Below are 72,089 nucleotides of genomic sequence, written 5' to 3'. Positions count from 1 at the left end.
GTAACACAAAAAGCGCATCGACATGAAACAGGAACAATGACGCCTGGGGAAGAAACCAAAGGGAGTGACATATTGTGGATGGAATTGATGTTTAAATGAATTAGCATATTCCACCCTGAAACGATATTATTGTATGTAATTGATTAGAATCATTAATGAAATACATTAGAATCATCAAATTATTCTTAATAATGTGTGTAGTTTTAGTCAGAATTAGGGTAAAACAATATAACAATTTGTCTCTGAAGTGTCTTAAACACAGACTGTCTGAGCAAGAATTCGGTGCCGGCCTGGCTAGGGCCTCTGAGATTGGGAAAATAACAAATGGGGAGTGATTTTCACAGTCTCTTTAATCTATGTTGGCTGGGTAGCAGGACAGTGTGTGCGTAGGATACCTTAATGTTGTGTTTGAAAGTATGTACGTAAGATACCAGTATAAAATGAATGGTTTTGTACAACTAACCAGCACTCTTGCGAATAAATATTTGACTATTGTAGACTGGGCCTCTGTCTGTTTTCATTCCAACCAGTATCTTGCAAATCCTGGTTAGCAGACGAGTAGTTTAATTGAATTGATTTATGAACTTTGAGAACATAATTCTCATGACACATATAAAGGGCAGGTAATCAAGGAGGTGATGGCGTCCAGGTGAGTGTCATTATGGGTGTAACACTGGTGACCGGTGTGTACCCTAACGAGGAGCCTGGTGACCTAGAGACCAGAGAGGGAGCACACGTGACAGCTATACAATTGATTTTAATGTTGAAATATACAGTGCATTCGGGAAAGTATTCAGACCCCATACATTTTTCCACATTTTGTTATGTTACAACCTTATTCTAAAAATGATTTAATCAAAAATGTTCCTAATCAATCTCCACATAATACCGCATAATAACAAGCGAAAATAGATTTTTATAAATGTTGCAAATGTATTAAAAATGAAAAAATGAAATAAGTTATTTACTTAAGTATTCAGACCTTTTGCTATGAAACTCGAAATTGAGCTCAGTTGCATGCTGTTTCCATTGATCCTCCTTGAGATGTTTCTACAATTTGATTGTAGTCCACCTGTGGAAAAATTCAATTGATTGGACATTATTTGGAAAGGCACACACCTGTCTATACAAGGTCCCACAATTGACAGTGCCTGTCAGAGCAAAAACCAAGCCATGAGGTCGAAGAAATTGTATGTAGAGCTCCGAGACAGGATTGTGTCAAGGTCCTCAAGAACACAGTGGCCTCCATCATTCTTAAATGGAAGAAGATTGGAACCACCATAGCTTCCACGAGCTGGTCGCCTGGCCAAACTGAATCGGGCGAGAAGGGCCTTGGTCAGGGGGGTGACCAAGAACCCGATGGTCACTCTGACAGCGCTCCAGAGTTACTCTGGAGATGGGAGAACCTTCCAGAAGGACAACCATCTCTGCAGCACTCCATCAATTAGGCCTTTTAAGCCACTCCTCAGTAAAAGACACATGACAGCCCACTTGGAGTTTGCCAAAAGGCACCTAAAGGACTCTCAGACCATGATGAAACCAAGATTAAACTCTTTAGCCTGAACGCCAAGCGTAATGTCAGGAGGAAACCTGGCACCATCGCTATGGTGAAACGGGTGGTGGCAGCATCATGCTGTGGAGATGTTTTTCAGCGGCAGGGACTGGGAGACTATTAAGGATTGAGGGAAAGATGATCGGAGCAAAGTCCAGAGAGATATTTTATAAAAACCTGTTTCAGAGTGCTCAGGACCTCAGAATGGGGCGATGGTTCACCTTCCAACATGACAGCGACCCAAAGCACACAGCTTGAGACAATGCAGAAGTGGCTTCGGGACAATGTCCTTGAATGACCCAGCCAGAGCCCGACTTGGAACCCAATCGAACATCTCTGGAGAGACCTGAAAATAGCTGTGCAGCAACGCTGTCCAGCGACGCTCCCCATCCAACCTGAATGAGAGGATCTGTGGAGAAGAATGGGATAAACTCCCCAAATACAGGTGTGCCGAGCTTGTCATACCAAGAAGACTTAAGGCTGTAATCGCTGCCAAAAGGTGCATCAACAAGGTGCTTAGTAAAGGGTCCAAATACTTATTCTGAAAGAGCTGCAAAATCTGGACCCCTACAAATCAGCCGTGCTAGACTATCTTGACCCTTTCTTTCTAAAATGATCTGCCGAAATTGTTGCCACCCCTATTAATAGCCTGTTCAACCTCTCTTTCGTGTCGTCTGAGATTCCCAAAGATTGGAAAGCAGCTGCGGTCAAAACCCTCTTCAAAGGAGGGGGACACTCCTGACACAAACTGCTACAGACCTATATCCTACCCTGCCTTTTAACCTTTATTTAACTAGGCAAGTCAGTTAAGAAAAAAATATTATTTTCAATGACGGCCTAGAAACAGTGGGTTAACTGCCTGTCAGCTCGGGGATTTAAACTTGCAACCTTCCGGGTTACTAGTCCAACACTCTCACCACTAGGCTACCCTGCCGCCCTATTGCATGCACTCCAACCGATCACTGCCTGCACCTGCCCGCCTGTCCAACATCATTACTCTGGACGGCTCTGACTTAGAATATGTGGACAACTACAAATATCTAGGTGTCTGGTTAGACTGTAAACTCTCCTTCCAGACTCACATCAAACATCTCCATTCCAAAGTTAAATCTAGAATTGGCTTCCTATTTTGCAACAAAGCCTCCTTCACTCATGCTGCCAAACATACCCTTGTAAAACTGACCATCCTACCAATCCTCGACTTCGGCGATGTCATTTACAAAATAGCCTCCAATACCCTACTCAATAAATTGGATGCAGTCAATCACAGTGCCCACTGCATAGACTGGCTCCAGGTCATCTACAAGACCCTGGTAGGTAAAGTCCCCAGTTATCTCAGCTCACTGGTCACCATAGCAGCACCCACCTGTAGCACGCGCTCCAGCAGGTATATCTCTCTGGTTACCCCCAAAACCAATTCTTCCTTTGGTCGCCTCTCCTTCCAGTTCTCTGTTGCCAATGACTGGAACGAACTACAAAAATCTCTGAAACTGGAAACACTAATCTCCCTCACTAGCTGCACCAGCTGTCAGAGCAGCTCACAGATTATTGCACCTGTACATAGCCCATGTATAATTTAGCCCAAACAACTACCTCTTTCCCTACTGTATTTATTAATTTATTTTGCTCCTTTGCACCCCATTATTTCTATCTCTACTTTGCACATTCTTCCACTGCAAATCAACCATTCCAGTGTTTTACTTGCTATATTGTATTTACTTCGTCACCATGGCCTTTATTTTGCCTTTACCTCCCTTATCTCACCTCATTTGCTCATATCGTATATAGACTTGTTTATAATGTATTATTGACTGTATGTTTGTTTTACTCCATGTGTAACTCTGTCGTTGTATGTGTCGAACTGCTTTGCTTTATCTTGGCCAGGTCGCAATTGTAAATGAGAACTTGTTCTCAACTTGCCTACCTGATTAAATAAAGGTGAAATAAATAAATAAATAAAAATAAACTTATGTAAATGTGATATTTCTGTTTAGTTTTTTGTATTAGTTTGCAAACATTTCTACAAACCTGTTTTTGCTTTTTCATTATGGGGTATTGTGTGTAGATGAGAAAAATCATCAATCTGTAATTTAACGTAAACAAAATGAATGTACTATATATATATATACACACAAAAGTATGTGGACACCCCTTCAAATGAGTCATTTCAGCAAATAAAATCAAGCACACAGCCATGCAATCTCCATAGACAAACCTTGGAAATAGAATGAAGAGCTCAGTGACTTTCAATGTGACACCATCATAGGTTGTTGCCACCTTTCCAACAAGTCAGTTTGTCAAATTTCTTCTCTGCTACAGCTGCCCTGGTCAACTGTAAGTGCTGTTTTTGAGAAGTGGAAATGTTTAGGAGCAACAACGGCTCAGCTGTGGAGTGGGAGGCCACACAAGCTGACATAACGGGTCCGCTGAAGTGCAAAAAAATTGTAGGTCCTCAGTTGCAACAATAACTACCGAGTTCCAAACTGCCTCTGGAAGCAACGTCAGCACAATAACTGTTTGTTGGGAGCTTGGAGAACGCTACCTTTCCCAGTGCATAGTGCCAAATGTAAAGTTTAGTGGAGGAGGAATTAAGGTCTGGGGCTGTTTTTCATGGTTTGGGCTAGGCCCTTTAGTTCCAGTGAAGGGGAATCTTAATGCTACAGCATACAATGACACTGTAGCCGATTCTGTCATTCCAACTTTGTGGCAACAGTTTGGGGAAGGCGCATTCCTGTATCAGCATGACAATGCCCCATGCACAAAACAAGGTCCATTGTAACGGCTGTCGTGGGTTGAAGAAGGTGAGGACCAAGGTGCAGCGTGGTACGTGTTAATCTTTTATTAGGAATTGAACACTGAATGGAAAAACAACAAAAGAGAATGAACGAAACCTAAACAGTCTGGTACAGAATACAGAATACAAAAACAGAAAACAACTATCCACAAACACAGGTGGGAACAGGCTACCTAAGTATGGTTCTCAATCAGAGACAACAATTGACAGCTGCCTCTGATTGGGAACCATACCAGGCCAAACACATAGAAATACAACACACAGAACAAAACAGACTGAAAAACATAGAATGCCCACCCCAACTCACGCCCTGACCAGAACAAAATAGAGACATAAATAAGGAACTAAGATCAGAACGTGACATCCATACAGAAATGGTTAGTCTAGATCGGTGAGGAAGAACTTGACTGGCCTGCACAGAGCCCTGACTTCAACCCCATTGAACACCTTTGAGATGAATTGGAATGCCGACTGCTTGCCAGGACTAATCGGGCCAACATCAGTGCCCGACCTCACTAATGCTCCTGTGACTGGAAACAAGTCCTGCAGCAATGACAGGAAGCCTTTCGTGGGGAATGAATCTGTTGGATTGTAGTCAGTGCCATGAATGTTTAATGTACACGGCTTGTTTTAAACAATTTCTTTGTGTCACCTTTCTCCAGTCAAATATTCAGGGAAAAATTTCCACTTCAAGGCTGGACCACAACATATGTTTTTTGGTAGCTTGCGTTCCAAATGGCACCCTATTCCCTACATAGTGCACAATGAGCCCTGGTTAAAAGTAGTACATTATATAGGTAATAGGGTGCCATTTGGGATGCAGTTATTATCACTGGCTGAAGTCAATTAAGTTCCCCCAGATCTGCACACTCCAGTGTTTCACCATTAAATATCCTAAAGGAAGAAAAAAGGCAGAATTGTATTTGTTTTGGAGACCAATGCCCCATACAGAATAAATGTTATTTGTCAATCTGAAATGAATTAATGCTGCTTGAGAAACAGATATTAATACAGCACAATTATTTGCTTTTGGAAAACACGTGCAACACACACACACACACACACACACACACACACACACACACACACACACACACACACACACACACACACACACACAGGGCTGCTCTGTCATTGTATATCTCCCCATGCTATATCATATTAATGAATCAAGTCAAATTATATTCCTATTAATAAGGATCGTACCCTTTTTGTCAATTTTCGCCTAAAATTACATAACCAATTCTAACTTCCTGTAGCTCAGGACCTGAAGCAAGGATGTGCATATTCTTGATACCATTTGAAAGGAAACACTTTGAAGTTTGTGGAAATGTGAAATGAATGTAGGAGAATATAACACATTATATCTGGTAAAAGATCATATAAATCATCATCCATCATCTTTGAAATGCAGGAGAAAGGCCATAATAAAATATAGGAATCCAGGCACAATTTAGATTTGGGCCACTAGATGGAAGCAGTGTGTATGCAAAGTTTCAGATTGATCCAGTGAAGCGTTGCAATAGTGCACAATATTTATTATCAAGTCTGCCCAAATGTCCTGAATTGGTCAATTGATACATTTTCAAGTACATAACTATAGAGAACTTACAATAAGTATATGGTAATACAACATTTAAGTTTACACACTCACATGAATGTCATACATGATGGATCATTAGCTTATACACTAACTGTGGGTGTGGTGGGTGTGGAGCCAGACACAGCAGGAATTCAAACTGTACAACCCAGTTCCTACATTTGAAAATAAAAATGTATTTGATCAAATAATACTATGTTACATTTTATCTCTGGGACCCTAAGGATGACAAATCAGAGCAAGATTACTGCATGTAAGTACAATATTTACCTTCAGAGGTAAATGTATCAAACCAGTTGCCGTGATAAAAGTTTTTTGTTGTTGTACACTCTCCTCAAACAATAGCATGGTACTTTTTTCCTGCAATAGCTACTGTAAATTGGACAGTGCAGTTAGATTAACAAGAATTTAAGCGTTCTGTAAGACATGTCTATGTCCTGGAAAGTTTGCTGATACTTACAACGTCATGCTTGTCACATTAGCGGATGATAGCAACAACCGTCCCGGTATATGGACACCGATTCTGCTGAAGTTAATTATCTGGCATTTCTAACCAGATTCTGCCTCAGCAGTTCTATCCTGAGCGTAACGAAACAGTGGATGAGCCACTACCCAGACAACAGCATTGATTAGCACCGTTGCAGAAGGCTACAGCAACTAGTTTAGGACAGGAAACTCCAAATATGGTAGTCTCTAGTAAACACACTAGCCCACAGTCACACACACGCATGGACGGGACGTATGCTCGCAAACAGACAAACACACATTCAGGCAGAGGTGGACTGGTCTATTTTTAGCCCAGTGTACCTATCTAACTTGTTTTGTTTTTTTGCACAAAAGGATAATTACTTGGCTAATACTGGGGGCCTCAAGGATAAATATTATTTACCAGCAAACCCAAACTGCGAGTGTGTATTCATTTCAATTAAAATTGTTATGATAATGTAAATGACAGATTCTGACTCTCTGGCTTATTTGTACCTAAAGGATGTTGACTCATAATGACTGACTTTGAGGTGAAGACTCAAACATTTTCCTCAAAGAGCCTATTTCAGAAATCAATATACGGTCATTACCAAACTCTTTCCACATAGCATATAGTGCCTTTTCCACATGACCCCAGTATCAGAGAAAGTGATAGACACTGCTTGTGAAATAACATCAGTTTTTCAAATATAGCTCATTGAAATAGATGGTGGTGATTCAAGCCACTGGGCACAAATTGGTTGAATCAGTGTTGTTTCAAAGTAATTTGTCAAAGTATTGAGACATGGGCCTCCTGGGTGGTGCAGTGGTCTAGGGCAATGCATCACAGCGCCAACTGTGCTGTGCCACCAGAGACTCTGGGTTCGCCCCCAGACTCTGTCGCAGCCTGCCGCGACCGGGAGGTCCGTGGGTCAACACACAATTGGCATAGCTTCGTCCGGGTTAGGGAGGGATTGGCCGGTAGGGTTATCCTTGTCTCATCGCGCACTAGCGATCCCTGTGGCGGGCCGGGCGCAGTGCACGGTAACCAAGGTCGGTGCACGATGTTTCCTCCGACACATTGGTGCGGCTGGCTTCCGGGTTGGATGCGCGCTGTGTTAAGAAGCAGTGTGGCTTGGTTGGGTTGTATTTCGGAGGACGCATGGCTTTCAACCTTCGTCTCTCCCGAGCCCGTACGGGAGTTGTAGCAATGAGACAATATAGTAATTACTAACAATTGGATACCATGAAAAGGGGGTAAAATTTAAAATAAATAAAACTGTAAAAAAAGTATTGTGATATGGAATTTATGTGTTAAAGACATCGGATTGGCAAAAAGTTATCAATGTAGACTGTTGATGGTGAACTTTCAACCACAGGATTATGTCACCAAGTCAACAAATTCTCAACATATTTTAGGTTTGTCTATGTTGAATTTATATAATTGATGGTTTAGGATGAGTTGGACAGCAGAGTGAAGGAAAAGCCGCCAACAAGTGCTCAGCATATTTAGGAACCCCATCAAAAGACTGTTGGAAAAGCATTCCAGGTGACTACCTCATGAAGCTGGTTGAGAGAATGCAAAGCTTTAATCAAGAATATAAAATATAAAATACATTTTGATTTGTTTAACACTTTTTTGGTTACTACATGATTCCATATGTGTTATTTCATAGTTGAATGTCTTAACTATTATTCTACAATGTAAAAAATTGAAAAAAATTAGAAAAACCCTGGGATTAGTAAGTGTGTCCAAACTTTTGACTGGTACTGTATGTTTTTCATCTAAATTTATAAATCTACATTTATGTTTAATTTTTGCAGAGATGCCTTTTTGAACATATGCATTTTTATGCTTCTTAATAACAAACTGGTATGTAATCTGTAAATATAAATAAAATGTGAAATTACAAAGATGTTAAGCCACAGAGAAAATACAGAATGTTGTCATGATTGGTTGAGATAAAGAGGGGGCTGGGACATTGACGAGAAAGAGAGACCATTCTGTCACTCAAAGCTGCTCTGTCAAATGGCACGTCCTGCTCTCAGCTACCATGGATATTTGAAAGATCCATTGGAGGTACTCATATTTTCATCATTTATTATTATTATTTTTTTATTTAACCTTTATTTAACCAATTAGGCAAGTTGAGAACAAGTTCTCATTTACAATTGCGACCTGGCCACATACAACGACACAGAGTTACACATGGAGTAAAACAAACATACAGTCAATAATACAGTATAAACATGTCTATATACGATGTGAGCAAATGAGGTGAGATAAGGGAGGTAAAGGCAAAAAAAGGCCATGGTGGCAAAGTAAATACAATATAGCAAGTAAAACACTGGAATTGTAGATTTGCAGTGGAATAATGTGCAAAGTAGAAATAAAAATAATGGGGTGCAAAGGAGCAAAAGAAATCATGTAATCATGTACAACAAGCAAAGTGTAGCTACAGCTTTCAGTAACAGTTGTCCTGAACACAGCTCTGTCTTGTATGGCAAAAGCAGTCCGGTTGAAGCTGAGTCGGAAAGGATTATTTTGAAAGTGCTTTTCTTGTTGTTGCTGTGAATCATCATAATCTATAAATAAGTAAGAGTCTACAGTTAAAATGGCAAGATAGCTACATGTGCATACGTTATTGGCTCAACTGTATCAACAAGTTGTTTTTATTGCTAGATATTGTTAGCCAACATTAGATAACTAGCTAGACAGTTGCATACAGGTAACATAATAACCAGCTAGCTAGCTGAGCTGACCAGTTGTATTGCTGTTAATGTTGATTGCTGATGTGCTGAACCATGCATGATGTGATGATAATCTTTATCTCGTTTGTCAGTTGTCATGTTTAACTACCTAGCTACCAAAACAATAGCCACTGTGGTAATTGACAAACACACATTCAAATGCTAATCAGATCCCATGTTAAGTGATATGGAGACATGCTAAATTGACTAGCTTTTTATTTTATTTTAAATTTTTATTTCACCTTTATTTAACCAGGTAGGCCAGCTAAGAACAAGTTCTCATTTACAACTGCGACCTGTCCAAGATAAAGCAAAACAACAACACAGTTAGACATAAACAAACGTACAGTCAATAACACAATAGAAAGATCTATGTACAGTGTGTGCAAATGTAGAAGAGTAGGGAGGTAAGGCCATAAATAGGCCATGAATGCAAAATAATTACAATTTAGCATTAACAGTGGAGTCATAGATGTGTAGATGATGATGTGCAAGTGGAGATACTGGGGTCCAAAATAGAGGTCGACCGATTATTGGAGGACCAAAAAAAGCCGATACCGATTAATCGGACGATTTTAAAATGTATTTGTAATAATGACAATTACAACAATACTGAACTAACACTTATTTTAACTTAATATAATACATCAATAAAATTAATTTAGTCTGAAATAAATAATGAAACATGTTCAATTTGGTTTAAATAATGCAAAAACAAAGTGTTGGAGAAGAAAGTAAAAGTGCAATATGTGTCCTGTAAGAAAGCTAACATTTAAGTTCCATGCTCAGAACATGAGAACATATGAAAGCTGTGGTTCCTTTTAACATGAGTCTTCAATATTCCCAGGTAAGAAGTTTTAGGTTGTAGTTATTATATGAATTATAGGACTATTTCTCTCTATACAATTTGTATTTCATTAACCTTTGACTATTGGATGTTCTTATAGGCACTTTAGTATTGCCAGTGTAACATTATAGCTTCCGTCACTCTCCTCGCGGCTACCTGGGCTCGAACCAGGAACACATTGACAACAGCCACCCTCGAAGCATCGTTACCCATCGCTCCACAAAAGCCGCGGCCCTTGCTATACAAGGGGAACAGCTTCTCCAAGTCTCAGAGCGAGTGATGTTTGAAGCGCTATTAGTGCGCACCCCACTAAGTAGCTAGCCATTTCACATCGATTACACCAGCCTCATCCCGGGAGTTGATAGGCTTGAAGTCATAAACAGCTCAATGCTTGAAGCATTGCAAAGAGCTGCTGTCAAACGCACAAAAGTGCTGTTTGAATGAATGCTTGCGAGCCTGCTGCTGCCTACCACCGCTCAGTAAGACTGCTCTATCAAATCATAGACTTAGACAGAAATACGAGCCTTTGGTCATTAATAATATGGTCAAATCCGGAAAATATAATCTAAAAAATAAGACATTTATTCTTTCAGTGAAATACGGAACCGTTCGGATGGCATCCATAAGTCAAAATATTCCTGTTACATTGCACAACCTTCAATGTTATGTCATAATTATGTAAAATCCTGGCATATTAGGTGGCCCAAACTGTTGCATATAGACTGACTCTGCGTGCAATGAATGCAAGAGAAGTGACACAATTTCACCTGGTTAATATTGCCTGCTAACCTGGATTTCTTTTAGTGTTAAGGGAATTTTTTATCAATAGTGACTAATTATGTATACATTTCAATCAGGACTGACTAATCAGAATACTATTATGTTACTGTATATGTACTAATCAGAATACTATAATGTTACTACATATGTATGAATTTGCTTTTTAATCCAAGTACTGAATATAATGTGTGTAAATATAATCAAGAATTAGAACAATGACTGTCTGTTCCTTGGTAGAAATGAATGAACCAGACTGGCTAGAATGCTTATCTACACAGGCTGGCCTTGGCGCTAGACGATGTGGGAATGCTTGAGAACTATATAGCCTTTCTACCAGTGTCAAGAAGAGACGGAACATTTAGAAAACGCTGACGTCATTTTCAGTTTATAATCTGTGGTAAAATGTATCATCAGCAGTACTCTCGTGAATAAACGCTGCTGGTTGACTTTAAGACTGGGCTCTGTCCATTTTATACAAATAAGAGTCATACAAATTCTTATGAATTGACAGAATGTTTGATTTTAATTGGGTATTAAAACAGAGGAATTTAATTCCTGCAACATTTAGCTAAATATACAGGTTTAAAAATATATACTTCTGTGTATTGATTTTAAGAAAGGCATTGATGTTTATGGTTGGGGCAACGACAGTCCTTTTTCGCGAATATGCACCGCATCAAATATATGCAACGCAGGACACGCTAGATAAACTAGTAATATCATCAACCATGTGTAGTTAACTAGTGATTATGATTGATTGGTTTTTATAAGATAAGTTTAATGCTAGCTAGCAACTTACCTTGGCTTACTGCATTCGTATAACATGCAGGCTCCTCGTGGAGTGCAATGTATTCAGATGTTTAGAGCATTGGACTAGTTACCTGTAAGGTTGCAAGATTGAATCCCTGAGCTGACAAAATACAAATCTGTCGTTCTGCCCCTGAACAAAGCACCGTGAACCCACCGTTCCTAGGCCGTCATTGAAAATAATTTTGAAAATAAGAATGTGTTCTTAACTGACTTAACTAAAATAAAGGTGTAAAAAAAAAAAAACATCGGCCAAATCGGTGTCCAAAAATACCGATTTCCGATTGTTATGAAAACTTGAAATCGGCCCTAATTAATCGGCCATTCCAATTAATCGGTCGACCTCTAGTGCAAAAGAGCAAATGGATATGTAGCAATATGGGGGTGAGGTAGTTGGATGTGCTATTTACATATTGGCTGTGTACAGGTACAGCGATCGGTAAGCTGCTCTGACAGCTGATACTAAAAGTTAGAGAGGGAGATATAAGACTCCAGCTTCAGCGATTTTGCAATCCGTTCCAGTCATTGGCAGCAGAGAACTGGAAGGAAAGGCAGACAAAGGAAGTGTTGGCTTTGGGGATGACCTGTGAAAAACCTGTATCCAGTTATAGCCTCAAGCTCATTAGCATAACGTAACGTTAACGATTTCTGAAAATCTCAAATAAAATGAAAATAATGCGCCTGCTCTCAAGCTTAGCCTTTTCTTAACAACACTGTCATCTCAGATTTTCAAAATATGCTTTTGAACCATAGCAAATCACTAATTTGTGTAAGAGTATGCTAAGCTAGCTTAGCATTTTGAGTAGCATTTAGCACGCAACATTTTCACAAAAAACAGATAACCAAATAAATAAAATCATTTACCTTTGAAGAGCTTCGGATGTTTTCAATGAGGAGACTCTCAGTTACATAGCAAATGTGCAGTTTTTCCTGAAAGAATCTTTGTGTAGGAGAAATCGCTCCGTTTTGTACATCACATTTGGCTACCGAAACGAACCGAAAATTCAGTCACCAACAACGTCAAACTTTTTCAGAATTAACTCCATAATATCGACCGAAACATGGCAAACGTTGTTTGGAATCAATCCTCAAGGTGTTTTTCACATATCTCTTCATTGATATATCGTTCGTGGAAGCCTGCTTTCTTCTCTGAATTCCATGTAAAAATACTTGCAGCTGACTTTTGCGCCCCAATTTCGGCGCAGGACACCGGGCGGACACCTGGTAAATGTGGTCTCTTATGGTCAATCTTCCAATGATATGCCTACAAATACGTCACAATGCTGCAGACACCTTGGGGAAACGACAGAAAGGGCAGGCTCATTCCTCTCGCATTCACAGCCATATAAGGAGACAATGGAAAACGGAGCCTCAAAAATCCTGCTGATTTCCTGGATGCCGTTTCATCTTGGTTTTGCCTGTAGCTCACGTTCTAGGGCACGCACAGAGAATATCTTTGCAGTTCTGGAAACGTCAGAGTGTTTTCTTTCCAAAGCTATCAATTATATGCATTGTCGAGCATCTTTTTGTGACAAAATATTGCGCTTAAAACGGGCACGTCTTTTTATCCAAAAATGATATAGCGCCCCTAGAGTTTCAAGAGGTTAAGACACAAAGTGGTCTAATCAGGGATTCAAAGTGCAAAAGTTACTTTGAAGACATTGGGCATAGTACTAGATTTACGTATCCTTCTCAACCAAAAATCAATAAATGAAAGAATGGGACTAAATCTAATTAAACTTGACTTAAATTGCATTTAAAGTTTGATTTGATTTAGTCCTATTCTTTATCTTAGATGTTTGGTTCAGATAGGAATCCAGCATATCAATAATTAATTTGTAGACAAACAAACAATTAAAGCCTGACTTAGTTAGCCTGGGTACCAGTCTTTTTAGCTAACATTCCACACCTTGCCACTCCTGACATTTGCCAACAAGAATGGCCTTTCTTCACTCTTCAAATATGAACATTAATGAGCTTGAGGAGAAGAGATAATTTTATCCTGATTCGATAACCCTTATAGCTATCCTTCAATCACAAAGGTTATGCAAATATTGGAACTCGGATCACATTTTCTTTCTCCACAGAGAGATGGGTTAGCTGACAACGAGCACGCTTCAATGGGGCAGAAGTCTGTGTGTTGCTCTGATTCTGGATGGCCAGATAACTAGCAACAATGACAAGAAGCTGCCGGGTGGGGAATCGTAGGTGACTTGTTTAATCTTGTTCTTGATACAATGTTGTGAGGCGTTTTGACTGATTTCATGTCGATACTAATATAACTAACCAACAACTGTAACAATGAATTTGAGAGACATCAAGTGCTTGATGTGCAAGTGTATTTATGCTTTCAATAAGTATTTGGAGACTAAATATAGTTTACATCCTTTGGCGTTGTCAGTGGTTTTGCCCCTGTTGTGGAAAATCGGATCAAATACAACGCATTACAGAACCTGTGAAATCAATTCGGCTTTTAATACAAGAGCATAGCAAGCCGGGATTGTCCGCGGAACACACTCCACTTTCCAGAGCCCCGGCTCCAGTATTTATCCACCTATCTCATATCGGTCCACCCCATATGCAGATATACTGTCACGCCTTGGTCTTAGTATTTTGTGTTTTAGTTAATTAGTTGGTCAGGCCAGGGTGTGACATGGGTTTATTGTTTGTTGTATTCTTAGTGGGGTTTTTTGGTTATTGGGATTGTAGCTGATTAGGGGTGTGTGTTACATAGGTTTGGCTGCCTGGGGCGGTTGTCAATCAGAGTCAGGTGATTCTCGTTGTCTCTGATTGGGAACCGTATTTAGGTAGCCTGGGTTTCGCTTTGTATTTCGTGGGTGATTGTTCCTGTCTCTGTGTTAGTGTTCACCAGTCAGGCTGTAATAGGTTTCACGTTCCGTTTTGTTATTTTGTATTTATTAGTTATTTCATGTATAGTTTCGTTATTTGTTTCACTAATAAACATGAGTAACCAACACGCTGCATTTCGGTCCGACTTTCTTGCGACAAACGAAGAACGTCGTTACATATACATATTTCCCTGATTCTTTGTTTATCATTATCTTTTTAGTTCAGGCTTCCTACTTGCTTCCGCCCACTAACACCCACATCTGCTTTCCGTTAGATTATAATAATGGCAAGACCCTTGTTTTGACCTAAAACTAATATACGTCCCTCTAACCTATGACCTATGCTTTGACCCTGTAATTAGCTCCATGTGTTCTTTTGTATGTGTGTCTTTATCTCGGATCAGCAGACTGTGTGTTTCCTCTAGTTTTTGGTGTGTCCAGCCGTCTTGGCGCCTACATGTCTCCTTCTCTTAATGTGATCTGTTTTTAGTGTTCCACTATCCTATACGTCTTATGTCGCCTTCTCTTCATGTGGTTGTCTAGAATCTGTAGACTATGTGTCTCCATCTTTAGTGTTTCCAGCTGTCCTATACATCTATGACCTCCTCTGGTCTCCTCTCCTATACAATAGACAATGTATTTTACCAGAATGGCAAATGCCCTCTAAAAGTGTATCTCTTTTTTGTGTTACAATATTTATACTCCTCCATATATGTAAATCTACCAAATAACCTCCCTCTGGTGCTTAATAAGCACCAAAAACATATATGGAGCAAAATATCTTACTAATCTCCAAACAATAACATAGGAGTAAAAGATCTAGTTAAGTATAGAAACCACAAAAACAATACATTACATTTTGTTGAACCATAAGCATATAAGTACATAACCTTGCCTAAGGTTAACATAGTCATCATGGGGTGACCTAATAATGACAACCTGTTGAATTGCTCTAGGGGCTACGGGTTCCCAACTAGGAAACTCCCCCCTTTCAGCCCAAACGGTGGCGCATGGAAAGCAAAAATATTCTTACAAATATTTAACCTCCACACATTAACAAGTCCAACAGCTTAAATGAAAGATAAACACCTTGTTCATCTACCCAGCATGTCAGAATTTTAAAATGTTTTACAGCGAAAACATAGCACATATTTATGTTAAACCACCACTAGGAAAACATACAATATGTAGCCACATGGCTATGCAAAATAGCACAATCACAAACGCAGGATTAAAAGAAAAATAATTCACTAACCTTTTGAAAATCTTCATCAGATGACAGTAATAGCACATGTTACACAGTACATTTATGTTTTTTTCAATAATATGCAATTTATGTCCATAAATCTCCATTTACATTGAGCCATGTTCAAAAAATGCAGCAGAAATTACCGGAGGAATTATAAATATCTCCGGCAGCTAACGCCAGATAACAGCAATAAACATCATAAACTTTGACTAAATATACATGTTCTACATATATTTAGAAAGATACACTTCTTCTTAATGCAAACGCTGTGTTACATTTATTTTTAACGTTACAGAATTCGTTCACTATTCAATAATCTGAGACGGCGCTCAGCCATTAGCATTATTTCTCTACTATGTTGGATTCATTTACATTTACATTTTACATTTAAGTCATTTAGCAGACGCTCTTATCCAGAGCGACTTACAAATTGGTGAATTCACCTTCTGACATCCAGTGGAACAGCCACTTTACAATAGTGCATCTAAATCATTTAAGGGGGGGTGAGAAGGATTACTTATCCTATCCTAGGTATTCCTTGAAGAGGTGGGGTTTCAGGTGTCTCCGGAAGGTGGTGATTGACTCCGCTGTCCTGGCGTCGTGAGGGAGTTTGTTCCACCATTGGGGGCCAGAGCAGCGAACAGTTTTGACTGGGCTGAGCGGGAACTGTACTTCCTCAGTGGTAGGGAGGCGAGCAGGCCAGAGGTGGATGAACGCAGTGCCCTTGTTTGGGTGTAGGGCCTGATCAGAGCCTGGAGGTACTGCGGTGCCGTTCCCCTCACAGCTCCGTAGGCAAGCACCATGGTCTTGTAGCGGATGCGAGCTTCAACTGGAAGCCAGTGGAGAGAGCGGAGGAGCGGGGTGACGTGAGAGAACTTGGGAAGGTTGAACACCAGACGGGCTGCGGCGTTCTGGATGAGTTGTAGGGGTTTAATGGCACAGGCAGGGAGCCCAGCCAACAGCGAGTTGCAGTAATCCAGACGGGAGATGACAAGTGCCTGGATTAGGACCTGCGCCGCTTCCTGTGTGAGGCAGGGTCGTACTCTGCGGATGTTGTAGAGCATGAACCTACAGGAACGGGCCACCGCCATGTGGATTCGACAAAAATACAATTTTATAACATAAATATTCCCTTACCTTTGATGGTCTTCGACAAGAATGCCGTGGAAGGAGTTATACTTACCTAATATAACGTTTGGTTGCTGTTGGTGTGTCTTTGTATTAGCAAAAGCTAACATCTTCAGGTGAATTACCCCAAAAAGGACTTCTGATCACGAAAATTGCGCATCAAAACTTCAAATTTACATATTATATGTCGACTAAACTGGTCAAACTAAGTGCAGAATCAAGCTTTAGGATGTTTTTATCGTACAAAACAATTGGCGATTAAATCAAACATAACGAACTCTCTTCAGCCAAGATGGGGAAAAAATACCCTTTTCACAGAGCGCGCACCTGAAAACTCGTGACACCTCAGTATTTTGCCCGCCAAGCAGTCAAAGCTCGTGCTATTTTCTTCGTTCCACATCTCATTGAAAGACGAGAGCGTGCTGAAGAAATAGAAACTGTTCCCAGATCCATAGCTGGTTGGGAAGGGTGGGGGCGATGACGTCAAAGTTGGAGCAACTTTCTTAGGAGAGAGAGAGAGTTTGGGAGAATGGCTGCCCTGTGAGTTCTGCTTTACATACAGACATAATTCGAACGGTTTTAGAAGCTTTAGAGTGTTTTCTATTCAATAATAATTATTATATGCATATATTAGCAATTTTCGACAGTTTTTTTTAAGTTTACTTTGGGCACACAATTCATCTAAAGGGGGCAGTATTTCCCATAGCCCCATCAGTTTTTAAGGCACAAAAGACCAATCCATCCATCTGGCAGTACATTCAACAGTTTGTTTTTACCACACATCCAGAAACTATCCTCAATACCTCTGTCCTGATTTTTTAGCACAATAAGAGATGGCGCAACCTGAGTTATTTTGCCACACAACCCTTTGCTATTTGTTATCAACCCTTTATCTCTATTTCTACTAACCCCTGCAGTCTCTAGTACCCAAATAGTATCACATTCTACAGCGGTGTTTCCTACATTAATCCCTTCGGTGTTGTGGCTGTAAAAACATTCATATTTACCTTTAATCACAGTGTTTCCATCTAACAAATGCCCATTTAATTCAGTTCTAATGTTATAGACAGCACAATCCTTGTCACCCAACCCAGTGTCGTTCAACACAGTTCTGCCTCGAGTGCACCCCTGAGCAATCATACAGTCTATATCACAAAAGGGAATAGAATACTTTGTCTTGGTACAATGAACATTTTTCCAAGTTACACAGTTTTTAAATGATGCTGGTTCAGGGACTATTATGAGATCCGACAAAGGTGATTTACTACACAATATACAATTGTCCATTCTGTGTTTGTTCGCCGTATACTTCGCCCATTTGTACCACTCATTCTTCACTACTTCCTCTCGTGTGGTATCCTTGAATGGTTCAGATATGTCAATCATCTTTGCAATGTTCTTGTCTTGAGATGGGTCATTAGAGTTTGTAATAAAATTCCAAATGTCAGTAAAGAACCCTCCTGGTTCTGATGCTTTCTAGCTACCACAGGCTCTTCCTGTTTTGGTAATGGTGTAAGACCAATTCTGAATGACTGAGGAGCTACTCCCTTCAGTCAATCTTGTTCTCGTTATTTCACCTTCAACTGGTTCAATCTGATTCATGGTGAGCACCCACTCTTCCACACATTTGATTAATGTCAGGTCTCATCCTTTGGGGTCACAACCAGCTTCTCCCTTTGTTATATGATGCGTCCATCCACAGAGTGGCTCCTTCAGTACAGGTTTTTTCTTCCATACAGAAACTGTCCTTTTGTGGTCCTAATTTCAATTGTTCATTATGGACACCAGGTAAGGGCTGAAAAATCAATTGTGGGGAAATCCCCATTCCTTTCATTTTGTAAGATTTCTCCTTCTGCTCTTGGTAAGGCTTCTCCTCCACTCTCTTCGCCTGTTGTTCCCTCCTCAGGCCGAACTAGGCTTCCATCTGGGAAGGCGTTCATTTCCGGGAAGAGATGTTTCCATTCTTTAGGTGATACCTCGAGGTCCAACTGTAAAGGGCTTCCGTCTACAGAGTCTGCCCCAACAAGTATATCATCAGGAGTAGTAGACATGTTACCCCCCCACTTCTGGGCTTTCTGGCCATACTGGAGGAGGCTTTGGTTGTTTTTATCTTTTCTTTTCAGGCTCTTTTCCCCTGGTGCTTCTTCTGGGTGCGTTAGTTGGCTCACTCATCGTATCTTGGCTTGTAGCTGGTCTGCCATTTTCTTGATTCCTCTCTGGCGTTTTGATCATCTCCGCTGCTCCTGCTCCCTCCGGGCTCCCACCTGGTGAATCAGCATCCTCTGTGTCCTCATCTCTGTATGATTGTATCCTTCTCGCTGTCGGGACTCGGGTGCAGTGGTTTAGATGATACCACGTCTTGCTTCCTTTCACTTGGACGGCCGTGTTTGTGGCTGTTGCCACCTCGTAGGGTCCTTCTCTCCTCGGCTGATCCCACTTCCTTCGGAACACTCGAACGTAGACTCGATCCCCTGTTATCACTGGGAGAGATCCTTCTGGTCCCCTTGGATCATCAGATGTGGAACCTCTCGTCCTGGTTCAGGTTTCTGCCTTCTTTCTGTGGGGCATTCAGACTTAGAGACTTATGGCCTCTGTTCTATGACTACACCATAAATTCTCTTACTTCCATCACTCATCACACAAACTGACATTCCAGCTGAAGCTGGCGAACCCTTCTCCATCTGGTTTCCTAAACATAAGACTTGGAAAACAAAGGACAAAACATAACAGTATTGACAATATTATGTGTTATGCATGACTGTATTCATGAATACTGAAATCTAAGACCATGACAATTCCCACTCTCTCTTCACCTGACTCTATGCCTCCAGGATACTTTTCTGCTGGACTCCACAAAAATGGAAGCCCTAATTAGCTTCCTCGTGCTTTTATCCAGTCTTCCCCTTTCGGCCGCAGGTTCTGAGAGGTGTTCCCAAATCATGTCTTTTTTTTTTTTACTCAGTTCCCTATCTGCTCTATTTCAACTGATAAGCATGTGCTTAACCTTAATCAACATTATTTCTTCTTGAAGTAATTCAACACTGAATGGGCTTTCACATCAAGCCTTCAACATGTGGTTTAGAGTATAACTACCCTAACATACATTATCAAATAAAACAAATAACCCCAAATTCAACCCAGTATGTCTACAGTAGAATCTAGTCTTTCTCTCGCTCTCTCTTTTGTTTTGTTTCCCATCCTCTGTTATGGTGTTTTCAAGCTGACCCATTATTCAGCTGGACCTTACTTCTTGTGAAACTTATGCACCCATCAAAGAGAGACATGACGATCTTTACCACTGCAGGTGCTGTGAGAGATATATCCCCAGACTGGTGTATGTTGATGTACACTCAGTCTCCAGAATTCAGCCCATGCCCTTCTATCTGGCGTCTTATGTGCTGTCTTTTCCTGGGGACATACACACTAACACATGGGTTATTTCCTGACAACAGACTTTCTTCTTATAGCAGGATCACTAAATCTTAATTCTTAAATAACAGCCCTATGTAAACATTCTGTTATGTAAGGGAATACCCCCTGAAATGGACAAAAATGAATGGGAAAACATTGGCATAGGGAAAACCATGTACACGATGGCCAATACCACCCAAATCGGCGTTGATTCATGAAAAATGTTTTGCAAATGCCATATGGCAATTGCCAGTTGTAACACTTCAAAAATCGTGTGCGCTCCACCGTGGTTTTTCATACATTAAGGGAACATTTCGACAATCACCGTATGGTTAGTGAGAAAGTCCCTATTGGAACTGTACGGTCCCTTACTAGACGTCCGAAAACATTTTAGAAATTCGGGGACGGCGTCGGGCCGAGCGGTAGGGCCAGACCTACCGGGAAGTCATCAAATGAACTTTGTCGGACATTCGGTTTTCGTTTAATAAAATAAACAAATTTTAGCCCATTTTTGCGCTATGCCGGAATATCCCACAAGAGGGCATAAGCAATCATATTGCTATTGGACAAAACATCACGAATCACGACGTGCCATATCTCGGAAACTGAAAATATTTTGAAGCCGAAACTTGGTGAGCGTAGGTTTGGCATTATGGGAAGATGGCCCCGAACAAGATGGCGTCTAGGCCTCAACGGTTTTTGAGTTATGGCCATATTTCTGGGATTAAAGGTCCAAAATGAAAATAGAGAAAAGATTTTTTCACTTCACGTCAAAGTCAAGGAGCCTCCGGTGTCAATAAAAAAAAAATCGGCCATTTATCTATCGTCATTTACGAGAAATCGTACGGTGACCAGATCGTGATGTTCAGATATAGGTGTTTTTTTTTTCAACGGTTACAGATCCAGTTGCAGGGTGTTCATACGAGTATTTTTAAAATGTGCTGCGGAGCTCTGCGACATTTCTGTGATTTTCTATGATTTTCTGAAATAACACACACTCACTAAACCCTCCGTAAATAACTCAGTTCTTAACGTAAAGACTTAAAACTCAGGATTCTGTAAAGGCATACCCCAATGAGGATATGAGTTTATTTATAGCTTCCTGTGCCAACCGGAAGTGCCATAATTGGTGTCTCAGGGGCTGTTTGGAAGGGTTAAAAAAATCAGATCTGTCCAAAACTTCATATGTGTGATTAGACAACACCCATGAACTGTAAATCAGTCATTTTTCCCAACAGATGTCAAAGAAAAGCTCTCACACACACACACACAGCAAGGATGGAGTGACAAAGCGTGGTGTTTAAAGACACAGAGAGCAGGCAATGGCATAAACATAATCCCAAGGCAGGGCCGAGTCCAACGAGGTGCCCCGCTTGACCGTAGCTCACTCGGTCTGAGCGCAGCGACCATGAGAAAAATAGGCCCACAATGAAGCCTGCACCACAATGTCATTTGATTTTAAGTGACAGCGGCGGAACCGTTAGGTTTAGAAGGACAATTCAAACACAGGACTGTTCCTAAGGTCCTCCCGATCTGTGCAAGCCTAACCTTGACTGTGTGGCATTAACCTTTCACAGTTAAAAGAAGGTGTTTACAAAAAAACAGTGTGCATTGACTTCTCTCCCCATAGGAATACATTGCCTGCTCCCCTAAATACAACCTGGGGTCTTTATGGGTTATGAATGCTGTATGAACCTGTCTTCTATGACATTCCATCAGACCACTATGAGGTCTACCTGTGTCGATTCTAAGCTTCCTGGAGCAACCGGAAGTGGTTAAATTGACCCAAAAGGTATTTGGATGTACATCACCTCGAAAGGTGCCGAGGCCTCTGCATTATTCAACCCTGTGTAGATCAGTCAATTCTCAACTTAAAGACTTAAAACTCAGGATTCCCTAGGTTTCTATGTCAGTCAAGACATGTGTGTATTTATAGCTTCCTGTGCCAACCGGAAGTGCCATAATTGGTGTCTCAGGGGCTGTTTGGAAGGGTTAAAAAATCAGATCTGTCCAAAACTTCATCTGTGTGATTAGACAACCCCCATGAACTGTAAATCAGTCATTTTTCCCAACAGATGTCAAAGAAAAGCTCTCACACACACACACAGCAAGGATGGAGTGACAAAGCGTGGTGTTTAAAGACACAGAGAGCAGGCAATGGCATAAACATAATCCCAAGGCCGTGCCGAGTCCAACGAGGTGCCCTCTTGACCGTAGCTCGCTCGGTCTGAGCGCAGCGACCATGAGAAAAATAGGCCCACAATGATGCCTGCACCACAATGTCATTGGATTTTGGGTGACAGCGGCGGAACCGTTAGGTTTAGAAGGACAATTCAAACACAGGACTGTTCCTAAGGTCCTCCCGATCTGTGCAAGCCTAACCTTGACTGTGTGGCATTAACCTTTCACAGTTAAAAGAAGGTGTTTACAAAAAAACAGTGTGCATTGACTTCTCTCCCCATAGGAATACATTGCCTGCTCCCCTAAATACAACCTGGGGTCTTTATGGGTTATGAATGCTGTATGAACCTGTCTTCTATGACATTCCATCAGACCACTATGAGGTCTACCTGTGTCGATTCTAAGCTTCCTGGAGCAACCGGAAGTGGTTAAATTGACCCAAAAGGTATTTGGATGTACATCACCTCGAAAGGTGCCGAGGCCTCTGCATTATTCAACCCTGTGTAGATCAGTCAATTCTCAACTTAAAGACTTAAAACTCAGGATTCCCTAGGTTTCTATGTCAGTCAAGACATGTGTGTATTTATAGCTTCCTGTGCCAACCGGAAGTGCCATAATTGGTGTCTCAGGGGCTGTTTGGAAGGGTTAAAAAAATCAGATCTGTCCAAAACTTCATATGTGTGATTAGACAACCCCCATGAACTGTAAATCAGTCATTTTTCCCAACAGATGTCAAAGAAAAGCTCTCACACACACACACAGCAAGGATGGAGTGACAAAGCGTGGTGTTTAAAGACACAGAGAGCAGGCAATGGCATAAACATAATCCCAAGGCCGTGCCGAGTCCAACGAGGTGCCCCGCTGACCGTAGCTCGCTCGGTCTGAGCGCAGCGACCATGAGAAAAATAGGCCCACAATGATGCCTGCACCACAATGTCATTGGATTTTGGGTGACAGCGGCGGAACCGTTAGGTTTAGAAGGACAATTCAAACACAGGACTGTTCCTAAGGTCCTCCCGATCTGTGCAAGCCTAACCTTGACTGTGTGGCATTAACCTTTCACAGTTAAAAGAAGGTGTTTACAAAAAAACAGTGTGCATTGACTTCTCTCCCCATAGGAATACATTGCCTGCTCCCCTAAATACAACCTGGAGTCTATATGGGTTATGAATGCTGTATGAACCTGTCTTCTATGACATTCCATCAGACCACTATGAGGTCTACCTGTGTCGATTCTAAGCTTCCTGGAGCAACCGGAAGTGGTTAAATTGACCCAAAAGGTATTTGGATGTACATCACCTCGAAAGGTGCCGAGGCCTCTGCATTATTCAACCCTGTGTAGATCAGTCAATTCTCAACTTAAAGACTTAAAACTCAGGATTCCCTAGGTTTCTATGTCAGTCAAGACATGTGTGTATTTATAGCTTCCTGTGCCAACCGGAAGTGCCATAATTGGTGTCTCAGGGGCTGTTTGGAAGGGTTAAAAAAATCAGATCTGTCCAAAACTTCATCTGTGTGATTAGACAACCCCCATGAACTGTAAATCAGTCATTTTTCCCAACAGATGTCAAAGAAAAGCTCTCACACACACACACAGCAAGGATGGAGTGACAAAGCGTGGTGTTTAAAGACACAGAGAGCAGGCAATGGCATAAACATAATCCCAAGGCCGTGCCGAGTCCAACGAGGTGCCCCTCTTGACCGTAGCTCGCTCGGTCTGAGCGCAGCGACCATGAGAAAAATAGGCCCACAATGATGCCTGCACCACAATGTCATTGGATTTTGGGTGACAGCGGCGGAACCGTTAGGTTTAGAAGGACAATTCAAACACAGGACTGTTCCTAAGGTCCTCCCGATCTGTGCAAGCCTAACCTTGACTGTGTGGCATTAACCTTTCACAGTTAAAAGAAGGTGTTTACAAAAAAACAGTGTGCATTGACTTCTCTCCCCATAGGAATACATTGCCTGCTCCCCTAAATACAACCTGGGGTCTTTATGGGTTATGAATGCTGTATGAACCTGTCTTCTATGACATTCCATCAGACCACTATGAGGTCTACCTGTGTCGATTCTAAGCTTCCTGGAGCAACCGGAAGTGGTTAAATTGACCCAAAAGGTATTTGGATGTACATCACCTCGAAAGGTGCCGAGGCCTCTGCATTATTCAACCCTGTGTAGATCAGTCAATTCTCAACTTAAAGACTTAAAACTCAGGATTCCCTAGGTTTCTATGTCAGTCAAGACATGTGTGTATTTATAGCTTCCTGTGCCAACCGGAAGTGCCATAATTGGTGTCTCAGGGGCTGTTTGGAAGGGTTAAAAAAATCAGATCTGTCCAAAACTTCATATGTGTGATTAGACAACCCCCATGAACTGTAAATCAGTCATTTTTCCCAACAGATGTCAAAGAAAAGCTCTCACACACACACACAGCAAGGATGGAGTGACAAAGCGTGGTGTTTAAAGACACAGAGAGCAGGCAATGGCATAAACATAATCCCAAGGCCGTGCCGAGTCCAACGAGGTGCCCCTCTTGACCGTAGCTCGCTCGGTCTGAGCGCAGCGACCATGAGAAAAATAGGCCCACAATGATGCCTGCACCACAATGTCATTGGATTTTGGGTGACAGCGGCGGAACCGTTAGGTTTAGAAGGACAATTCAAACACAGGACTGTTCCTAAGGTCCTCCCGATCTGTGCAAGCCTAACCTTGACTGTGTGGCATTAACCTTTCACAGTTAAAAGAAGGTGTTTACAAAAAAACAGTGTGCATTGACTTCTCTCCCCATAGGAATACATTGCCTGCTCCCCTAAATACAACCTGGGGTCTTTATGGGTTATGAATGCTGTATGAACCTGTCTTCTATGACATTCCATCAGACCACTATGAGGTCTACCTGTGTCGATTCTAAGCTTCCTGGAGCAACCGGAAGTGGTTAAATTGACCCAAAAGGTATTTGGATGTACATCACCTCGAAAGGTGCCGAGGCCTCTGCATTATTCAACCCTGTGTAGATCAGTCAATTCTCAACTTAAAGACTTAAAACTCAGGATTCCCTAGGTTTCTATGTCAGTCAAGACATGTGTGTATTTATAGCTTCCTGTGCCAACCGGAAGTGCCATAATTGGTGACTCAGGGGCTGTTTGGAAGGGTTAAAAAAATCAGATCTGTCCAAAACTTCATATGTGTGATTAGACAACCCCCATGAACTGTAAATCAGTCATTTTTCCCAACAGATGTCAAAGAAAAGCTCTCACACACACACACAGCAAGGATGGAGTGACAAAGCGTGGTGTTTAAAGACACAGAGAGCAGGCAATGGCATAAACATAATCCCAAGGCCGTGCCGAGTCCAACGAGGTGCCCCGCTTGACCGTAGCTTGCTCGGTCTGAGCGCAGCGACCATGAGAAAAATAGGCCCACAATGAAGCCTGCACCACAATGTTATTTGATTTTGGGTGACAGCGGCGGAACCGTTAGGTTTAGAAGGACAATTCAAACACAGGACTGTTCCTAAGGTCCTCCCGATCTGTGCAAGCCTAACCTTGACTGTGTGGCATTAACCTTTCACAGTTAAAAGAAGGTGTTTACAAAAAAACAGTGTGCATTGACTTCTCTCCCCATAGGAATACATTGCCTGCTCCCCTAAATACAACCTGGGGTCTTTATGGGTTATGAATGCTGTATGAACCTGTCTTCTATGACATTCCATCAGACCACTATGAGGTCTACCTGTGTCGATTCTAAGCTTCCTGGAGCAACCGGAAGTGGTTAAATTGACCCAAAAGGTATTTGGATGTACATCACCTCGAAAGGTGCCAAGGCCTCTGCATTATTCAACCCTGTGTAGATCAGTCAATTCTCAACTTAAAGACTTAAAACTCAGGATTCCCTAGGTTTCTATGTCAGTCAAGACATGTGTGTATTTATAGCTTCCTGTGCCAACCGGAAGTGCCATAATTGGTGACTCAGGGGCTGTTTGGAAGGGTTAAAAAAATCAGATCTGTCCAAAACTTCATATGTGTGATTAGACAACCCCCATGAACTGTAAATCAGTCATTTTTCCCATAAAAATTCAAAGGAAAAATAAATCACACAGATACACAACTTGGATGGAGGGACGTATTGGGGTGTGTAGAGACTGACAGTGCCTCCAATAGTTAGCTTTGTTCGAGCTAAAAAAGAACCGTCAGACCTAGAGTTCCGAAACTTTAGAATCCTGTTCTAGACCTCAGGTAGATAGTGCGTGGTGAGTTACGGCGCTCTAGGATGTTCTCGGACCGAGAAACAGCGTCGAACATTTGCAATGACTTCAATTCATTTTGACCATTACGAAAATGGCGACATTTAGAAATGTCCCAGAGACACAAGACTAGGTGCATTGTGACCGTCTCGGCCCATAGAGACAGAACCCAACATCTCGGTCCGATAGCTCATTCAAGGACCCCGTAGCAAGGCATGGAAAAAAGTGGATTTTCAGCACCAATTAGGCTTTTACTCGGACACCAAATGACCTATCGAGCCGAAACTCGGGATTCGGGGTCGCCTCACATAGGACTACACATAATGTCCGAACTGGCCCCGCAGCTAGAAAGTAACTATGTGTTTTATGGTTTTTTAATGTTTTGTACCGAAGGCCTTGGAAATTTGGGCCAGCTCTGAAGTATGTTATACTTGGCTCCTAAATGAGTTGGGAAAAGTGGGTTTGGTGTCAGTTTGTATCAGTTTGGTGTCAGAATGATATCAAATTGACAGATGGACGGTGACTTGCAGGTGACTCTTGTCCATTAGCAATATGTTTAAGCGGTGAGGTACCATCACCAAAAGCGACATTCTGAAATCAACCCAAACGAGCGATGGAGAGGTACCAGTATCACTGCCCAGCCATCCCGAGGTCATCGGGCCAGTCAATTTGGCATTCCTGCATGATTTTTATGGCATGACAAATTGGTAATGGTGACTGCCCAGTTAACCATATGGCAAATGCACAGTGACTTTGAAAGAGTGAGAAAAATCACCAAATGGACATTCTGGAATCAACCCTAACGAGTGATGGAGAGGTACCAGAATCACTGCCAAGCCATCCCGAGTTCATCGGGCCAGTCAATTTGGCATTCCTGCACAAATTTTCAGTGACTTTGCAAAAGTAAGGAACATTTGCAATATGTTTTAACAGTGAGGTACCATCACCAAAAGCGACATTCTGAAATCAACCCAAACGAGCCATGGAGAGGTACCAGTATCACTGCCCAGCCATCCCGAGGTCATCGGGCCAGTCAATTTGGCATTCCTGCATGATTTTTATGGCATGACAAATTGGTGATGGTGACTGCCCAGTTAACCATATGGCAAATGCACAGTGACTTTGAAAGAGTGAGAAAAATCACCAAATGGACATTCTGGAATCAACCCTAACAAGTGATGGAGAGGTACCAGAATCACTGCCAAGCCATCCCGAGTTCATCGGGCCAGTCAATTTGGCATTCCTGCACGAATTTTCAGTGACTTTGCAAAAGTAAGGAACATTTGCAATATGTTTTAACAGTGAGGTACCATCACCAAAAGCGACATTCTGAAATCAACCCAAACGAGCGATGGAGAGGTACCAAAATCACTGCCCAGCCATCCCTATGTCATCGGGCCAGTCAATTTGGCATTCCTGCATGATTTTTATAGCATGACAAATTGGTGATGGTGACTGCCCAGTTAACCATATGGCAAATGCACAGTGACTTTGAAAGAGTGAGAAAAATCACCAAATGGACATTCTGGAATCAACCCTAACGAGTGATGGAGAGGTACCAGAATCACTGCCCAGCCATCCCGAGTTCATCGGGCCAGTCAATTTGGCATTCCTGCAAGAATTTTTAGTGACTTTGCAAAAGTAAGGAACATTTGCAATATGTTTAAGCGGTGAGGTACCATCACCAAAAGCGACATTCTGAAATCAACCCAAACGAGCGATGGAGAGGTACCAGAATAACTGCCCAGCCATCCCTATGTCATCGGGCCAGTCAATTTGGCATTCCTACATGATTTTTATGGCATGACAAATTGGTGATGGTGACTGCCCAGTTAACCATATGGCAAATGCACAGTGACTTTGCAAAAGTGAGAAAACATGACCAAATGGACATTCTGAAATCAACACAAACAATGGCATCACCATAGTGTCCAGACTGTGCCGAGTCCAACGAGGTGCCCCGCTGACCGTAGCTCGCTCGGTCTGAGCGCGCGACCATGAGAAAAATAGGCCCAATATGAAGCCTTCACCAGTACGTCATTTGATTTTGGGTGACAGCGGCGGAACCGTTAGGTTTAGAAAGACAATTCAACCACAGGACTGTTCCTAAGGTCCTCCTGATCTGTCCAAGCCTAACCTTGACCGTGTGACATTAACCCTTCACAGTCAAAAGAAGGTGTTTACATAAAAACAGTGTTCATTGACTTCTCTCCCCATAGGAATACATTGGCTGCTCCACTAAATACAACCTGGAGTCTTTATGGGTTATGAATGCTGTATGAACCTGTCTTTGGTACCAGTCCATCAGGCCACTATAAGGTCTACCTGTGTCGATTCTAAGCTTCCTGGACCAACCGGAAGTGGTTCAAATCGCCCTAAAAGTGTATACCCATACACTGCCTGCAATTTGATGGACATAGTGCATTGAACCCTGTGCAAATCAGTCAGTTTTCATGGTAAAGACTTAAAACTCAGGATTCTCTAATGGAATACCCCAATGAGGATGTATGTTGAGTTACAGCTTCCTGTGCCAACCGGAAGTGCCATAATTGGTCTCTCATGGGCTGTTTGGAGGGGTTAAAAAATCAGATCTTTCCAAAACTTCATATATATGATTAGGCAACCCCCATGAACTGTAAATCAGTCATTTTTCCCATAAAAATTCAAAGGAAAACTAAATCACACAGATACACAACATGGATGGAGGGACGTATCATTGGGGTGCGTAGAGACTGACAGTGCCTCCAATAGTTAGCTTTGAATGATATCAAATTGACTGATGGACGGTGACTTGCAGGTGACTCTTGTCCATTAGCAATATGTTTAAGCGGTGAGGTACCATCACCAAAAGCGACATTCTGAAATCAAGCCAAACGAGCGATGGAGAGGTTCCAGAATCACTGCCCAGCCATCCCGAGTTCATCGGGCCAGTCAATTTGGCATTCCTGCATGATTTTTATGGCATGACAAATTGGTGATGGTGAATGCCCAGTTAACCATATGGCAAATGCACAGTGACTTTGCAAAAGTGAGAAAACATAAACAAATGGACATGATGAAATCAACACCACGAGTGATTGAAAGGAACAACAATCACTGCCCGGCCATCCCGAGTTCATCAGGCCAGTCAATTTTGCATTTCTGAAGGATTTTTGAGCATGTCAAATTTCTTATGACATTTGGCCCCCACAAAACATATGCCTTATGCACAAGCAAAAAAAAACAAAAACATTATGATAATAAAATATGACTAAAGTATGTTGATACAGTTCTTATACGTGTGTAACTGACACAAAATTCGAAAAAATTTCGAAAAACGGTCCAGAAAGCACTTTTTTAGGGGTGTGTGAAGTTTTTTATGAAATTTAATAATTTTTGACTTTTGACTTCTGACTTCCTATGAAATCATATTGCAGATGGACAAAACACATGCAATAATGCGCAAGTAAAAAAAAAAAAAAAATTATGATAATAAAATATGACTAAAGTATGTTGATACAGTTCTTATACGTGTGTAACTGACACAAAATTCGAAAAAATTTCGAAAAACGGTCCAGAAAGCACTTTTTTAGGGGTGTGTGAAGTTTTTTATGAAAGTTAATAATTTTTGACTTTTGACTTCTGACTTCCTATGAAATCATATTGCAGATGGAGAAAACACATGCAATATGCGCAAGTAAAAAAAAAAAAAAAATTATGATAATAAAATATGACTAAAGTATGTTGATACAGTTCTTATACGTGTGTAACTGACACAAAATGCGAAAAAATTTCGAAAAACGGTCCAGAAAGCACTTTTTTAGGGGTGTGTGAAGTTTTTTATGAAATTTAATAATTTTTGACTTTTGACTTCTGACTTCCTATGAAATCATATTGCAGATGGACAAAACATATGCAATAATGCGCAAGTAAAAATTTTAAAAAAATTATGATAATAAAATTGGACAAAAGTATTTTCATACAGTTCTTATACATGTGTAATTGTCAAAAAAAGCGAAAGAATTTCGAAAAACGGTCCAGAAAGCACTTTTTTAAGGGGTGATACGTTGGCTTTTGGATGTTGACTTGGAGTCCAATATCAATATGAAAAACCATGGTGGAGTGCAATCGCCACCTGTTGGATTTTTGAAGTGTTACAACTGGCAATACCCATATGGCAATAGAAGTAAACTTTGCATGAATCAACGCCGCTTTGGGTGGTATTGGCCAATGTGTACATGGTTTGTCCTATGCCAATAATTTGCCATTCATTTTTGTCCACTACGGGGGTGAATTCCTTTACATATAGGAAATGGACCCCAAGTCAACATCCAAAAGCCAAATTTTGAAAAAATGAATTTTTGGTCAAAAACTTATCACACCTTAAAAAAGTGCTTTCTGGACCGTTTTTCTAAATTCTTTCGCTTTTTTTGTCAATTACACACGTGTAAGAACTGTATGAATATACTTTTGTCCAATTTTTTTATCATATTTTTTTTAATTACTTGCGCATAAGGCATATGTTTTGTCCATTTGCAATATGATTTCATAGGAAGTCAAAAGTCAAAAATTGCAAAATTTCATAAAAAACTTCACACACCCCTAAAAAGGTGCTTTCTGGACCATTTTTCGAAATTCTTTCGAATTTTGTGTCAATTACACACGTATAAGAACTGTATCAACATACTTTAGTCATATTTTATTATCATAATTTTATTTTATTTTTTTACTTGTGCATTAGGCATATGTTTCCTCCATTTGGAATATGATTTCATAGGAAGTCAAAAGTCAAAAATAGCTAAATTTTATAAAAAACTTCACACAACCTCTTGAAACTCCCCATCCCGGATCCGGGATCGTGACTAAAGCCTCAGGCTCATTAGCATAACGCAACGTTAACGATTTCATAACGCAACGTTAACGAAAATCGCAAATAAAATGAAATTAATGCGCCTACTCTGAAGCTTAGCCTTTTCTTAACAACACTGTCATCTCAGATTTTCAAAATATGCTTTTGAACCATAGCAATTCACTAATTTGTGTAAGAGTATGCTAAGCTAGCTTAGCATTTTGAGTAGCATTTAGCACGCAACATTTTCACAAAAACCAGATAACCAAGTAAATAAAATCATTTACCTTTGAAGAGCTTCGGATGTTTTCAATGAGGAGACTCTCAGTTACATAGCAAATGTTCAGTTTTTCCTGAAAGCGTCTTTGTGTAGGAGAAATCGCTCCGTTTTGTACATCACATTTGGCTACCGAAACGAACCGAAAATTCAGTCACCTACAACGTCAAACTTTTTCCGAATTAACTCCATAATATCGACCGAAACATGGCAAACGTTGTTTGGAATCAATCCTCAAGGTGTTTTTTCACATATCTCTTCATTGATATATCGTTCGTGGAAGCCTGCTTTCTTCTCTGAATTCCATGGAAAAATACTTGCAGCTGACTTTTTGCGCACCAATTTCGGCGCAGGACACCGGGCGGACACCTGGTAAATGTGGTCTCTTATGGTCAATCTTCCAATAATATGCCTACAAATACGTCACAATGCTGCAGACACCTTGGGGAAACGACAGAAAGGGCAGACACTCCTCTCGCATTCACAGCCATATAAGGAGACAATGGAAAACGGAGCCTCAAAAATCCTGCTGATTTCCTGGATGCCGTCTCATCTTGGTTTTGCCTGTAGCTCGTGTTCTAGGGCACGCACAGAGAATATCTTTGCAGTTCTGAACACGTCAGAGTGTTTTCTTTCCAAAGCTACCAATTATATGCATAGTCGAGCATCTTTTTGTGACAAAATATTGCGCTTAAAACGGGCACGTCTTTTTATCCAAAAATGATATAGCGCCCCCAGAGTTTCAACAGGTTAAAAAGTGCTTTCTGGACCGTTTTTCGAAATTCTTTCAGATTTTAGGTCAATTACACACATATAAGAACTGTATCAACATACTTTAGTCATATTTTATTATCATAATTTTTTTTTTTTACCTGTGCATAAGGAATATGTTTTGTGGGGGCCAAATGACATAAGAAATTTGACATGCTCAAAAATCCTGCAAAATGCAAAATTGACTGGCCTGATGAACTCGGGATGGCCGGGCAGTGATTGTTGTTCCTTTCCATCACTCGTGGTGCTGATTTCATCATGTGCATTTGGTGATGTTTTCTCACTTTTGCAAAGTCACTGTGCATTTGCAATATGGTTAACTGGGCATTCACCATCACGAATTTGTCATGCTATAAAAATCGTGCAGGAATGCAAAATTGACTGGCCCGATGAACTCGGGATGGCTGGGCAGTGATTCTGGTACCTCTCCATCGCTCGTTAGGGTTGATTTCAGAATGTCCATTTGTTTATGTTTTCTCACTTTTGTAAAGTCACTGTGCATTTGCAATATGGTTCAATGGCCATTCACCATCACAAATTTGTCATGCTATAAAAATCATGCAGGAATGCGAAATTGACTGGCCCGATGAACTCGGGATGGCTGGGCAGTGATTCTGGTACCTCTCCATCGCTCGTTAGGGTTGATTTCAGAATGTCACTTTTGGTGATGGTACCTCACTGTTTAAACATATTGCAAATGGACAAGAGTCACCAGCAAGTCACCGTCCATCAGTTAATTTGATATCATTCTGACACCAAACTGATACAAACTGACACCAAACCCACTTGTCCCAACTCGTTTAGTAGCCAAGTACCACATACTTCAGAGCTGGCCCAAAATTCACAACGCCTTCAGTTCAAACCATAAAAAAAACATAAAACACGTAGTTACGTTCTCGCTGTGGGTTCATTTCTTGTGTTATGTGTAGGCCTAGCTGAGGCGACCCCGAATCCCAAGTTTCGGCTCGATAGGTCCTTTGGTGTCCGAGTAAAACCCTAATTGGTGCTGAAAATCCACTTTTTTCAATTACTTGCTACGGGGTCCTTGAATGAGCTATCGGACAGAAACGTTGGGTTCTGTCTCTATGGGCCGAGACGGTCACAATGCACCTGGTCTTGTGACTCTGGGACATTTCTAAATGTCGACATTTTCGTAATGGTCAAAATGAATTGAAGTCATTGCAAATGTACGAGGCTGTTTCTCAGTCCGAGAACCTTCTAGAGCGACGTAACTCACCATGCACTATAGACCTCAGGTCTAGAACAGGATTCTAAAGTTTCGGAACTCTAGGTCTGACGGTTCTTTAAAAGTTCCAACAAGGTTAACTAATGCAGGGAGTGTATGTCTCTACGCACCCCAATGGGTCCCTACTTCCAAGCTGTGTGTGTGTGTGATTTAGTTTTCCTTTGAAATTTTAATGGGAAAAATGACTGATTTACAGTTCATGGGGGTTGCCTAATCACATATATGAAGTTTTGGAAAGATCTGATTTTTTTAACCCCTCGAAACAGCCCATGAGACACCAATTATGGCACTTCCGGTTGGCACAGGAAGCTATAACTCAACACACATCCTCAGTGGGGTATTCTATTACAGAATCATGAGTTTTAAGTCTTTACCATAAAAACTGACTGATTTACACAGGGTTGAATGACCAATGTCTATCAAACTGCAGGCAGGTTATGGATATACACTTTTAGGGCGATTTTACCCACTTCCGGTTGGTCCATGAAGCTTAGAATCGACACAGGTAGACCTTATAGTGGCCTGATGGACTGGTACCGAAGACAGGTTCATAAGGCATTCATAACCCATATAAGCTCCAGGTTGAATTTAGGGGAGCAGGCAATGTATTCCTATGGGGAGAGATATCATTGTATTCTATGAGATCAAAAAACCCTGTTTTACTGTTAAGGGTTAATGCCACACGGTCAAAGTTAGGCTTGCACGGATCGGAAGGACCTTAGGAACATTCCTGTGGTTGAATTGTCTTTCTAAACACTTACAGAATCCTGAGTTTTAAGTCTTTAAGTTGAGAATTGACTGATCTACACAGGGTTGAATGCAGAGTCATTTTCACCTTGCTGGTGATGTACATCCAAATACCTTTTGGGTGAATTTAACCACTTCCGGTTGCTCCAGGAAGCTTAGAATCGACACAGGTAGACCTCATAGTGGTCTGATGGACTGTCATAGAAGACAGGTTCATAAGGCATTCATAACCCACATAGGCTTCAGGTTGAATTTAGAGGTGAAGGCAATGTATTCCCATGGGGAGAGAAGTCAATGCAAACTGTTTGATGTAAACCCCTTCTTTTAACTGTGAAGGGTTAATGCCACACGGTCAAGGTTAGGCTTGCACAGATCGGGAGGACCTTAGGAACATTCCTGTGGTTGAATTGTCTTTCTAAACCTAACGGTTCCGCCGCTGTCACCCAAAATCAAATGATGTTGTGGTGCAGGCTTCATTTTGGGCCTACTTTTCTAATGCTCGCTGCTCTCAGACCGAGCGAGCTACGGTCAAGCGGGATATCTCATTGAACTCGGCACGGCCTAGGGATTATGTTTATGCTATTGCCCGCTCTCTGTGTCTTTAGGCACCGCACTTTTTTACTCCATCCTTGCTGTGTGTGTGTGAGAGAGCTTTTCTTTGACATCTGCTGGGAGAAATGACTGATTTACAGTTCAGGAGGGTTGCCTAATCACACATATGAAGTTTTGAAAAGATCTGACCTTTTTAACCCTTGGAAACAGCCACTATGACACCATTTAAGGCACTTCCTGTTGGCACAGGTAATTATAAATAAACCCATATCCTGATTTGGGTATGCCTTTACAGAATCCTGAGTTTTAAGTCTTTACGTTAAGAACTGAGTTATTTACGGAGGGTTTAGTGAGTGTGTGTTATTTCAGAAAATCATAGAAAATCACAGAAATCTCGCAGAGCTCCGCAGCACACTTTAAAAATATTCGTATGAACACCCTGCAACTGGATCTGTAACTGTTGAAAAAAAACACCTATATTTGAACATCACCAATCTGTCATTGTACGATTTCTCTTAATTGACGATAGATAAATGGTTGATTTTTTTTATTGACACCGGAGGCTCCTTGACTTTGACGTGAAGTGAAAAAATAATTTCTCTATTTTCATTTTGAACCTTTAATCCCAGAAAAATGGCCATAACTCAAAAACCGTTGAGGCCTAGACGCCATCTTGTTTGGGGCCAACTGCCCATTATGCCAAACCTATGCTCACCAAGTTTCGGCTTCGAAATATTTTCAGTTTTCGAGATAAGGCCCGGTCGTGATTCGTGATGTTTTGTCAAATTGCAGTATGATTGCTTATGCCCTCGTGGGATTTTCCGGGATAGCGGAAAAATGACCAAAATTGTATTATTTTATAAAACGAAAACCGAATGTCCGACAAAGTTCATTTGATGACTTACCGGTCACTGTGCATTTGCAATATGGTTCAATGGGCAATCACCATCACGAATTTGTCATGCTATAAAAATCGTGCAGGAATGCAAAATTGACTGGCCCGATGAACTCGGGATGGGAATTTCAGTACTTCAGCACTTCAGTACTTCAGCATAACGTTTTCTAATAAGTCGCTCTGGATAAGAGCGTCTGCCAAATGACTTAAATGTAAATGTAATGGTTTCCTCATGGCTCTAATTTAAAGGTATGTTCTCAGAATGTTCAGAGAACATTAAGAAAGAATGTTCTTCTGTGGGAATTTCAGTACTTCGGCATAACATTTTCTGCAGGTTTCCTCATGGTTCTATTTGAAGTCATGATGTTCCAAAAAGTTCTAATAATGTTATTTAAAAACAAATTCTGTTCTCAGCTTCAACAAAACTCTCTCTATCCTCTCTTGTTAAGGGTGTTCAGGTATCTGAGCATTAGGCATTGGTCCAGATTTGCATTTATACACAGTAGGTGCTACAAATGTGCATGTACCAGTGAGTGAAGTGGGTGAGAAAAGAAAGGTGGTTCCTTGGTGGACTGAAGATTGCACTGCGGCTATTCAAGAAAGAAGTAGGGCCTGGTATAGAGTATGATGTAGGACTTTGATTCCTGAAAATCTAGTTGATTTCCAATGGAAGAGAGCTCTGGTGTGTAGGGTCATTTAAATTTTGGTTGATTGTGATAATCTGTCTGTATCAGATAATAAAAGAGCTGACCTGTTGGAAGACATTTGCTAATGTACATAGAGGGGTTACATTGAACAAAGTGTACAAGCAACGGAGGCGTGAGGTTTGAAATGTTCATACTAATGTGTATAAGAAGAGGGATATTGTTAACTATTCTATGGATGCTGATTTTACATTGCATGAGATGTGATTATCCCTAGTAAATAGGCTGTGGATGTACACCTGGTTATGATAAACTGTGTTATGCAATGTTTAGATCCTAATATTATCCTGGGATTATTTAATCAAATCTGGGGTGAAGGGGTATACCTTCTGGATGGGAACATGCAGTTATATTACATTTTCTAAAGTCTTGGATGTGGAGATATGTCGAAGACTAACTGATGAGCTGTCAGTATACGCTGTTGAACTTTTGCCGATAGTAGCTGCACTCCAGTGTCTGAAGGAAATTCAACCAGTCAGAATTGTTGTATGCTTAGATTCCCTATCTGTATTGAATAGTTTATCATCTGGCAAATCTAATAGGAGTTACCTAGTGTTGGAGGCATTCACGTTGTTATAGAGAATCGAGAGACAATTCTGGGCAATTTTGCTGGGTCCCAGCCCCTTCGGGAGTGGGCAGGAATTAAATAGTAGATCAGTACGCCAAAAGGGCTTGAAAACAAGATATTGATATTCATGTGCCACTGGGTAGAGGTGAGGCCAAATGTAAGATTAGAGACATTATGATAGATGTGTGGAAGAAGAGGTGGGACTCATTTATTTGCCTTACAAAGAAAGCTTGGTGATCCAAGATTCAAGGGTCAGATTAGGAAGGAAGTGGTGTTTTTTGCTCAGTTGCATCTAGGACACTGAACTCGTCATTATATCTGGTTGGCAAGCATACAAATGGATTATGTACAGAGTGTATAGTTGATGAAAAAGTGAAGCATGTGTTGATATATTGTTGTAAGTACTGGTATGTGGAAGAGAGGGAAAGATTGATGTGTAGGGTTATTGCAGTAGGACAGGGATGGGGGGGTGGAAATGTGAAAGGGTTTTGGGGAATGGTGGAGGTTTTATAATAGTTAGTAGGGCTCTAGTACAGGATTAGAAAGGAGGGTTAAGTTTCACTTAATGTTTGTTTCTTTATTAATTTAGTCTGTAAACTGTGATTGACTACACACTCCAGTACAGTACATGGCGGCATGCACCTCTCACGTTTGTTTGCAGACCGCCATAATATTATAGAAGGTAAGCGAAAGGAAAAGTGTCAAACTCACTTGAGAGTTAGAAGCTGCTACATGAGGCTACTGCAAAAGTAGTGAACATTTCTAAATCATGGACAAACTGTCTATCTTTTTGTTTGTTCTTTTGTTTTCCACCATTGTCAATGCAGGTAAAATGGACAATCTACTTTCTCTCATTGAAGATAAATGATGTTATAAAAGGTTCTTTCTTTCTATATTTCTATATTTTTGTCTAAATGTAGTTATTAACATAGACCTGTTATGTTCAATATTCTCTACATAGATAGTACTCTAAATATCCCAATTCATGTTGTTGAATTGAAAAGAATACAAGATCAATTTGCTGACACCAGGCAACTGCACAGATCGGGCTCTACCTGTGCAGAGCACATGCCCCTTTGGCCTTCCAGTCTCCTTTTGGGTGGTGGTATAATTTCACCCAAAATGATTATTTTTTGTCAGTCATTATTTTCAAACCCACTGCCCGCAAGTCGTCTGTTGATTGTGCCTGTTGATCTGCCCTGTACAGAGCTCAGCTCGCATGCGTGACCGGTTGAACTTTTCTCAAGTCTGCCCTGTACAGATACTGCCACATCCGCTATCCAAACATGCATGGCCTGAGAAATACGGTCACCGGTCGATATCAGCAGTACTGCCATATCAGCATAACATTTCATTATCATTTGATAAAATGTTTTATGTTTTATTTCTTTAACCTTTATTTAACTAGGCAAGTCAGTTAAGAAAAAATTCTGATTTACAATGACGGCCTACACCGGCCAAACTCTGGGCCAATTGTGTACCGCCCAATGGAACTCCCAATCACGGCTGGTTAGGATACAGTCTGGATTCGAACCAGGTTGTCTGTAGTGACGCCTCTAGCACTGAGATGCAGTGTCTTAGATCAAATCAAAGTTTATTTGTCACGTGCGCCAAATACAACAGGTGTAGACCTTACAGTGAAATGCTTACTTACAGGCTCTAACCAACAGTGCAAAAAAAGGTATTAGCTGCACCACTTGGGAACCCATATTTGATTTAGCCTACATCAATATTCAGTCTGGTTGGCTGATATTCACAGCAGAAAGAGGCAGAAAGAAAGAGTTAAATCACAATCAGTGTAAAATAAATGGAGCTAGCTAGCTCCATCTAGCCCACCCTCTTTCCCCATGTCAATCATGTCTTTAGGAGGCACTATCCATCTTAATTACATTTTGTGATGATGACTGAGTGTGCATTTTTTATTTGGAGCATGTGCCCCCTGAAAAGTCTGCATGGACCTCGCTGACACCATTCAAACCAATGAGGGTTTGGAGCTTTAAAGACAATTATCTCATAATCATCATTTTGCAGATATAACCTTATAGTCCCAAGAACTCAATGTCCATAACTGTTCATAATATCACTCCTCTCTCAGGTTCAGGATCACATTCTCTGTGGGTACTTGCAACATACATCATCGGAGAGACACCTTTCCCTGAGTTTACCAGTGTAGGGATGTTGGATGATGTTCAAGTGGATTACTATGACTCCAAAGATAAACTGTCTGTCTACATGGGACTTAATCCAACAGACAAAATACATGATGACCTAGCTCAGGACGGAGGTTATGTATTTGGAACTATGTACCAGAGCATTAAAGAGAGATCCTTTCAGCTAAAACACCACTTTAATCTCACAGGAGGTGTTCAAGTTCAGCAAAGAATGGCTGGCTGTGAGATATTAGACAATGGTGAACCAGCCCTGATCATGTCAAAGAACACTTTCAATTTATAGAGATCAAACAGTAATTTCCAACACAACACATTTTACATATGATGCTGGGAAACTACTGCTAGGATGGGATGGGATGATGCAATATTTCAAAAGAACACTTTATATTAACGTTCACCTTCCCAGGTGCATCAGAACACTGAAAACAATCCTGAAGAGAGAGAAGAAAATTGTGATGCGTATAGTTCCTCCCAGACTCAGGTTGATAAAGAAAGAGGTTTCTGGAGGGTTCCAGGTGAGCTGCTTGGCATTTGGTTTCTACCCCCACCACATCAACATGACCCTGCTGAGAGACAGCCAGCCAGTGGCAGAACAGGAGCTGACAGGGGGGGAGGTGCTGCCTAGTGGAGATCGGAACTACCAGCTGAGGAAGAGTCTGGAAGAAGAGACACAACTACACCTGTACTGCCTCTCACCTCAGTCTGGACAACAAGCTGGATGTCAGTTGGGAGTCTGGGGCAGAGAGAGTTCACCTATCCACCCTCTCAGCTCTACTGGTGATGCTGCTGGTTGTTATTCTATTGGGCATTTTCATTTGTGTCAAAAGGAGGAGGCACCTCATCACAGGCAATGTCACAAGTTGCAAATGTGGCGGAGGAAATGAACCTTTCTTCAGATTCTGCAACATAAAGGGATGTGTCATAATTTACTGGGTGGATGGAGGGGCTCCAAAAGGGAGGGTTGTCAAACTTCTTATTTCTTTATTGGGGAGTTTTTTTTATTGGGCACAGGGGAGGATATGCTCTATTGGGTAAGTAAATGAAACAAGCTCCAGTAAACTCATTTTGTGTGGACTGCGCACTCTATTACTGTATTGTAAGGACTGGAATTACACACCTTTTTCAAACCATGAACCTAGGAGAGAACATGCATTGACGGTGTAGGACATGTGTCCTACAAAGTTATAATTATAGGCTATCAATTTGATTTTAATATTAAAATTATAATAGGGCCTGTTTTACATTTTTATAATTAGTAGGCTGATGCATGCATACCTTTCATAATGTTTCCCATAATGTTGCGCAACATGCATATTAGCCTATGTTCTCTTTCTCCATTTCCTTGTTTTCAACAGTTAAATTACATATTTTGTTGTCCTGAACTTCATCATTGTAATGCCGTGATTGAATAATATAGATTAAGCTGCAGATGGCTTTCTTTTCTCTTCACGAAGATTGAATGGTTACGTGTCTGAACAAATAACTGCTATAGCCTACAGTCACCCCGAGTTCTCTCTTCTTTCAAACTCCCCAGCCTGTGGCCGTGAGTTCTATTGGCTGCTGTATTTAACATTCAGCGAACAAGAGCTTGCATCCATCCAGCTTCCAATAATGTATTAGTATAAGAAATGCTAAAAATGAATTATTGCAGCAAGCTATTCTAGTCAAGATTTTCCTGGGAGTCCAAGAGCTAAGAAGCGTTTTTGAAGTGGAGGGGCCATATTGCGCAAGAAACAGGCATAGGCCATCATTCATTAGCTACATATAAGGATAATAACTACATTGAGGTGACGCCATATGGAGATGTGTAAATTAGAGGCCCATTTAGTCCATACATTACTGTAGCATATGCTGCAGCAAATAGGGACCACAATGAAAATAAGTCCCCGACTTTATTGTGCAATCCCAGTCATATACAGTGTAAATAAGGTATTTCTGTTTTTAATTTTGCATACATTTCTACGAAAATGTTGCTTTGTCATTATGGTGTATTGTGTGTAGATTTTTATTTATTTAATCCATTTTAGAGTAAGGCTGTAAAGTAACAAATGTGGAAAAAGTCAAGGGGTCTGAAAACTTTTCGAATGCACTTTTTACTGTAAAATATAATCAATCAATTGATCAATCAATCCAAACTGTACATGAATGGAAAGAGAAATCTGTTACAAAACACCAAAAAGTTTGACATGGTAGGGAAGGATGTGTTTTCTGTTTGTTGAGATTGACATACTCTATTTATTGTGGTGTTGAAAACGCCAACCATGATATTGAAGTGCCCGGAGTCGGTATCGTTTGTTTATTGGTTGTGTGGTGCATTGGCACAAAAACCTGTTGGTGTTTTTTTTGTGTGCATATATTTTATATAATTATTTTCTGAAACCGAAAAAAAAAAATATGACACCTTGAGTTGGACCAGCCCCTCTAATTTTGTCTCTAATATTATTTTTGAACAATGACAAAACTTTGTCAATTGAGCTCAATTCACAATGAAAAGATGACTGCTGGAACAGCTATGAGGGCAGACACAAAATGTGTGAGTGATTCAGTTACCCAGCAAGCACATAATGTTCTGAGAACCGTATGTTTCTTAGAGCTTGGCGAGAGCATGGTTGTCCTATGGTTATATTGCATACAACCTCCAACAATGTTTTGGGAATGGTGCAGGATACCCAGCTAGCACATAACGTTCTGAGAACCAAATGTTTCTTAGGTAGGAATTTCAGGTCTTCAGCATAAGGTTTTCTACTGGTTTCCTCATGGTTCTATTTAAAGTAATGTTCTCAGAACGTTCAGACAACATTAGGAAACAACGTCAAACAAACTCTATCCTCTAATCTTGTTCATTTTAAGTGTGTTCAGGTATCTGAGCATGAGGCATTCGGGAATAGTCCATATTTGCATTTATACACTGTATTTCATATGCTGGTTTAGCTTCCTGAGCCTGTATCCACAAAACATTTCAGAGAAGAACATTGGTCGTATGTGCTGACAATAGATATTTTACTCCTACTCTTTAGTCTTAACTTCTTGAAACTCCCCATACCGGATCCGGGTTTGTGACTAAAGCCTCAGGCTCATTAGCATAACACAACGTTAACGATTTCTGAAAATCGCAAATAAAATGAAAATAATGCGTCTGCTCTCAAGCTTAGCCTTTTCTTAACAACACTGTCATCTCAGATTTTCAAAATATGCTTTTGAACCATAGAAATGGACTAATTTGTGTAAGAGTATGCAAAGCTAGCATAGCATTTTGAGTAGCATTTAGCACGCAACATTTTCACAAAAACCAGATAACCAAATAAATAAAATCATTTACCTTTGAAGAGCTTCTGATGTTTTCAATGAGGAGACTCTCAGTTACATACCAAATGCGCAGTTTTTCCTGAAAGCGTCTGTGTGTAGGAGAAATTCCGTTCCGTTTTCTACATTGCGTCTGGCTACCGAAACGAACCGAAAATTCAGTCACCTACAACGTAAAACTTTTTCCGGATTAACTACATAATATCGACAAACATGGCAAACGTTGTTTGGAATCAATCCTCAAGGTGTTTTTTCACATATCTCTTCATTGATATGCAGTTCGTGGGAAGCTTGCTTTCCTCTCTGTATCGCATGGAAAAATACTGGCAGGTGACTTTTGCGCACCAATTTCGGCGCAGGACACCGGGCGGACACCTGGTAAATGTGGTCTCTTATGGTCAATCTTCCAATGATCTGCCCACAAATACGTCACAATGCTGCAGACACCTTGGGGAAACGACAGAAAGGGTTGACTCACTCCTCTCGCATTCACAGCCATATAAGGAGACAATGGAAAACAGAGCCTCAAAAATCCTTGTCATTTCCTGGATGCCATCTCATCTTGGTTTTGCCTGAAGCTCACGTTCTAGTGCACGCACAGAGAATATCTTGGTATTTCTGGACACGTCAGAGTGTTTTCTTTCGAATGGTAGCAATTATATGCATAGTCGAGCATCTTTTTGTGACAAAATATCTTGTTTAAAACGGAAACGTTTTTCATCCAAAAATGAAATAGCGCCCCCATAGATGTAAGAGGTTAAGAGTCACTCCTAACCGACAGATTTAGGACACCACATGAGCTGTCCTAACCACTGAAGAGTTGCCAGCAGGTGTCTTGATGACAGAACAATGCAGTGAGTCAGTGGTTCCTTCATCACATGCAGCTGCATTTGTGTTGTTAAAATAATGTTTTGATATTTCATCAATCCATAAAATATCTAGACCTACATATAACAGTATGAGTATCTCTTGCACTTATGACAATTTCACAAGGCATTATATGCCTAAATACTTATAACCTCTAGACTAATAAATAAACATGTTTTTCATTCGATTATTTAATTACCATCATGCCATCACCATCATTGCCATATCATGTTATTTTAAGTTATCCATTTTGAACGCAATATCACAATGTTAAAAAAATATCTCTAAATTGGGCATGCCCATAAATTGTGCAATGGATGGCATCTATAGTGGTTATGTTAACTTTGATAGAGTTTGATGAAAATGATAGACCTTTCAAAATGTTTTTGTGTGCAGTGTTGTATGCAACATCGTAGGCAAGTGACTTGACTTGATGCCTACTATGCTAAAGTTAAATGAGAGTGACGACAAGTGTGTTGATAACAGCAATGCTGTGAAAATTCTGCTTTTAACAACCATCAAAATGTGGTAAATAAAAGTTATGCCAAAATATTAGTCAATAAATGCAATTAGGCAAAGTTATATCAAGCATTTTACCATTACAATATTTGATGCAAGCATTTCGCTACACCCACAATAACATATTCTAAATATGTGTATGTGACCAATAAAAAATGTATTTCATGTACAGCCACATTCTGTAGTGATACATCATCATGATTGGTATTCCACATAATTTGCAACACAAATTTGCAGTTGCTACATACGCATTTCTGGACTTGCAAAATAATGCAATGTACCGATTTGATTCTGGAAGAATATAACTTACAAATGCCCCATGAGCTTAGTCCAACTGTCATACCCAATCAGAACCCAGAATATAACTTATAAATGCCTCATGAGCTTAGTCCAACTGTCATACCCCATCAGAACCCAGAATATAACTTATAAATTCCCCATGAGCTTAGTCCAACTCTCATACCCCATCAGAACCCCACATATATCATCTTGTTTTACTCCAATCCCAGCGAGCACATAACGTTCTGTGCATACAACCTTCCCACAACATCCTGGGAATGGTGCATGATAGTTGCTTGGCGTTGGAACATTCTCAGCACATTTAAGGAACATAAAAATATCAACATTATCTTGATTTTTCATTACTTCAACATAAAATTTCCTAAACATTCACACATGGTTACATTTAATTACATTTTTGGTAATGTCCTAGAAACATTCTCCAACTGGTTTGACATTGGGAATGTTCTCAAATAGTTCCATGAACATTAAACAACTTTCTTCTGTGGGAATTTCAGCACTTCAGCATCAAGTTTCCTACAGGTTTCCTCATGGTTCTATTTAAAGTCATGTTCTCAAAGTGCTTTGCTCAGGCAGATAATTAGGCTGTTGGACAGAAAATGAATCTGCAAGTAGTTCGGGGGACAGCTCTTGGTTTTGGTCAGAGGGTTCAGTAGGGATGGGCTATAGAGGCCCCCAAAGAGATATCCTGAGAACTGGAGCACCAATAGCTGTCAATGCGAGCGGAGCGGACATGGAAGAAGTCTACACACACTCTGTCGCAGCTTTTATCGCAAAACATCCCCCAAAAACAGTTACACTCATTGCAAATATAGTAGCACTCAATCTTGTTATAGTACTGATGTAATACCTCACCACGCAACAGAGTGGGTGTGTGGGGATCACGACATTAGTAAGAGCCGATGTCGGGGTTCATCTTAGCCAGGTTCTGGCAGATTAGGTCTGCAACGTCAGTAAGCTTGGGGCACAGCTGAAACACGCCACAAAAGGTGAGGTTGGTGGCCGGACCCTCGCAGCAGTTGTCCCTCACATTGGCTTGGAAGTTGAAGTACGTGGAGTCTGGCGGGTGTTGATGGTATAATGGCGATGTATGGCTTCACTCACAAACAGGGACAGTTTGCCTACTGTTGGTTCAGGAGGATCAGGCAAGGTCAACCAGTTGAGGAAGTAGTGCAGTGGCACTACTGGTCGATGCCTACCAGGCTATTCATGGTGCTCTCCTGCTATTTCTGCAGTGATGCCCAGGTAGAAGGGTGCCCCACCATGAAGTAGATGATGGTGCCCTGATAACTGAGTGAGTCAGATGTCTCTTGTGCACCCTTGCTGCCAATGTCAAACTTGAGTTTATCAAAGAAGTTTAGACCTGCCAATGCCTTGACAGAGAACTTGTCTGTAGTGGACACGTAATTGGCACTGAGATAGTCCTCTTGCACAAAGGAGGCACCTGCATCGATGCTGGTTATCACATGGTTGCCATAGCCAAGCACCATCTTCTCAGATAAATACACTACCTTAGTTTCTATTGCATCTGCGATCTCCTCGACCTGGTGGACAAAGCGGCCGTCCAGAGTGAAGTCAGGCTGAGCTTGTACAGTGTAAAGGAAGTTGCGCACCTGGGGGGGAAAGGAGAGGAATTCATCTTTGGCTTGGTGTCATTAGTTGCTGGGGAAGCCGATAATAAGGCATGGTACAACAGCGCACTAAAATCATATTCAAAAGACTAAATAAACTACAAACTGAGTATGCCGAAACCACAATATTTAAAGGCATATTATATAGAAATTGCTCCGCTATTATTTGGTTGCTAAAATTCTAAAATGTTAGCCTAATTTCAGTTTATGTACAAAACAAGCAATGTATAGTGTAGAGAATCATTGTACTATGTAAACCACTTAGAAATATATTTTCAACAAGCAAAAACAAAACTTAAGGAGGGGAAGCGCAGGTAGAACAGAAATAGCGCACATAGAACAGATCTACCACTTGCTTTCAATCAGAATGGCAAATCTACAACTAACATTTATTTTTGAATTCAGGTCACACACAAAGCTACATAATGCAGCTTATAAATACTGTAGATATAAACTAAATAGGTTTAACTATAAATCTACCTAAAACATATTTTTAATATACACAACTATTGGGTGATCTGAGTCCACCTTGTCAATCCCCCATTTCACTATGTTCTCCCCGGGTCCCCAATGTAGCAGCCCACCGGCACCTCTCTGATTCAGAGGGGTTGGGTTAAAAGCAGAAGTCAAGTTTTGGTTGGACCTTGTGTACAATTGATGATGAAATAAATGTAAATGTATGTATTTTCTGACAGCACTAATTCAACAATTTATACTGTATTTCTACATATGCTTGAATGTGATGCAAATTTTAAGTCTGACTCTCAATCTTAAGGAGAAACTCATCGGCACACGAGTAGTGACAGAACTGCTGGCAGGCTTGGACATGCTGGCTCTTCTATAAGGAAAATCACTGGAGGTGTCTTAGTCTGCCTCCCAAATGTCACCCTACTTCCTATTTAGTGCACTACTTTTAACAAGGGCCCCTACCCCTATCCTAGTGACCAAAACCCGGAACAACCCTGGCCAAATCCTGACACCTATATTCCCTATTTTCTTTATTCTCAGTCGTCTGTAAACTACTGGTTTCTGATGAACACAAACGTTCCTGTGAAATGACAAGGAGAAACATTCTCATAAAAGTCACGTTTACAGATTGTTAAATGAATCTGCAAGTTTCGCAAATTTCAACTAAAAACATACATATAATCTAGTTATTTTTATTTATCCTGCAAAACAAGACTGCTTAGACTGGATTACAGTACCATGTGGCAGACATCATTGTTTCATGGTTTCCAATCAGCTCTGCATTGATTAGCCCACACAGTCTTAGCAGGATAAATCCACTATTATGATATTCTATTTGCTTCACACAACCACAACAATAACAACAAGCAGCATCCTCTATCCAAAGCTGCCAGCACTATTTTATGTATGCACTATGTATGCAAGATGCACATTCATAAGCTAGAAACCTTATATCTTTTCAACCATGTGGCATGGAACTGTCAGATCAAAATTATGCTTTGCAAAATGAACATTCTTACAGGAAAGAGTTCACATCATTCTCTGCTTCTACTCATGAAGGCTTGAATAATAACAGCACAGGAGGTTGGTGGCACCTTAATTGGGGAGGACAGGCTCATGGTAATGGCTGGTGCGAAATAGTGCAATGGTATCAAATACATAAAACACCCTGTCTTTTTCATAGTCTTCACTGCTGCTCTTCTTACTCAGAGATGAGTCCAAGTAGACAATCTAGAATTGACACCCTCGGGTCATTGCAGTTCATCCGACCATTCCTAACAGCATTTCCAATAGCATTTGCAGCAGCAGTCCCAATCCCAGCCACTGGGCACAATCAGTTCCAGCTAAGGCATGGTTCAACAGAGAAGATCAGTTCATCCCACAGCGCCAGTTATTTAAAGATGAAATCTGTGATATTTACAGGCTTTGACTGTCATTTGAACATTTATGTATAGTATACCACTGATTTGAAGAACATACTATCTATCTGTTTGTTGTCTTGCAAGTTAAATTGAAAAAGTGATGGATTTCCTTCCTTTCAAATGAAGGATTGGGCCTTTAATAGAGGTATGAGAATACAATGTTCGCTACAAAGCTTTCAGAGAAACTCACCGCCCTCTAAAGTCTATTCCCAGAATGATCTCTTTTAATGAATAAATGATTCATGCTGTTGTTGTCACCTGACGTCAACAGATCTGGCTTTTCCTCCACTGGTCTACTTGTGCTGTGATGGAGTGAGGTGGTGATAGGAGTCAACAGTCATTAGCTGTGATGAAGTACCATGGAAACAGCTGGGAAAATATAAAGGTTAAATATAGACTAACCTCGATGTAGGTGTGCACACACACAAACAATTGTAGCACAAACGCATGTACGCACGCACGCACTTACACACACACACACACACACACACACACACACACACACACACACACACACACACACACACACACACACACACACACACACACACACACACACACACACACACACACACACACACACACACACACACACACACAAACAGACTATATAGGCTTACTTTATTGGGTTAGGTGTCCTTTTTCAAACTCTTCCTGACCCAGTGTGTAGTACCTACATGTTTCAAGTAGACCACCAAAGTCCCTGTGCCCAAGAATGGCAAGGTAACCTATCTAAATGACTTTCGCTCCATAGCACTTGCATATGTAGCAATGAAATGATTTGAAAGGCTGGTCATGGCTCATACCAACACCCTCATCCCAGACACCCTGGACCCACTTCAATGTGCATACCGACCCAACAGATCCACAGATGATGCAATCTCTGTTGCAGCCCGCACTGCTCTTTCCCACTTGGGCATAAGGAACACCTACGTGAGAATGCTGTTCATTGACTACAGTTCAGCATTCAAAACCATAGTGCTCTCTAAGCTCATCACTACGCTAAGGACCCTGGGACTGAACACCTCCCTCTGCAACTGGATCCTTGACTTCGTGACAGGACGCCCCCAGGGGGTGAGGGTAGGCAACAACACTTTCACCACAGTGACCCTTAACACCGGGCCCCTCAGGGGTGTATGCTTAGTGCCCTCCTGTATGTCCTGTTCAACCACGACTCCTAACACCATCATTAAGTTTGCTGTTCTCTCTGCTACTGCATGTCAAGTGGTACCGATGCACCAAGTCTGGAACCAACAGGACTCTGAACAGCTTCTACCCTCAAGCCATAAAACCCTTTTGCACTAACTTTTTTGACTCATCACATACGCTGCTGCTATTGTTTATTATCTGTCCCTTTATAGTTATATGTACAGTGCCTTGCGAAAATATTCGGCCCCCTTGAACTTTGCGACCTTTTGCCACATTTCAGGCTTCAAACATTAAGATATAAAACTGTATTTTTTTGTGAAGAATCAACAACAAGTGGGACACAATCATGAAGTGGAACGACATTTATTGGATATTTCAAACTTTTTTTTAACAAATCAAAAACTGAAAAATTGGGCGTGCAAAATTATTCAGCCCCTTTACTTTCAGTGCAGCAAACTCTCTCCAGAAGTTCAGTGAGGATCTCTGAATGATCCAATGTTGACCTAAATTACTAATGATGATAAATACAATCCACCTGTGTGTAATCAAGTCTCCGTATAAATGCACCTGCACTGTGATAGTCTCAGAGGTCCGTTAAAAGCGCAGAGAGCATCATGAAGAACAAGGAACACACCAGGCAGGTCCGAGACACTGTTGTGAAGAAATTTAAAGCCGGATTTGGATACAAAAAGATTTCCCAAGCTTTAAACATCCCAAGGAGCACTGCGCAAGCGATAATATTGAAATGGAAGGAGTATCAGACCACTGCAAATCTACCAAGACCTGGCCGTCCCTCTAAACTTTCAGCTCATACAAGGAGAAGACTGATCAGAGATGCAGCCAAGAGACCCATGATCACTCTGGATGAACTGCAGAGATCTACAGCTGAGGTGGGAGACTCTGTCCATAGGACAACAATCAGTCGTATATTGCACAAATCTGGCCTTTATGGAAGAGTGGCAAGAAGAAAGCCATTTCTTAAAGATATCCATAAAAAGTGTTGTTTAAAGTTTGCCACAAGCCACCTGGGAGACATGTGGAAGAAGGTGCTCTGGTCAGATGAAACCAAAATTGAACTTTTTGGCAACAATGCAAAACGTTATGTTTGGCGTAAAAGCAACACAGCTCATCACCCTGAACATACCATCCCCACTGTCAAACATGGTGGTGGCAGCATCATGGTTTGGGCCTGCTTTTCTTCAGCAGGGACAGGGAAGATGGTTAAAATTGATGGGAAGATGGATGGAGCCAAATGCAGGACCATTCTGGAAGAAAACCTGATGGAGTCTGCAAAAGACCTGAGACTGGGACGGAGATTTGTCTTCCAACAAGACAATGATCCAAAACATAAAGCAAAATCTACAATGGAATGGTTCAAAAATAAACATATCCAGGTGTTAGAATGGCCAAGTCAAAGTCCAGACCTGAATCCAATCGAGAATCTGTGGAAAGAACTGAAAACTGCTGTTCACAAATGCTCCATCCATCCAACCTCACTGAGCGCGAGCTGTTTTGCAAGGAGGAATGGGAAAGAATTTCAGTCTCTCGATGTGCAAAACTGATAGAGACATACCCCAAGCGACTTACAGCTGTAATCGCAGCAAAAGGTGGCGCTACAAAGTATTAACTTAAGGGGGCTGAATAATTTTGCACGCCCAATTTTTCAGTTTTTGATTTGTTAAAAAAATTTCAAATATCCAATAAATGTCGTTCCACTTCATGATTGTGTCCCACTTGTTGTTGATTCTTCACAAACAAATACAGTTTTATATCTTTATTTTTGAAGCCTGAAATGTGGCAAAAGGTTGCAAAGTTCAAGGGGGCCGAATACTTTCGCAAGGCACTGTACCTATCTACCTCAATACCTATTACCCCTGCACATCAACTCAGTACTGGTACCTCTTGTATATAGCCAAGTTATTACCTCATACCCCTGCACATCAACTCAGTACTGATACCTCTTGTATATAGCCAAGTTATTACCTCATACCCCTGCACATTGACTCAGTACTGGTACCTCTTGTATGTAGCCAAGTTATTACCTCATACCCCTGCACATCAACTGAGTACTGGTACCTCTTGTATATAGCCAAGTTATTACCTCATACCCCTGCACATCAACTCAGTACTGGTACCTCTTGTATATAGCCAAGTTATTACCTCATACCCCTGCACATCAACTCAGTACTGGTACCTCTTGTATATAGCCAAGTTATTACCTCATACCCCTGCAAATCAACTCAGTACTGGTACCTTTTGTATATAGACAAGTTATCATTAATCATTGTGTATCTATTATTACTTTTATATTTACACATTTTACTTTTTACTCAATGCAGGTTAGGAATAAAGAAACTGCATTCTGAGGTGACGTGTTTCTGTACACGGTGAGCAACGTTTTCTATGTGTTGGCTGAGTTCACAGTTCATCAACAGAATGGTCAGGTATTGTACTGTATGTCTATCTCTCTCATGTTGTGTTTTAAACATACAGAACAAACAGGGTCTGAGTCACAAAAGGCACCCTATTCCCTATTTAGTGCACAACTTTTGACCACAGACCACGGTCAAATATTATGCTCATTTGGAATACAGGCATGGGCTAAGAGAGAGCAAATGTTCTTGTATTCGTATGTCACAGAAGCAATGGAGATAATAAATAGTAAAGTAATAAAATAAGTATGAGAATTTCTACAGTATCAGGCCACAATAGAAAGATCATCCTTTGAGGGAAACCTTTTATTGCAGTGGGCTAAATCAGGGTCACACAGAGTGGTTCTTGTTATTCTTAAACAAATCTACTTTGAAACAAAAGTATACACCTCACTCACATGGTTATGGGCTTAAAAAACACACCTAGACCATGTCAGATATAAAGTTGACATTTATTCCATGTTGAGTTTGCATCCCAATATTACACGTTATATACATCACAGAAGACTGAAATATAACCATTTGACATAGAAACACTGGATTTTCGGTGTTAAAAATAATAATACATGTTTATTAATTATGAAATTATAAGAAAAATGAATAAGATTCCACCCATGTGTAAGGCGTCTAGGTGTAGCAGGTAAGGCGTAATTAGGCGCAGGACACAGAGATTAGTAATTCACGTAACTTTACTCAACTTTACTCAAAGCAAAAAATGAACAAACACACACAAAACCATGGGGGAACCAGGGGGTTAAATAAGGAATATATAATTATGGGAATGGAAACCAGGTGTGTACAATTAAGACAAAACAAATGGAAAATTAAAAGTGGATCGGTGATGGCTAGAACGCCGCCCAAACAAGGAAGGGCACCAATTCGGCGGAAGTCGTGAAAGTACCCCCCCTCCCACCCCCTTGACGCGCGGCTCCAGCAGCGCGCCGACACCGGCCTCTGGGACGACCCGGAGGACGAAGAGCAGGGCGATCCGGGTGGAGACGGTGAAACTCCCGCAGCAATGAAGGGTGCAGGATGTCCTCCACCGGCACCCAGCATCTCTTCTCTGGACCGTACCCCTCCCATTCCATGAGGTACTGAAGGCCTCTTGCCCGACGCCTTGATTCCATGATGGCTCAAACAGCATACGCCGGGGCCCCCTCGATGTCCAGAGGGGGCGGAGGAACCTCCCGCACCTCAGACTCCTGGAGTGGACCAGTCACCACCGGCCTGAGGAGAGACACATTTAACAAGGGGTTAATACAGTAATCAGGGGGAGCTGTAACCTGTAACAAACCTTGTTCAGTCTCCTCAGGACTTTGAATGGCCCCACAAACCGCGGACCCAGCTTCCGGCAGGGCAGGCGGAGGGGCAGGTTTCGGGTCGAGAGCCAGACCCGGTCCCCGGTGCGAACACCGGGGCCTCACTGCGGTGGCAGTCGGCACTTACCTTCTGCTGCCTTATGGCCCGTTGCAGGTGCACATGGGCAGCGTCCCAGGTCTCCTCCAAGTGCCTAAACCATTCATCCACCGCAGGTGCCTCGATCTGGCTCTGATGCCACGGTGCCAGGACCGGCTGATAACCTAGTACACACTGGAAGGGAGACAGGTTAGTGGCGGAGTGAGTTTTGGCCCAGGGGATGAAAACTCCCACTCCCCCAGCTGGTCCTGGCAATAGGACCGCAGAAACCTACCCACATCCTGGTTAACTCTTTCCACCTGCCCGTTACTCTCGGGGTGAAAACCTGAGGTGAGGCTGACCGAGACCCCAGACGCTCCATGAATGCCCTCCAGACCCTGGACATGAACTGGGGACCCCAATCAGAAACGATGTCCTCAGGTGGAAATAGTGGGGTCATGACAGGCCAACCAGGGTAGGCCCAGCACCATGGGAAATGCAGGAGAATCAATAAGGAAGAGACTGATTCTCTCCTTGTGACCCTCCTGCGTAACCATGCATAGTGGAGCGGTGGCCTCCCTAATCAGCCCTGACCCTAATGATCGACTATCTAAGGCGTGCACAGGGAAAGGCATATCAAAAGGAACAATGGGGGAGGCAAAATGGCAAAGTAGAGAGAACACTGTGTTTCAGCGAGATCCCATGGCATTCGTACATTTATATTTTTACATTAATCTACTAGCTTGAAAAGGGGTAGAATTGGCTAAATAAGTTATCCCTGTAGACAATGAGTCTTGACGGCTATTTCTCAAAATTCTCCAACAACATGCCCAACAGAACTACTAAGAATTCGACCAAAATCACCATCCCTGTAGATGTGCAGGAGGAGCTAGCTAACGTTAGAGAAGCTAACACCATTGCGGATCCAGGCACAATGGACCTGGTGATTCAAAAGATGACGGATAACATTACTAAAGTCATCGATGTTAAGTTAAGAATGGTCTTGGTAGCAATAGCTGGCCATTCAGCTGAAATACAGAGGGTTGTGAAACGTGTTGATGAGGTGGAAGGAAGAATTGCTACAGTGGAAACTTCAACTACATCTATGGACACTAAGATAAAAGCACATGAGAAACAGGTGTGCAAAATGGCAGAGCACATTTTTTTAACCTTTATCTAACCAGGCAAGTCAGTTTTAAGATCAAATTCTTATTTTCAATGATGGCCTAGGAACAGTGGGTTAACTGCCTGTCCAGGGGAAAAAAGACAGCTTTGTACCTTGTCAGCTCTGGATATGAACTTCCAATCTTCCGGTTGCTAGTCCAACACTCTAAACACTAGGCTACCCTGCTGCCCCATTGATGACTTGGATAATCGAGGACGAAGATGCAATATTCGTGTTGTGGGACTCACGAAAATTCTGAAGGGACACTTTCAGCAACAAAATTTGAGGAATGGACCCCTGGCTACCTACAAATGGACACTAAGGCTGGTCGTGTGAAGCTGGACAGAGCCCATCAAGCACCGATACCCGGTCCCAACCAGCGCCCACGGCCAGTGGTTATAAGGTTCACAAACTTCACCGACAAGCAGCGCGTCATGGATGCGGCTAGAAACATCGGCTCTGACGGTAGTCAACTAAAAGGTCCAAAGGTCTCATTCTTCAATGATTATTCCACAGCGGTTGTACGAAGACGCAAAGCGTTTGATGAGGCGAAGGCTCGACTCAAGAGAATGAAGATGGACTACGCACTGCTGTACCCGGCCACATTGAAGATTATGGTCAACGGATCGCCTAAAAAACTCTACACACCTGAAGAGGCTGCTGCGTTTATTGACTCTCTCGGGTAAATAACTTTAAGCTGCACCTCCACAGCATTGGATTACTTTTTTTTATTTGAATCTGACCATGAAACAGTGGTGTGAGTTCTCACGTGCTCCGGTTCAGTAATATTCATATCTTTATTATTTTTCTTGCTAAAGTAACTGCCGCTATAGCTCAGGCTGAGATATGTGTGAATCTATATTGGTGCCCAGGCTTGGGTCTAGGTGGAAGAGCCTCAATCTTCTTCTATTGATTTTAATTTCCATATATATAAAGGATGAGGCTATTGAGTGGCAATGCGGACTTGAGAGTCTACATTGGAAAGTTGAAATCACCTGCATGTTAGCTGGTGGGAAAGCCCCCTTTTGGATCTTTACATGTTTAATGTTTGGGTTTAGTATAGTTCGAGTTCAGTGTTCATATCGTTTGTTTATGCTCGGTGGGATAGAGGAAAGTTCAACACATGGAAAAAGGTACCACCCCAATTTTACAGTAGGATTCAGTCTGGATATTGAATGGTCAAAGTGCAATGGCAGGTAACAGACTGCATGTATGTACATGGAACATTAGAGGGAGTCATAACCCCATTAAAAGGAAGAAGGTACTATCTTTTTTGAAAAAGAAAATATTGATATTGCTCTGTTGCAAGAAACTAATTTGGATGATAAGGAGCATCTGAAATTACAACAAGGGGGGTTTGGGCAAGTGTTTTTCTCATCATTTACATCCAGAAGTAGAGGTGTAGCAATTCTTGTGAAAAATAACTTACCACTTAAGGTCTTGAATTGTGTGAAAGATAAATTTGGTCGCTTTGTTATAATTAATGGTACTTTAAAAGGGCAGAACATTTCCATAATGAATATTTACTTCCCCCCCAGCCCACCCCCCTGATTTCCTCACTAAGGTATTTCTAGACTTTTCAGAATTAAACTCAGACACTGCAGTGGTTGGAGGAGATTTTAATTGTTTGTTGAACCCCCTTATTGCTAAGTTTCCCAGCGGTATAGCTTCACTCTCTCCTCAAGCTAAGTCACTTAAAGCTTTTTGTGATGATCTGGGGTATGCTGATGTTTGGAGAACCTTTCAACCCTCCAACAGAGAATTCACTTTGTTCTCTGCACCTCATGGATATCAGACGAGAATAGATTACTTTTTTATGCCCAGGAAGTCATTGCAGTCTGTTTTATCCGCTAGGATAGGAAGCATAGTCATATCTGATCATGCTGAGGTGATCCTGGACATAAAACTCAACGGGGCATTCAATCAGTCAAGACATTGGAGTTTGAATACAACCATTCTTAAAGACCATACATTCACATCATATTTTATTACAGAGTTTAAATCATTTTTCTCTATTAACTCTCAATCAACAGATAACCCCTCGCTCCTTTGGGAAACCTGTAGAGCGTATGCCAGGGGTCTGATTATGTCATACACAGCCACTAAGAGACCTGTAAAGCGTATGCCAGGGGTCTGATTATGTCATACACAGCCACTAAGAGACCTGTAAAGCGTATACCAGGGGTCTGATTATGTCATACACAGCCACTAAGAGACCTGTAAAGCGTACACCAGGGGTCTGATTATGTCATACACAGCCACTAAGAGACCTGTAAAGCGTACGCCAGGGGTCTGATTATGTCATACACAGCCACTAAGAGACCTGTAAAGCGTATGCCAGGGGTCTGATTATGTCATACACAGCCACTAAGAGACCTGTAAAGCGTATGCCAGGGGTCTGATTATGTCATACACAGCCACTAAGAGACCTGTAAAGCGTATGCCAGGGGTCTGATTATGTCATACACAGCCACTAAGAGACCTGTAAAGCGTATGCCAGGGGTCTGATTATGTCATACACAGCCACTAAGAGACCTGTAAAGCGTATGCCAGGGGTCTGATTATGTCATACACAGCCACTAAGAGACCTGTAAATGCCAGGGGTCTGATTATGTCATACACAGCCACTAAGAGACCTGGCGTCTCTGATTATGTCATACACAGCCACTAAGAGACCTGTAAAGCGTACGCCAGGGGTCTGATTATGTCATACACAGCCACTAAGAGACCTGTAAAGCGTACCCCAGGGGTCTGATTATGTCATACACAGCCACTAAGAGACCTGTAAAGCGTACCCCAGGGGTCTGATTATGTCATACACAGCCACTAAGAGACCTGTAAAGCGTACGCCAGGGGTCTGATTATGTCATACACAGCCACTAAGAGACCTGTAAAGCGTATGCCAGGGGTCTGATTATGTCATACACAGCCACTAAGAGACCTGTAAAGCGTACGCCAGGGGTCTGATTATGTCATACACAGCCACTAAGAGACCTGTAAAGCGTATGCCAGGGGTCTGATTATGTCATACACAGCCACTAAGAGACCTGTAAAGCGTACACCAGGGGTCTGATTATTATATGTCATACACAGCCACTAAGAGACCTGTAAAGCGTACGCCAGGGGTCTGATTATGTCATACACAGCCACTAAGAGACCTGTAAAGCGTACGCCAGGGGTCTGATTATGTCATACACAGCCACTAAGAGACCTGTAAAGCGTACGCCAGGGGTCTGATTATGTCATACACAGCCACTAAGAGACCTGTAAAGCGTATGCCAGGGGTCTGATTATGTCATACACAGCCACTAAGAGACCTGTAAAGCGTATGCCAGGGGTCTGATTATGTCATACACAGCCACTAAGAGACCTGTAAAGCGTACGCCAGGGGTCTGATTATGTCATACACAGCCACTAAGAGACCTGTAAAGCGTATGCCAGGGGTCTGATTATGTCATACACAGCCACTAAGAGACCTGTAAAGCGTATGCCAGGGGTCTGATTATGTCATACACAGCCACTAAGAGACCTGTAAAGCGTATGCCAGGGGTCTGATTATGTCATACACAGCCACTAAGAGACCTGTAAAGCGTACGCCAGGGGTCTGATTATGTCATACACAGCCACTAAGAGACCTGTAAAGCGTACACCAGGGGTCTGATTATGTCATACACAGCCACTAAGAGACCTGTAAAGCGTATGCCAGGGGTCTGATTATGTCATACATAGCCACTAAGAGACCTGTAAAGCATACGCCAGGGGTCTGATTATGTCACAGCCACTAAGAGACCTGTAAAGCGTACGCCAGGGGTCTGATTATGTCATACACAGCCACTAAGAGACCTGTAAAGCGTATGCCAGGGGTCTGATTATGTCATACACAGCCACTAAGAGACCTGTAAAGCGTACACCAGGGGTCTGATTATGTCATACACAGCCACTAAGAGACCTGTAAAGCGTATGCCAGGGGTCTGATTATGTCATACACAGCCACTAAGAGACCTGTAAAGCGTATGCCATCTGATTATGTCATACACAGCCACTAAGACCTGTAAAGCGTACACCAGGGGTCTGATTATGTCATACACAGCCACTAAGAGACCTGTAAAGCGTATGCCAGGGGTCTGATTATGTCATACACAGCCACTAAGAGACCTGTAAAGCGTACCCCAGGGGTCTGATTATGTCATACACAGCCACTAAGAGACCTGTAAAGCGTATGCCAGGGGTCTGATTATGTCATACACAGCCACTAAGAGACCTGTAAAGCGTATGCCAGGGGTCTGATTATGTCATACACAGCCACTAAGAGACCTGTAAAGCGTATGCCAGGGGTCTGATTATGTCATACACAGCCACTAAGAGAACTGTAAAGCGTATGCCAGGGGTCTGATTATGTCATACACAGCCACTAAGAGACCTGTAAAGCGTATGCCAGGGGTCTGATTATGTCATACACAGCCACTAAGAGACCTGTAAAGCGTACGCCAGGGGTCTGATTATGTCATACACAGCCACTAAGAGACCTGTAAAGCGTACACCAGGGGTCTGATTATGTCATACACAGCCACTAAGAGACCTGTAAAGCGTACCCCAGGGGTCTGATTATGTCATACACAGCCACTAAGAGACCTGTAAAGCGTATGCCAGGGGTCTGATTATGTCATACACAGCCACTAAGAGACCTGTAAAGCGTATGCCAGGGGTCTGATTATGTCATACACAGCCACTAAGAGACCTGTGAAGGGTACGCCAGGGGTCTGATTATGTCATACACAGCCACTAAGAGACCTGTAAAGCGTATGCCAGGGGTCTGATTATGTCATACACAGCCAATAAGAGACCTGTAAAGCGTACGCCAGGGGTCTGATTATGTCATACACAGCCACTAAGAGACCTGCAAAGCATACGCCAGGGGTCTGATTATGTCATACACAGCCACTAAGAGACCTGTAAAGCGTATGCCAGGGGTCTGATTATGTCATACACAGCCACTAAGAGACCTGTAAAGCGTATGCCAGGGGTCTGATTATGTCATACACAGCCACTAAGAGACCTGTAAAGCGTATGCCAGGGGTCTGATTATGTCATACACAGCCACTAAGAGACCTGTAAAGCGTATGCCAGGGGTCTGATTATGTCATACACAGCCAATAAGAGACCTGTAAAGCGTATGCCAGGGGTCTGATTATGTCATACACAGCCACTAAGAGACCTGTAAAGCGTATGCCAGGGGTCTGATTATGTCATACACAGCCAATAAGAGACCTGTAAAGCGTATCCAGGGGTCTGATTATGTCATACACAGCCACTAAGAGACCTGTAAAGCGTATGCCAGGGGTCTGATTATGTCATACACAGCCACTAAGAGACCTGTAAAGCGTACGCCAGGGGTCTGATTATGTCATACACAGCCACTAAGAGACCTGTAAAGCGTATGCCAGGGTCTGATTATGTCATACACAGCCACTAAGAGACCTGTAAAGTGTACGCCAGGGGTCTGATTATGTCATACACAGCCACTAAGAGACCTGTAATGCGTACGCCAGGGGTCTGATTATGTCATACACAGCCACTAAGAGACCTGTAAAGCGTACGCCAGGGGTCTGATTATGTCATACACAGCCGCTAAGGGACCTGTAAAGCGTACACCAGGGGTCTGATTATGTCATACACAGCCACTAAGAGACCTGTAAAGCGTACGCCAGGGGTCTGATTATGTCATACACAGCCGCTAAGAGACCTGTAAAGCGTACACCAGGGGTCTGATTATGTCATACACAGCCGCTAAGAGACCTGTAAAGCGTACGCCAGGGGTCTGATTATGTCCTACACAGCCACTAAGAGACCTGTAAAGCGTACACCAGGGGTCTGATTATGTCATACACAGCCACTAAGAGACCTGTAAAGCGTACGCCAGGGGTCTGATTATGTCATACACAGCCACTAAGAGACCTGTAAAGCTGGGGTCTGATTATGTCATACACAGCCACTAAGAGACCTGTAAAGCGTACGCCAGGGGTCTGATTATGTCATACACAGCCACTAAGAGACCTGTAAAGCGTATGCCAGGGGTCTGATTATGTCATACACAGCCACTAAGAGACCTGTAAAGCGTACGCCAGGGGTCTGATTATGTCATACACAGCCACTAAGAGACCTGTAAAGCGTACACCAGGGGTCTGATTATGTCATACACAGCCACTAAGAGACCTGTAAAGCGCATGCCAGGGGTCTGATTATGTCCTACACAGCCACTAAGAGACCTGTAAAGCGTACACCAGGGGTCTGATTATGTCATACACAGCCACTAAGAGACCTGTAAAGCGTATGCCAGGGGTCTGATTATGTCATACACAGCCACTAAGAGACCTGTAAAGCATACGCCAGTGGTCTGATTATGTCACAGCCACTAAGAGACCTGTAAAGCGTACCCCAGGGGTCTGATTATGTCATACACAGCCACTAAGAGACCTGTAAAGCATACGCCAGTGGTCTGATTATGTCACAGCCACTAAGTGACCTGTAAAGCGTATGCCAGGGGTCTGATTATGTCATACACAGAGACCTGTACTAATTATGTCAGCCACCCTGTAAAGCGTACCCCAGGGGTCTGATTATGTCATACACAGCCACTAAGAGACCTGTAAAGCGTATGCCAGGGGTCTGATTATGTCATACACAGCCACTAAGAGACCTGTAAAGCGTATGCCAGGGGTCTGATTATGTCATACAGCCACTAAGAGACCTGTAAAGCGTATGCCAGGGTCTGATTATGTCATACACAGCCACTAAGAGACCTGTAAAGCGTATGCCAGGGGTCTGATTATGTCATACACAGCCACTAAGAGACCTGTAAAGCGTATGCCAGGGGTCTGATTATGTCATACACAGCCACTAAGAGACCTGTAAAGCGTACGCCAGGGGTCTGATTATGTCATACACAGCCACTAAGAGACCTGTAAAGCGTACACCAGGGGTCTGATTATGTCAGCCACTAAGAGACCTGTAAAGCGTACCCCAGGGGTCTGATTATGTCATACACAGCCACTAAGAGACCTGTAAAGCGTATGCCAGGGGTCTGATTATGTCATACACAGCCACTAAGAGACCTGTAAAGCGTATGCCAGGGGTCTGATTATGTCATACACAGCCACTAAGAGACCTGTAAAGCGTACGCCAGGGGTCTGATTATGTCATACACAGCCACTAAGAGACCTGTAAAGCGTATGCCAGGGGTCTGATTATGTCATACACAGCCAATAAGAGACCTGTAAAGCGTACGCCAGGGGTCTGATTATGTCATACACAGCCACTAAGAGACCTGCAAAGCATACGCCAGGGGTCTGATTATGTCATACACAGCCACTAAGAGACCTGTAAAGCGTATGCCAGGGGTCTGATTATGTCATACACAGCCACTAAGAGACCTGTAAAGCGTATGCCAGGGGTCTGATTATGTCATACACAGCCACTAAGAGACCTGTAAAGCGTATGCCAGGGGTCTGATTATGTCATACACAGCCACTAAGAGACCTGTAAAGCGTATGCCAGGGGTCTGATTATGTCATACACAGCCAATAAGAGACCTGTAAAGCGTATGCCAGGGGTCTGATTATGTCATACACAGCCACTAAGAGACCTGTAAAGCGTATGCCAGGGGTCTGATTATGTCATACACAGCCACTAAGAGACCTGTAAAGCGTATGCCAGGGGTCTGATTATGTCATACACAGCCACTAAGAGACCTGTAAAGTGTACGCCAGGGGTCTGATTATGTCATACACAGCCACTAAGAGACCTGTAATGCGTACGCCAGGGGTCTGATTATGTCATACACAGCCACTAAGAGACCTGTAAAGCGTACGCCAGGGGTCTGATTATGTCATACACAGCCACTAAGAGACCTGTAAAGCGTACGCCAGGGGTCTGATTATGTCATACACAGCCACTAAGAGACCTGTAAAGCGTACGCCAGGGGTCTGATTATGTCATACACAGCCACTAAGAGACCTGTAAAGCGTACGCCAGGGGTCTGATTATGTCATACATAGCCACTAAGAGACCTGTAAAGTGTATGCCAGGGGTCTGATTATGTCATACACAGCCACTAAGAGACCTGTAAAGCGTATGCCAGGGGTCTGATTATGTCATACACAGCCACTAAGAGACCTGTAAAGCGTATGCCAGGGGTCTGATTATGTCATACACAGCCACTAAGAGACCTGTAAAGTGTACGCCAGGGGTCTGATTATGTCATACACAGCCACTAAGAGACCTGTAATGCGTACGCCAGGGGTCTGATTATGTCATACACAGCCACTAAGAGACCTGTAAAGCGTACGCCAGGGGTCTGATTATGTCATACACAGCCACTAAGAGACCTGTAAAGCGTACGCCAGGGGTCTGATTATGTCATACACAGCCACTAAGAGACCTGTAAAGCGTACGCCAGGGGTCTGATTATGTCATACACAGCCACTAAGAGACCTGTAAAGCGTACGCCAGGGGTCTGATTATGTCATACACAGCCACTAAGAGACCTGTAAAGCGTATGCCAGGGGTCTGATTATGTCATACACAGCCACTAAGAGACCTGTAAAGCGTACGCCAGGGGTCTGATTATGTCATACACAGCCACAAAGAGACCTGTAAAGCGTACGCCAGGGGTCTGATTATGTCATACACAGCCGCTAAGAGACCTGTAAAGCGTACGCCAGGGGTCTGATTATGTCATACACAGCCACTAAGAGACCTGTAAAGCGTACGCCAGGGGTCTGATTATGTCATACACAGCCGCTAAGAGACCTGTAAAGCGTACGCCAGGGGTCTGATTATGTCATACACAGCCGCTAAGAGACCTGTAAAGCGTACACCAGGGGTCTGATTATGTCACAGCCACTAAGAGACCTGTAAAGCGTACGCCAGGGGTCTGATTATGTCATACACAGCCACTAAGAGACCTGTAAAGCGTACGCCAGGGGTCTGATTATGTCATACACAGCCACTGAGAGACCTGTAAAGCGTACGCCAGGGGTCTGATTATGTCATACACAGCCGCTAAGGGACCTGTAAAGCGTACGCCAGGGGTCTGATTATATCATACACAGCCACTAAGAGACCTGTAAAGCGTACACCAGGGGTCTGATTATGTCATACACAGCCACTAAGAGACCTGTAAAGCGTACGCCAGGGGTCTGATTATGTCATACACAGCCACTAAGAGACCTGTAAAGCGTATGCCAGGGGTCTGATTATGTCATACACAGCCACTAAGAGACCTGTAAAGCGTACGCCAGGGGTCTGATTATGTCATACACAGCCGCTAAGAGACCTGTAATGCGTACCCCAGGGGTCTGATTATGTCATACACAGCCACTAAGAGACCTGTAAAGCGTACCCCAGGGGTCTGATTATGTCATACACAGCCACTAAGAGACCTGTAAAGCGTATGCCAGGGGTCTGATTATGTCATACACAGCCACTAAGAGACCTGTAAAGCGTACGCCAGGGGTCTGATTATGTCATACACAGCCACTAAGAGACCTGTAAAGCGTACGCCAGGGGTCTGATTATGTCATACACAGCCACTAAGAGACCTGTAAAGCGTATGCCAGGGGTCTGATTATGTCATACACAGCCACTAAGAGACCTGTAAAGCGTACGCCAGGGGTCTGATTATGTCATACACAGCCACTAAGAGACCTGTAAAGCGTACGCCAGGGGTCTGATTATGTCATACACAGCCACTAAGAGACCTGTAAAGCGTACGCCAGGGGTCTGATTATGTCATACACAGCCACTAAGAGACCTGTAAAGTGTACGCCAGGGGTCTGATTATGTCATACACAGCCACTAAGAGACCTGTAAAGCGTACACCAGGGGTCTGATTATGTCATACACAGCCACTAAGAGACCTGTAAAGCGTATGCCAGGGGTCTGATTATGTCATACACAGCCAATAAGAGACCTGTAAAGCGTACACCAGGGGTCTGATTATGTCCTACACAGCCACTAAGAGACCTGTAAAGCGTACACCAGGGGTCTGATTATGTCCTACACAGCCACTAAGAGACCTGTAAAGCGTACACCAGGGGTCTGATTATGTCATACACAGCCACTAAGAGACCTGTAAAGCGTACGCCAGGGGTCTGATTATGTCATACACAGCCACTAATAGACCTGTAATGCGTACGCCAGGGGTCTGATTATGTCATACACAGCCACTAAGAGACCTGTAATGCGTACGCCAGGGGTCTGATTATGTCATACACAGCCACTAAGAGACCTGTAATGCGTACGCCAGGGGTCTGATTATGTCATACACAGCCACTAAGAGACCTGTAAAGCGTATGCCAGGGGTCTGATTATGTCATACACAGCCACTAAGAGACCTGTAAAGCGTATGCCAGGGGTCTGATTATGTCATACACAACCACTAAGTGACCTGTAAAGCGTATGCCAGGGGTCTGATTATGTCATACACAGCCAATAAGAGATCTGTAAAGCGTATGCCAGGGGTCTGATTATGTCATACACAGCCACCAAGAGACCTGTAAAGCGTATGCCAGGGGTCTGATTATGTCATACACAGCCACTAAGAGACCTGTAAAGCGTATGCCAGGGGTCTGATTATGTCATACACAGCCACTAAGAGACCTGTAAAGCGTACACCAGGGGTCTGATTATTATATGTCATACACAGCCACTAAGAGGCGGAAAAAGCATGAAAAGCAAAAAACGTTAGGAACTAAAGAGAAAGACTACATTAAAACTCCCACTCCTGCCCTATTACAGGAAATATCAGTCCTTTGATCAACATTGGACTCTCTCCTAACACAGGATGCTGAAAAGAAAATGAGATGTGTCAGGCAAAAGCTATATAAACATGGCAATAAGCCAGGAAAGTACTTGGCGTACCTAGCTAAAAAGAGAGCTGACTCATAGTCAATTGCTACTATTGCTGATTCTGATGGCAGTCATTTATATGAAAATAAATTGATAAATGACTAATTTAAGAAATTTTATGCAAATCTTTATGCCTCAGAACTGCCAAATGATGCACCCAAATTAATGGAGAACTTTTTTTCTAAGATTGAGCTCCCTACTCTCTCTCCGAAGAACAGAAATCTCTCCTTAATGCCCCTATTACCGAGGAAGAGATAATGTTCACCATTAAGAATCTGCAAAATGGTAAGGCCCCAGGACCAGACGGGTTTTGTAGTGAGTTTTATAAAGAGTTCCGTGGCCTGATCCTTGAGCCATTGCGTGATATGTTTAACCACTCATTTTCAAAGAACCAGCCACAAGATTAGAGGACTCACTGCCACTAATTGTGAAAGGAGACCAAACTGGCTTCATTAATTAAGGGCCGTAAGTCATGTAACAATGTCAGGCGGCTTCTTAATGTAATTCAAGCCTACCAACAAAGTGCTATGGATGGTCTTGTGCTCTCCCTAGATAATGAGAAAGCATTTGATCGAGTGGAGTGGTCTTACCTATTCTTTGCTCTAAATACATTTTGTCTAGGGGACAACTTTATAAAATGGGTGAAAGTTTTATATGATGATCCTCAGGCTGCTGTCCTTACTAATGGGCGAAGGTCAAATAGCTTCCCTATATACAGAGGTAGCAGACATGGCTGTCCTTTGTCCCCTCTCCTATTTGCACTCGTTATGGAACCACTGGCCGAGGCTATACAGGGGCTCCTCATTGGTGATGTTCACCATAAAATAAGCTTGTATGCTGATGATGTCCTGATATTCATCTCTAGTCCTGAGACTTCAATTACATCTCGTATTAATATTATTGAATTATTCATCGAATTCTCAGGCTACAAGATTAACTTAACGAAATCAGAGGCTATGCCACTTGGTAACCTTCACTCTGTACCTAATACTTCTTCCCCCTTTCCTTTTAAATGGTCTCCCTCATGTTTTAAGTATCTGGGTATATTTGTAACTCCTAAATTCCAGCAAATGTACAAAGCCAATTTTGTTCCCTTGTTTGATACAATAAGACAGGATCTGGGGCGCTGGAACTCTCTCCCAATTTCTTGGTTGGGTAGAATATCCCTCTTGAAAATTAACATTTTAACTAGACTACTCTACCCAATCCAAATGATCCCAGTATTACTCTCCAATAAGGTGATAAAGGATGTAAATGGATGGCTAAGTTCCTTTATATGGAGTAAACACAAGCCAAGACTTAAGATGGCAATATTGCAGCTGCCAAGTTCTATGGGTGGCTTGGACCTGCCCAATATCAGGTTCTATCAATGGTGTGCCCACCTTTGTTATATTTCTGACTGGATCACAAATGATGACTCCTCTATTTGGTTAGACATTGTGACTTCTCTTTCAAAATACCCCTTACAGGATATTTTATTTTTCAGAAGTTTCAAGTCTGTAAAAGATCACTGCAATAATCCCATTACACTTAACACACTCAAAGTATGGAGGTCAGTTCAACGCTTCCTGGGAAGGTCCAAACTAACCTCTGCTCTTACCCCAATTCTTAACAACCCAAATTTTGGTCCAGGAATGCAGGATGCTGACTTTAACTTTTGGCTTAATAAGGGCATACGCAGACTAAATGACTAATTTGCTGATAATATTTTATTGTCATTTGAGCAGATGGTCGAGAAATATCGACTCCCAAAGCAGGACTTTTTCCGCATCCTACAAGTAAGACATTATATTCTGAAGAGCACCACCTTAATTGGTAACCCTGGTATGTCTGTCATTGAAAGAATGCTTTTTTCCCCACAAAGGAAAATGTCTGTAAGTCTGTTTTATGGTGCTTTAAGGTCCCTTTCTGCTGTCAACACACAGATGGTGAAACACGTGTGGGAGAAAGAATTGTCTGTTACTATTGATAAAGAGATGTGGGAGGACATTTGGAGATATGCAAAAACAATATCTATATGTAATCGTACTAGAGCAATTAAGAATAATACACAGATTGCATATATCCCCAAATCGCAGACATGCTTTTAGCCCCACTTCCTCTTCTCCTCAGTGTCTCAAATGCAAAACTGATACAGGCACCCTAACACATTGTTTATGGCCATGTACCAAAATACAAAGATACTGGTCTGGTGTTCTGCAAGAAATTGAAAAGATCCTAGGGGTTGATCTAGAATTGGACCCAGTTTCCTTACTATTGGGTCTCCCTAGTAGGCATGTTACTTCTGTGGGTAAGAGGAGGCTTTACAACATTCTTACCTTTGCAGTGAGGAAAAGCATCCTTTTACAGTGGATTAGTGATAAGGTTCCTTCTATTAAAGATTGGAATAAGATACTATTTGAATGGGTGCCTCTGGAATATCTGACATGTACATTGCATTCTAAAACAGATTAGTTCTACAAAGTATAGGAACCTTATCTAAATTACCTAGAACCTGAGGTATCAGCTATTATGCTGCAAGGATTCTCTTAGAATGGTGGTGATCTATGTATTTCGGAATTACACTGTACGTTCCATGTGTGGAACCTAACTTCTTGGTTTAAACAGAGCTTTTGTGTTTAATTTCTGTTTGTAAGTTTGTTTAAAATGTATGTATTGAGAGACGCAATGATGGGGATGGGGTGAGAGAAGTGCCGAGAGGGAAGAGGAAAATGGTGTACGTATGTATGTGTGTGTGTATGTATGTATTTATGTATGTATGTATGTATGTATGTATGTATGTATGTATGTATGTATGTATGTATGTATGTATGTATGTATGTATGTATGTATGTATGTATGTATGTATGTATGTATGTAACAGGAACAATGGGTATCCCTAAACTCTGGGCAAATGAACAGTCAATAAAGTTCCCAGTTGAGCCTGAATCTACTAGCGCCTTATGCGGGGAAAACTCAGGAAATTCTATAAACACAAACATGTGAGCAACAGGGAGCTCTGGGTGAGTCTGGTGCCTACTCACCTGGGGTGACACGACAGTGCCCTGCCTGCTGCCTCGACTCCCTGAGGAAGTGGTGGCAGTGCTGGCCACAGATGGTGCAGAGAATGCCCCCCCCCCCCTCCAGTCTCCCTAAGAGCAGCACCTTCTAGCTCCATGGGTGTCGGAGCAGAGGTGCTGGGGGATGGAACTGATGGACCCCGATCTGGACGTCCGCGGGTGGCTAGCAGGTTATCCAGCTGGATGGACAGGTCCACCAGCTGGTCGAATGTAAGGGTGGTGTCCCTGCAGGCCAGCTTCCGACGGACGACCTCGCGCAGACTGCACCGGTAATGGTCGATCAGGGCCCTGTCATTCCATCCCGCACCAGCGGCCAGGGTTCGGATGTCCAAAGCAAAGTCCTGTGCTCCTCGTCCCCTGCCTTAGGTGAAACAAGCGTTCCCCCACCGCTCTACCCTCAGGTGGATGGTCGAAAACCACCCGGAAGCGGCGGGTGAAATCTATAGCCCATAGAAACCATTGAATAACACATTCATAAATGGCAAAACATTTAGACAAAGGGCGAGGAATGATATCAACACCCATACATACTGCATGATGAGAGACTCTGTGTCAACAAGCTCCCACAGTCTCACTGCAGAATCCGATGTTAGTCCATAAACATCACATTTCCATGGTTAAGTTAAGGGTTAAGCTTTGGGATAGGGTGAAAACTAAAATGAGTGTGTAGCACCGGGATTAAACACGAGACCCTTAGTGCCAGTGCTCGCGGAGTACGCCCATCCGACATCTCCGTACAATACGCCCCAGCAAACTGCAAGCCTACTTCATGGTAATAGTTCTCACCGTTGCCGTTAGTGGATGATGTTAAGTCATTTCACCGTTGAACCTAGTGGCTGATTTTTAAGCCATCTCACCATTGAACCTAGTGGCTGATTTTGAAGTAATCTCCTGACGTCTTGGTGACCTGGACGGACGTTGAATTTCACCTTGGATCTTGAGCGACCTGGCTGCTCTGTACACACACACTCCTGATGACTCACCCACCCCATGCCAGACAGCCAGAGTTTGGGGATTGACCTGAATCTCAATTTGGGGGAAAAGAGGAACGAAGAGGAGAATGAATCTCAATTTGGGGGGAAAGAGGAATTAAGAGGGAGGAGAAGACATCCCATACACTATCTCTGAAATTACAGACATCATTTCACCCAATTACATTGAGGGATGATGCTCTAGGCATCTGCAATGGCTCACTCCCCAACTCCCACTGCCTCTCTCCCACTGCCTCTCTTCCTGTCTCTAGGCATCTGCAATGGCTCACTCCCCAACTCCCACTGCCTCTCTCCCACTGCCTCTCTCCCACTGCCTCTCTCCCACTGCCTCTCTTCCTGTCTCTAGGCATCTGCAATGGCTCACTCCCCAACTCCCACTGCCTCTCTCCCACTGCCTCTCTTCCTGTCTCTAGGCATCTGCAATGGCTCACTCCCCAACTCCCACTGCCTCTCTCCCACTGCCTATCTTCCTGTCTCTAGGCATCTGCAATGGCTCACTCCCCAACTCCCACTGCCTCTCTCTCACTGTCTCTCTTCCTGTCTCTAGGCATCTGCAATGGCTCACTCCCCAACTCCCACTGCCACTCTCCCACTGCCTCTCTTCCTGTCTCTAGGCATCTGCAATGGCTCACTCCCCAACTCCCACTGCCTCTCTCCCACTGCCTCTCTCTCACTGTCTCTCTTCCTGTCTCTAGGCATCTGCAATGGCTCACTCCCCAACTCCCACCGCCTCTTTCCCACTGCCTCTCTCCCACTGTCTCTCTCCCACTGCCTCTCTTCCTGTCTCTAGGCATCTGCAATGGCTCACTCCCCAACTCCCACTGCCTCTCTCCCACTGCCTCTCTCTCACTGTCTCTCTTCCTGTCTATCTCTTCCATCTGCAAGGGATCACTCCCCATCTTTCTCTAATCTCTCTCTCTCTCTCTCTCTCTCTCTCTCTCTCTCTCTCTCTCTCTCTCTCTCTCTCCGTCTATCTCTCCCCATCTCTCTCTCCCCATCTATCTCTCAATTCAATTCAATTCAAGGGGCTTTATTGGCATGGGTAACATGTTTTAACATTGCCAAAGCAAGTAAGGTAGATAATATATAAAGTGAAATAAACAATAAAAATGATACGGAATCGCTATTATTTTTAATTTTTAGAACACACTCAAGAACCTCCAGAAGCTAACCAGCTAACTAGCTACAAGCTATTTAGTCATTGTTAGTTTTTTAACCTGGATAACACTCGCCAGTCCAGCCCCCCTGCCCCATGGACTCTGATCACTTGGCTACATAGCTGATGCACGCTGGACTGTCCATTAATCACGGTACTCCATTCTGCTTGTTTGTTTTATCTGTCGGCCCCGTTGCCTAGTCAATGCCATTTTACCTGCTGTTGTTATGCTAGCTGATTAGCTGTTGTTTCACCCACTGTTTTAGCTAGCTTTCCCAGTTCAACACCTGTGATTACTGTATGCCTCGCTGTATGTCTCTCTCAATTGTCAATATGCCTTGTATACTGTTGCTCAGGTTAGTTATCATTGTTTTAGTTCACAATGGAGCCCCTTGTCCCACTCCTCATACCCCTGATACCTCCTTTGTCCCACCTCCCACACATCTCCTCTCACCCATTACAACCAGCATGTCCAGAGATAAAACCTCTCTCATCATCACCCAGTGCCTGGGCTTACCTCCGCCGTACCCGCACCCCACCATACCCCTGTCTGCGCATTATGCCCTGAATATATTCTACCATGCCCAGATACCTGCTCCTCTTATTCTCTGTCCCCAACGCTCTAGGCGACCAGTTTTGATAGCCTTTAGCCGCACCCTCATACTACTCCTTCTCTGTTCCGCGGGTGATGTAGAGGTAAACCCAGGCCCTGCATGTCCCCAGGCACCCTCATTTGTTGACTTCTGTGATCGAAAAAGCCTTGGTTTCATGCATGTCAACATCAGAAGCCTTCTCCCTAAGTTTGTTTTACTCACTGCTTTAGCACACTCTGCTAACCCTGATGTCCTTGCCGTGTCTGAATCCTGGCTCAGGAAGGCCACCAAAAATTCAGAGATTTCCATACCCAACTATAACATCTTCCGTCAAGATAGAACTGCCAAAGGGGGAGGAGTTGCAGTCTACTGCAGAGATAGCCTGCAAAGTAATGTCATACTTTCCAGGTCCATACCCAAACAGTTCGAACTACTAATTCTGAAAATTACTCTCTCCAGAAATAAGTCGCTCACTGTTGCCGCCTGCTACCGACCCCCTCAGCACCCAGCTGTGCCCTGGACACCATTTGTGAATTGATTGCCCCCATCTAGCTTCAGAGTTTGTTCTGTTAGGTGACCTAAACTGGGATATGCTTAACACCCCGGCAGTCCTACAATCTAAGCTAGATGCCCTCAATCTCACACAAATCATCAAGGAACCCACCAGGTACAACCCTAACTCTGTAAGCAAGGGCACCCTCATAGACGTCATCCTGACCAACTGGCCCTCCAAATACACCTCCGCTGTCTTCAATCAGGATCTCAGCGACCACTGCCTCATTGCCTGTATCCGCTACGGTGCCGCAGTCAAACGACCACCCCTCATCACTGTCAAACGCTCCCTAAAACACTTCTGTGAGCAGGCCTTTCTAATCGACCTGGCCCGGGTACCCTGGAAGGACATTGACCTCATCCCGTCAGTTGAGGATGCCTGGTCATTCTTTAAGAGTAACTTCCTCACCATTTTAGATAAGCATGCTCCGTTCAAAAAATGCAGAACTAAGAACAGATACAGCCCTTGGTTCACTCCAGACCTGACTGCCCTCGACCAGCACAAAAACATCCTGTGGCGGACTGCAATAGCATCGAACAGCAACTGTTCAGGGAAGTCCGGAACCAATACACGCAGTCAGTCAGGAAAGCTAAGGCCAGCTTCTTCAGGCAGAAGTTTGCATCCTGTAGCTCCAACTCCAAAACGTTCTGGGACACTGTGAAGTCCATGGAGAACAAGAGCACCTCCTCCCAGCTGCCCACTGCACTGAGGCTAGGGAACACGGTCACCACCGACAAATCCATGATTATTGAAAACTTCAAC

The 72,089-nt window shown here is 42.5% G+C and overlaps 2 pseudogenes; one reads left to right on the top strand and one right to left on the bottom strand.

Annotated features, from left to right (window-relative positions):
• Positions 1–38,014: 38,014 nt before the first annotated feature.
• On the top strand, positions 38,015–40,386 carry LOC135530595 (major histocompatibility complex class I-related gene protein-like; annotated as a pseudogene).
• A 4,573-nt stretch (positions 40,387–44,959) lies between these two features.
• Positions 44,960–46,864, bottom strand: LOC135530597 (macrophage-expressed gene 1 protein-like; annotated as a pseudogene).
• Between the last annotated feature and the right edge of the window lie 25,225 nt (positions 46,865–72,089).

The sequence above is a fragment of the Oncorhynchus masou genome, unplaced genomic scaffold, assembly GCF_036934945.1.
Source record: "Oncorhynchus masou masou isolate Uvic2021 unplaced genomic scaffold, UVic_Omas_1.1 unplaced_scaffold_1390, whole genome shotgun sequence".
Classification (NCBI taxonomy): Eukaryota; Metazoa; Chordata; class Actinopteri; order Salmoniformes; family Salmonidae; genus Oncorhynchus; species Oncorhynchus masou.
This window is presented reverse-complemented; position numbering and strand designations above follow the sequence as displayed.